Source organism: Oncorhynchus kisutch, linkage group LG5 (assembly GCF_002021735.2).
Source record: "Oncorhynchus kisutch isolate 150728-3 linkage group LG5, Okis_V2, whole genome shotgun sequence".
Lineage (NCBI taxonomy): Eukaryota > Metazoa > Chordata > Actinopteri > Salmoniformes > Salmonidae > Oncorhynchus > Oncorhynchus kisutch.
The window spans coordinates 53,053,914-53,124,120 of record NC_034178.2 but is presented as its reverse complement, the minus strand read 5'-3'; the positions used below and the strand labels follow the sequence as shown (position 1 = coordinate 53,124,120).

The 70,207-nt window shown below is 42.8% G+C and overlaps 5 protein-coding genes and 1 long non-coding RNA gene across 15 annotated transcripts in view; 2 read left to right on the top strand and 4 right to left on the bottom strand.

Moving 5' to 3' along the window:
* Positions 1-4,217, bottom strand: part of plpp5 (phospholipid phosphatase 5) — a 9,984-nt gene extending 5,767 nt beyond the window's left edge. For 3 of the 7 annotated variants that reach the window (XM_031825386.1, XM_020483639.2, XM_020483640.2), the window contains exons 1-3: positions 2,138-2,313; positions 1,227-1,346; positions 1-106 (exon numbers count right to left, since the gene is read on the bottom strand). The exon at positions 1-106 is cut by the window's left edge and continues 3 nt beyond it. In XM_031825386.1, the coding sequence (XP_031681246.1) occupies positions 1-106; positions 1,227-1,297 (177 nt within the window). In that variant the 5' untranslated portion in view covers positions 1,298-1,346; positions 2,138-2,313. Of the gene's footprint in view, positions 107-1,226; positions 1,347-2,137; positions 2,334-4,006 lie in introns of those variants that run through there. The other 4 variants (XR_004210071.1, XM_031825388.1, XM_031825387.1 and 1 more) reach the window with 4 other exon arrangements.
* An 18,811-nt stretch (positions 4,218-23,028) lies between these two features.
* On the top strand, positions 23,029-35,265 carry si:dkey-81j8.6 (serine/threonine-protein kinase 10). Its single transcript, XM_020483632.2, has 17 exons — positions 23,029-23,404; positions 24,169-24,333; positions 24,626-24,674; positions 24,945-25,094; positions 25,347-25,419; positions 25,560-25,754; positions 25,963-26,131; positions 26,959-29,016; positions 29,330-29,460; positions 29,653-29,776; positions 30,538-30,717; positions 30,858-30,987; positions 32,731-32,855; positions 33,076-33,261; positions 33,448-33,573; positions 33,755-33,868; positions 34,727-35,265. Exons 1-17 carry the CDS (start codon positions 23,255-23,257, stop codon positions 34,850-34,852), a joined length of 4,251 nt encoding a protein of 1,416 aa, XP_020339221.1. The 5' UTR covers positions 23,029-23,254; the 3' UTR covers positions 34,853-35,265.
* Positions 35,266-35,346: 81 nt separating this feature from the next.
* Positions 35,347-49,978, top strand: LOC109891241 (tectonic-1). Of its 3 annotated transcripts, none has more exons than XM_020483627.2 (13): positions 35,347-35,731; positions 37,019-37,136; positions 37,224-37,357; positions 38,030-38,181; positions 38,381-38,483; positions 40,417-40,529; positions 40,776-40,946; positions 41,283-41,408; positions 41,581-41,669; positions 42,034-42,171; positions 42,359-42,512; positions 42,889-43,020; positions 47,358-49,978. In XM_020483627.2, the coding sequence occupies exons 1-13, from the start codon at positions 35,407-35,409 to the stop codon at positions 47,502-47,504; spliced, it is 1,902 nt and encodes a 633-aa protein (XP_020339216.1). In that variant the 5' UTR covers positions 35,347-35,406; the 3' UTR covers positions 47,505-49,978. The 3 variants fall into 3 exon arrangements, with proteins under 3 accessions (XP_020339216.1, XP_020339218.1, XP_031681243.1); XM_020483629.2 differs by having other exon boundaries at positions 35,356-35,731; positions 41,584-41,669; positions 47,358-47,832; XM_031825383.1 differs by having other exon boundaries at positions 35,356-35,731; positions 37,019-37,357; positions 41,584-41,669; positions 47,358-47,832.
* On the bottom strand, positions 47,716-50,934 carry LOC109891242 (voltage-gated hydrogen channel 1). Of its 2 annotated transcripts, none has more exons than XM_020483630.2 (6): positions 50,832-50,934; positions 49,608-49,830; positions 49,291-49,395; positions 48,937-49,171; positions 48,605-48,717; positions 47,716-48,445 (listed from the first exon to the last, which is right to left on the bottom strand). In XM_020483630.2, exons 2-6 carry the CDS (start codon positions 49,782-49,784, stop codon positions 48,389-48,391), a joined length of 687 nt encoding a protein of 228 aa, XP_020339219.1. In that variant the 5' UTR covers positions 49,785-49,830; positions 50,832-50,934; the 3' UTR covers positions 47,716-48,388. The 2 variants fall into 2 exon arrangements, with proteins under 2 accessions (XP_020339219.1, XP_020339220.1); XM_020483631.2 differs by having other exon boundaries at positions 50,836-50,930.
* Positions 50,935-59,611: 8,677 nt separating this feature from the next.
* LOC116374221 (uncharacterized) lies at positions 59,612-63,129 on the bottom strand. The gene is made up of 3 exons (XR_004210070.1): positions 62,946-63,129; positions 60,464-60,594; positions 59,612-59,711 (listed from the first exon to the last, which is right to left on the bottom strand). It is a non-coding gene; the product is annotated as an uncharacterized LOC116374221 (long non-coding RNA).
* A 984-nt stretch (positions 63,130-64,113) lies between these two features.
* LOC109891595 (beta-crystallin B3-like) lies at positions 64,114-68,184 on the bottom strand. The gene is made up of 6 exons (XM_031825381.1): positions 68,052-68,184; positions 67,022-67,103; positions 66,047-66,165; positions 65,629-65,761; positions 64,700-64,842; positions 64,114-64,546 (listed from the first exon to the last, which is right to left on the bottom strand). The coding sequence occupies exons 2-6, from the start codon at positions 67,094-67,096 to the stop codon at positions 64,318-64,320; spliced, it is 699 nt and encodes a 232-aa protein (XP_031681241.1). The 5' UTR covers positions 67,097-67,103; positions 68,052-68,184; the 3' UTR covers positions 64,114-64,317.
* Between the last annotated feature and the right edge of the window lie 2,023 nt (positions 68,185-70,207).

Genomic DNA, 70,207 nt, shown 5'->3' with positions numbered 1-70,207 from the left:
CATGAGTTTGGTAGGAACGTGGTCATTCTCCACATGGTGGAACTTGTAGAGCCACATCTCCTCTGGCTGGATCTCACGAGAGAAAGGAGGTAGCACCTCCGTCACACTAAGAGGACAGAGAGAATCATTGGTAGCTGTTGTAGTATTACATAAGGAAACATCTCCAATATACTTGTATGGTGATTGACTGTCATAGGACTTGCAAAGACAGCACAAACAGATCTGGTACCAGGCTGGGCAACAGCACCTATACACATGAATCTAAAGTTGCTGTAAGCTTACTGTTAGGAATAGTCAATTGCTTAGGTGTGGGAAGATTATGGATGCAAAGACAAGGCGAAGACTTATGTAAAAAATAGACAGACAGAACTTGTGCACAAGTGAGATCGGTACGATACTCAGAGGAGTTCACAACAATCTGACCCTCAAGGCCAGAAAGCTACTTAAATACTTGCTACATTTATTAGTGATCACCATTAGCTGCTGTTAAGGCAGCAGCTACTCTTCCTGGGGTCCAAACACATTAATGCACATCACACAAAAAAATGTAACAGTACATCATAACATTATTACACCACTACATATCTACAACACAAAATGTATAGTACCACCATACAGCAATAGTACAATATACGTGTGTAGAGTGCATGTGTGTGTGTGCGTATGCATGCGTGCCTGTGTGTGTGTCTCTTCACAGTCCGCATTGTTCCATAAGGAGTACATTTATCTGTTTATAAATCTTATTTACTGCTTGCATGAGTTACTTGATGTGGAATAGAGTTCCATCTAGTTATGGCTCTATGCAGTACTGTGCGTTTCCCGGAGTCTGTTCTGGACATGAGGACTGTGAAGAGACCCCTGGTGGCATGTCTTGTGGAGTACTGTATGCCTGGGTGTCTAAGCTGTGTGCTAGTCGTTTGAAAAGACAGCTCGGTGCCATCAGCATGTCAATACCTCTCACACAGACAAGTAGTGATGCAGTCAATCTCTCCTCTACTTTGACCCAGTAGTGATGCAGTCAATCTCTCCTCTACTTTGATCCAGGAAATATTGACATGCATGTCATTGATGTTAGCTCTCTGTGTACACTTAAAAGCCAGCCTATCTCTGTTCATTCTCCAAGACCCTGGGCAAAACATTAATCAAGGTTGTTGTCCAGACCACTTGGGTCAGAGTGAATAGTATATTTGATACTCCATCTCTATCATTAAAAACCGCCAACTTACCAGAACACTGCAAACAACAGTAGACGGGTCAATACGTCAAAGACGAAACAGTCATTTAGACTCCTCCTCATCTTCTAGCCTAGCTTGTCATCAAACTAGCCCAGGGGTTCTGCTTAGGGCCTAAAGGACAGGAGGAGAATGGAGACATGTCATACACTATAGAAGAGTTGGATGATTCAGGAGGGCCCAAATTTGAAAGTCCTTTTCTCAGACTACAACATAGTTATAAAAAGTCTGACGGACATTTTATCAGTGAGTGTCATCATGGCATGTCGCTGCCTGTATGATGCAAAGAAGTACATTCCTAAATGCATCAATGGATATACATTGTTTTCAATTTGTTAGACAGCTACTGAAGCCACCACTATGCATTGCAATCACCAAACGGTCAGTGCTATCCGGCTTCTTTGGGACGTGCCTACCCTAACCTCTTACCATTTTAAAGAGACGTTCCAAAGATCCCGGATTGCAAGGACCACCACCAAACAAAATGACATCAGTCATCACATTCTTCAAATTAGCAGACTACTAAATTAGGCCTAAATAGTGCTGTACCATGCATAACATAACCCTGGGCAACAGGCAGAGAGAGCAGTTGGACATTAAAGCTGTATAAGGACCCAATGTAAACATGACACGTAGCCTACTGATACAGCACGGCATGTATGAGTAAACTGCGTAATTCAGCCAAAATCCAATTATTTGGCTCTTTAAAATTCAGGCGGACAGCCAAATATATGAGTTACGGTGGTTTATGCATCGGATTACAGAGTAATTTTCATAGGATACCTACCAGCATGCCACAATCATATCTGACTGGTTACTAGCTTGTACATCCGCAAACACGATACAGTAGCCTTCACCGGTTCTATCCCCCACTCCCTTGTTTTTACGCAGTATAGTATACAGACCTTTGAGCGCATCAAAGTATTCCAATCTTCGTCGGCTGTTGAACTGTTCCGGTAAAAGATGGAAAGAAAACCCATATCAAACTATTGTAGTCATCGTTTCACTACTATTGTTGCGCCCGACCAGGTAACTCTGGTACGACCTGCTATGCAAGGGATCATTATGAAACTGACTGAATGCGGAAGACAATACAATCCTTACCTGTCACTACATTAGAGTGACATCTAGAGGAATAGGCTGCACATCTCATCAGGCCTGAGTTGTACCAATTTGGCACACTAATAAAACATTTTTTTGTATCAATCTCCATTGTTTGTAATGGACCATTTCTGATTTCTTGAATACATGTCAATGTATTTGTCTTTCTTGAACGTGTGATGTAGGCTACACAAATTACTGTTTGAGGCCCTAGAGGGCATTAACAATCTGTCACGTAATTAAAAAAATCTCCATCAAAATCCGTCAGTTTAAGATAGAGATAGGGCGACTGTATGTGTTTTGTTGTTGTTGTTGATGCATGGGCTGCGTCTCAATTACCACAGCCTGTTGGCCTTCTGCATCTACGGTGGAAGGTGGGCGTTCTGCAGTGGTGTCTGTCAGACCATGAGACATCCCGAAAACGTCTGTAGCATCTGAACGGTTTGGCCTACAAACGAATATGGATTATCGAATATCCATTTATGAATGTGTTTTTCAATGTGTTTCAAAATCAAACAGCTAAATGATCCATGTTATGACAATCTTAAAATAAGTCCATATGTTAGCTTTGTAGATGATGTTAATAAGAACAGATTATCTGACACCAATCTGGCTATTATGTTAATAATCAGGCCCTACTAATGATCTCAGCTAATACAGAGCACAGAAAGGAGTAGGAAAATGAATCTGAAGTCAAATGAATCCATGAAGTTGGCCAAGGTAGCTTCAATTCATGATTGACTCCGTGTTTTATGGAAATCTTTGAAATCTTTGTGCAGCGCTACTAGCTCCACCTATGGCATATGATGTCATTCCAGATGTCGATTAACACTACTTGAAACTCTCAGTTGAAACACTAGTAAAACAGGCTCAACCAGGCATCTCACTTTTAATTTAACCAAGTCAGTTTAACAAGTTCCTATTTACAATGATGGCCTACCCTGGCCAAACCCTAACCCAGACTACGCTGGGCCATTTGTGCACCGCCCTATGGGACTCCCAATCACAGCTGGTTGTGATACAGCCTGGAATCAAACCAGGGTCTGTTGTGACGCCTCTAGCATTGAGATGCAGTGCCTTAGACTGCTGCGCCACTCAGGAGCCCAAAGGTTATGCAAGGCATCAACAACTATCTGTGGTGAAGTTTCACCTAGGTACAGATCTAGGATAAACTTCCCCTCCCCCAGCTTGGCTGTCGAAACGTTGGTATTACATTTTTGCATCTGAGCTCCTAGAGTGTGCGGCTCTCTTTTATTTTCACGTTTCTATTCCGCTAGCCAGCACCTTGTCTTATGTGTGTGCGTTTCTTTTTCTTCTAGATATGCGGAAGGACCACCAGAGGGCAGGCTGGTCCCATGGATAGTAGCCCAGCCCGGCATGTGAGTCAAGGTGATCAGAGGCAATTAAGCACAGCTGACGGTTCTAATGACCCATTCTCTTTCTCCTACAAGAGAGAGGAGGGAACCGACAGTGGGGGAGACTGGAGGAAGAAAATTGTGTTTGCTTCTACAAAGGAAAGGACGCACCTTTCGGAAGGGAGAAGAAGAGGACAAACTACCTATTAGGAATGGCCAGCACAGATCTGGACCACCACCCGAAGGGAGCTGTCCACGAACGGATCGTTAAGGCGGTGACGCTACCCGTGATTTTTGTTATAGTTTGAAGATACTCGCCTTGTGTTCCTTGTTCTTGTAAAGAAGAAGATTTGTGTTTTCATTGTGAGATCATCCTTGATTGTGTTGGAGAGTTTGAGACGAAAGAAATACCTCAATAGAGAAATTAGTTCAATTAAGAACCTGCCCCTGACTCGTTTATTTAACCTTTAGGCTTTAGAGCAACCTCAAACGACTTGGTCCAATCACATTTAATACAACCATCTTTAATCAAGCAGCTGGAGGGGAGCACTGTCTCTGATTTCACATGGAAGGACTCAAGGAAAAAATGGTTCCATGTCCCTTATATAGTCTGAGGTGATAATACAATCATATTGTTCACACAACAGTTATTTCAATACAAGCAACAGTTATGGAACACAATAGCTTGTGTTAGGATGCAGACATACCAGGGGCCTGTTGCACAAAAGTAGAATTAAGACATCCGGGATAAATGACTCAGCTGAGCTCAATGAAGCCAAAACATGTGCGTCCAGGCTTAATTGGTTGCACAAAGACCAAGCCAGGATGAGCAGACACGGATTCATTAAGCCAGGTGAAACCAATCCTGGATAGGTGCGCGCTCACGGCTCACTCAAATAGACCCCGCCACAGATCACAGATTAACTGATTTACCATGGCAACTAGAGCCGCGTACTTTTCCCCGTCGGAAGCACAAATCCTCATGGAGGCATACGAGGAGGTAAAAGATATAATTAAGAAGAAAGGCAACACCGCCACAGTGATAAAGCAAAGAGAAAAACCGTGGCAAAGTATTGCAGACCGCCTGAATGCGTAAGTAGTGCACAATTACACACTCACCGCTCCGCTGAAACATCACAATTACAATTCAAATATTTAATTCACATCTCCAAAAATGCAGTTGTACTGTAATTATGAAACGGTAAAAATTTTTATTGAAATGCACTGCAGATATGAGTGAAATTGTGTAAAGTAACTCCATCACACTGTATAAAGCTATGATAAATTTTTTGATATTTTTACTGAAAACAAGACAAAAATACCAAGTAATTTTTTGCAGTGTGACTCCATTAAGTGTGTGTGTGTGTGTGTGTGTGTGTGTAGATTAAACATGAACGGGCCAAAACGGACATGGCAGCAGGTCAAAATCAAATACAAGAACATTCTGCAGAATGGTATGGTCCCTGACTAATATTTAACAAAGCACAAGCATATATTGTACCCAGAAGGTGCCTGCTCACACATTGTCTGTACTGTTTTAGCAGTGAAAAAGAATACCCACAGACAAGGCACGGGTGGTGGGTCACCAAAGGCTGACCTTACCCCAGCAGAGGACATGGCCTTGGAGCTAAATAAAGGCAGGCCCGTCTTAGAGGGGATCCCTGGGGGGAAAGAGACGAGCATAGGTTCCTCCCAAGATGCCACCCGCTTCATTCAAGGTATGTCCTTCCATCTCTACATGGGATACAACCACATTCATATTGAATCAATTTGGACTGTCTGACTTTGGTTTACCTATTGCCTTGCAGTGTCTGGCAGCACTGTGTTCCTGTTAGAGCCACCAGCACAAGCACCAGACGATGCTGATCCAGTGAGTACTCCATCAAAGGCATACTGTAGGCCTGGCATGTCTTGTCTACTAGCTTCAATATGAATCCGATTAAATGTGATAGGGTGAAGGCCCCAGTGCAGCAGCAACAGCACATGATGGAGACGATGATGAGGAGGAGACCATCTCTCTGGATTCCAGAAGGCATGAGGTATCATGTTAAGACTGTGAAAGTACTATTTACTCTACAATGGTGAGGAGTCCTCATCAAAATCAAAAAATCTAATTTCTTTTACAGGACCCAGATGCTATACAGTGGGAAAACCAGCCTGGCAACAGTGCGTATTAATAAAAGGACACCACATCCTGCCAAATTCCAGCTGCGCTAATTGTATTGTGTTCACAGAGCTCACAAGCTATCAGAAAGTTGTATGGCAATCACCTCCGGCGCCAAATAGAACTGGCAGACATAGACATTCAGTACAAGAAGAAAAAGATGGAAAATCTTGCACTGGAGTTCGAAATAAAAAAGAGGACAATTAGGAAACTGGACCTTGAAATAAAAAAACTTGAGAGGGAGGTGAGATATGCCTTCAATGTACACTGTATGCTAACTGTAACACAAATGTATTAATCATTATTTTTCTTTCCTCCCCCAGCTCCAAGAAGATGACACAGCTCAAAATAAAAATTTGGTATATTCTCGTAAAGTCAAGTGAGCCATGACATATGAGCTCTTATTGTGAGCACACAGGACGGTGGCATCTTTCTAAGTTTTTTTTTATTTTCCCAGCAATCAGTACAACCAAGTCATCGTTATAAGGCATCGCCCTCTTTTGCCCACCCCCCCAGCACCAGGTGTGGCCACTAGCCTATATGAAGGCCCAAAATTGTGTGTTCCTTTCTGCTCTGACAATGGCATGCCCATTCGTGCGAGATGTGGTGGATGAAGAAGCACTTGTGCTGAGGAGAGCCTTCAGGCGAGAAAGGGTCTTCAGGGACCGGTTGGACCCACTGGCCTTCCCTGATGACCATCTATATGAAAGATACAGGTTTTCTGCAGATGGCATCAGGTATCTATGCAGACTACTGGGTCCCAGGATTAAGCACCGCACTGCACGGAGCCATGCACTGAGTGTGGAGCAAATGGTTTGTGTGGCCTTGCGCTTTTTTGCTAGTGGAGCCTTCCTGTACTCAGTGGGGGATGCAGAACAGCTGAACAAGGCCACAATTTGCCGCACAATAAGGAGTGTGTGTCTGGCTATCAAAGCATTAGCAGATGTCTTCATCTCCTTCCCTGCCCACAGAAGACTCTGTGACATCAAAGAGGAGTTCTATAGGATTGCAGGTAAGAGGATCTACAAATTACAGGACAACTGTTAACACATAGTAGGATACTCATTACTTTGTGTGACAGGTTTCCCCAATGTCATTGGTGCAGTGGACTGCACACACAAGGATAAAAGCCCCCTCAGGTGCCCATGAGGCCGATTTTGTGAATAGGAAATCCTTTCACAGCATTAATGTTCAGGTGAACATAACTTTTTGATATTGTCCATTGACGAACACTCTGCATTGCCAGTGATGTGCATTGATTGGTGTAATATTCCTCATCTTATGATTTCAGATGGTCTGCAATGCTGACTGTGTGATCAGCAATGTTGTGGCAAAATGGCCTGGCTCAGTCCATGACTCCAGAATCTTTCGGGCCTCTGAAATCTATCAGTGCCTATCACAAGGTAAGCCACACAACCCCTATTTATAACCATCATGGCTGTGTCAAGAATATCACTGTGTTTATGAGGTAGTAATGATGAGATTTTGTGTTGACAGGTGAATTCTCTGGTGTGTTGCTGGGAGACAGGGGGTATGGCTGCCAGCCTTTTCTCCTGACACCTTTCACAGACCCCCAGGAAGCACAGCAGGCCTACAACCATGCCCATGCCAGGACCAGGGCCAGAGTTGAAATGACCTTTGGCCTCCTGAAGGCACGCTTTCACTGCCTTCACAAATTAAGGGTCAGCCCTGTTAGGGCATGTGATATTACTGTGGCTTGTGCTGTCCTCCACAATGTGGCCTGCCTGAGGAAGGAGAGGGCCCCCAGAGTGCCACCAGCCATGGACTGGGACAATCCGGCAATCTTCCCTGATGACGACAGTGGTCGGCTGCTGAGGGACCAATATGTGTTGAATTATTTTAGTTAGTGTGCTTTCAATTTTGGTTAAATATGTCCTGCGGTGGCAGAGGAATTTGGGTTTTTTTGGCTTCGTTTTTTGACGAATTTGGCCTCTTATGATGTTTGTGCGGTATACTGTGTGTAATACAAGGCTGCAGGGAGGCTACTGCATCCATTCATTTGTCTGTTCAGTTGATGTGTATGGATTTGTCCTGCATTTTAGTGTGCAGACATGCAGGGTGTGTTATATACAGACCTTTGAATGTGTATGTATCATTTTGTATAATATGCTTGGATTCTGTGCTTTCCATCTTGTAGAGTCACTGTGACTTCAGTTTCGAAAGGAGCTGATGGTTTACCTGCTTTGTTTTGTCCTTATTCAATAAAGGAACATAATGTTACACATTGTGTTTTTATATTCATATGGAATGTGTATTTGTTTATATGACAGAGTACTAGGGCCACACTGAAGAAAAAGGATAAAGTCATACATTTATGAGGCTGGTTCTTTCTGCAGAAAAGCTACATATTGTTTTTACAGTTTTGATACTTATGACAATGTGATACTTAATATTCTGGCACATCAGCATGTCTTTGTTTATGAAACCATACTGAAGTACAATTTCACGAAATGCCCCACATCTGTCATTTTAACAACTGTCCTCCTTTAAAACAACTGGTTACAATATTATGACTTGTGTTTTTTTTCCCCCTCTGTGGCCCTAATATTCTATCATTTTATATATAGCCTTATAGTCTATGGGAAACTAAATTATCTAATGATAGCAACATCATCTAAAAATCATTTTTTATCAAATCATTGAAATTAATGATCACAAACGTTTAATAACAGTGGGTCTAGTTATATGTGATAACAATGTATAGTGAGCAGTGAAATAACTATTGGTTTCCATTTGTGGTGACTGCTGACTGACATTAGGGATGAGATTAAATAGATCCTGGAATTTAGCCTGGTCTGGAGCAGGCTAGCTCCACAGAATAAATCTCCATGGTAATTTATACCATAACATATCCTCCTGCCCCCTATCCATCTTTAGTGCAACCGGATTACGGATCAATTGAGCCAGGATCACCAAGATATCCTGGCTTAATCCCTTATCCTAGTTTTGTGCAACAGGCCCCAGGTGTCTATGAAAGGCATAACATCACAGTCCAACAAAGAACATATCCCTTGAGAAATGACAACAGGTCATCCCAAATTCTGCCACTGCATTTCCCCCTTTCATGCCATGAAAACCATAGGCATCACCCTACATTAAATATCTGAGCTGCTGTAGAAGCTGCACCAGTCTTTGTCTGAGACTTTATTTCCTAGATTATTTAGACAGTCTTAAAATGCTTTAACCTTATCTTTATCAAATAATCCATAAAGGAATCACTCTGAACATTTCTCTTATACATTTTACACCACTTACAGTTGAAGTCAGAAATGTACATACACTAAGGTTGGAGTCATTAAAACTTGTTTTTCAACCACCACACATGTCTTGTTAACAAACAGTTTGTATTTCTATGTGTTTGGCCTGGTATGGTTCCCAATCAGAGGCAGCTGTCAATCGTTGTCTCTGATTGAGAACCAGCCTGTTTTCGCCCTTGAGTTGTGGGTAGTTGTTTTCTGTCTTTGTCTCTGTACCAGACAGGACTGTTTTGTTTGTTCCATTTTGTTATTTTTGTTCTAGTGTTCAGTGTAATTTCAAGATCATGAACACGCACCATAGTGCCCACAAAGCTCATCACTAAGCTAAGGACCCTGAAACTAAACACCTCCCTCTGTAACTGGATCCTGGACTTCCTGACGGGCCACCCCCCAGGTGGTAAGTGTAGGCAACAACACAACTGCCACGCTGATCCTCAACACGGGGGCCCCTCAGGGTTGCGTGCTCAGTCCCCTCCTGTACTCCCTGTTCACCCACAACTGCATGGCCAAGCACAACTCCAACACCATCATTAAGTTAGCTGAGGACACAACGGTGGTAGACCTGACCACCGACAATGATGAGACAGCCTATAGGGATGAGGTCAGAGACCTGGCAGTGTGGTGCCAGGACAACAACCTCCCCTCAACGTGAGCCAGACAAAGGAGATGATCGTGGACTACAGGAAAAGGAGGGCAGAACACACCCCCATTCACATCAACTGGGCTGTAGTGAGGCATGGTCCAACCACACCAAGAAAGTTGTGAAGAGTGCATGACAACAGCTTTTCCCCCTCATGATCCCAGATCCTCAAAAAGTTATGCAGCTGCACCGTCGAGAGTATCCTGACCAGTTGCATCATCGCCTTGTATGGCAACTATGAGGCATCCGATCATAAGGTGCTACAGTCGGTAGTGCGTATGGCCCAGTACATCACTGGGGCCAAGCTTCCTGCCATCGAGGACCTATATACTAGGACTAGGCAGTGTCAGAGGAAGGCCCAAAAAATTGTCAAAGACTCCAGTCACTCAAGTCATATATTGTTCTCTCTGCTACCGCACGACAAGCGGTACCAAAGCTCAAAGTCTAGGTCCAAAAGACTTCTTAACAGCTTCTACCCCCAAGCCATACGACTGCTGAACAATTAATGAAAATAAATTGCAAATAAATTCATAAAAAATCCTACAATGTGATTTTCTGGATTTATTTTCTAATTTTGTCTGTCATAGTTGAAGTGTACCTATGATGAAAATTACAGGCCTCTCTCATCCTTTTAAGTGGGAGAACTTGCACAATTGGTGGCTGACTAAATCCTTTTTTGCCCCACTGTACCATACCCCCTCGTACTTTATTGCTTAATCATAATAGTCAAACGAGTTGAATTGACATCCATTGATGGAAAATAATATGGTGAGTTTAATAAAATATTTTTCTCTTGTGACATATTAAGTAATCTCATAGTTTGCAAGAATTATTGTTTTGTGCTTGTCTCCACAACCCCACCAGGTGCCTCCCATGTTCCCCCAATTATCCCCTGTGTAATTATACCTGAGTCTGTTGCCAGTTCGTCTTGTCCCGTCAAGTCGTGACAGCATCTTTCTCCGTGTTTTTTCCTCTTTCTGGGTTTTGTTCTAGTTCCCCGGTTATGACCTGTTTTTCCTGTCCTGACCTAGAGCCTGCCTGCCAACTATTACCAGGATTAAAAGAAAGAAATTGTCTATTAAAATAACATCAAATTGATCAGAAATACAGTGTAGACATTGTAATGTTGTAAATGAATATTGTAGCTGGAAACGGCTGATTTCTTTATGGAATATTTACATAGGCGTACAGAGGCCCACTATCAACAATGATCATTGTGTATTCCAATGGCACATTGTGTTAGCTAATCCAAGTTTATCATTTTAAAAGGCTAATTGATAGTTAGAAAATCCTTTTGCAATTACGTTAGCACAGCTAAAAACTGTTGTCCTGATTAAAGAAGCAATAAAATTTGCCTTTAGACTAGTTGATTATCTGGAGCATCAGCATTTGTGGCTTCCATTACATGCTCAAAATGGCCAGAAACAAAGACCTTTCTTCTGAAACTCATCAGTCTATTCTAGTTCTTAGAAATGAAGGCTATTCCATGCCAGAAATTGCCAAGAAACTGAAGATCTCGTACAATGCTGTGTACTACTCCCGTCACAGAACAAAGAAAACTGTCTCTAACCAGAATAGAAAGAGGAGTGGGAGGCCATGGTGCACAAATGAGCAAGAGGACAAGTACATTAGTGTCAAATCAAATCAAATCAAATTTATTTATATAGCCCTTCGTACATCAGCTGATATCTCAAAGTGCTGTACAGAAACCCAGCCTAAAACCCCAAACAGCAAGCAATGCAGGTGTAGAAGCACGGTGGCTAGGAAAAACTCCCTAGAAAGGCCAAAACCTAGGAAGAAACCTAGAGAGGAACCAGGCTATGTGGGGTGGCCAGTCCTCTTCTGGCTGTGCCGGGTGGAGATTATAACAGAACATGGCCAAGATGTTCAAATGTTCATAAATGACCAGCATGGTCCAATAATAATAAGGCAGAACAGTTGAAACTGGAGCAGCAGCACGGCCAGGTGGACTGGGGACAGCAAGGAGTCATCATGTCAGGTAGTCCTGAGGCATGGTCCTACGGCTCAGGTCCTGCGAGAGAGAGAAAGAAAGAGAGAAAGAGAGAATTAGAGAGAGCACATGTAAATTCACACAGGACACCGAATAGGACAGGAGAAGTACTCCAGATATAACAAACTGACCCTAGCCCCCCAACACATATACTACTGCAGCATAAATACTGGAGGCTGAGACAGGAGGGGTCAGGAGACACTGTGGTCCATCCGAGGACACCCCCGGACAGGGCCAAACAGGAAGGATATAACCCCACCCACTAGAGGGATATCTTCAACTACCAACTTACCATCCTGAGACAAGGCCGAGTATAGCCCACAAAGATCTCCGCCACGGCACAACCCAAGGGGGGGGGGGGGGGCGCCAACCCAGACAGGAAGATCACATCAGTGTGTGTCTAGTTTGAGAAACAGACGCCTCACAAGTCCTCAACTGTCAGCTTCATTAAATAGTACCCGCAAATCACCAGTCTCAACGTCAACAGTGAAGAGGCGACTCCGGGATGCTGGCCTTCTAGGCAGAGTTGCAAAGAAAAAGCCATATCTCAGACTGGCCAATAAAAATAAAAGATTAAGATGGGCAAAATAACACAGACACTGGACTGAGGAACCAGCTGTTTCCAGCCTCAATAGTCATTTACAACATTAACAATGTCTCCGCTGTGTTTCTGATCAATTTGATGTTATTTTAGTAGACAGAAAATGTGCTTTTCTTTAAAAAACAAGGACATTTCTAAGTGACCCCCAATTTTTTAACGGTAGTATATATTCAACAAATCTCTGAGACTTGAACCATCTGCCTCATATTCTTGCATCTGGGTCTCATCCTGAGTCATGATAGTTTGAACTGACCACGACTGACCCTGCAGACTCGGACCAGCTCTGCAATACTGTCTCCTCACAAGGAGCCACCACTGGAAAACACGAGGAGTTACTACATAACCTTATGGAAGGATTGCACACCTTGGCCGAATACCATGACCATGCAATCAGTGCATTGTTGGAACAATTCTGCAGGCTATCTATTAGGCATTAAACCACAACAGAAACCTCCCAGACTCTCTGCTACCAGCTGTGCTTCTCTCCAGCCTACCCCGGCTTCCCAAGAACCCCGCTTGCCTCCTCCGGAGCGCAGTGCTCTCTCATTTTCGAGCTGCAGCCCTCTTTGTTTCTGTTGGATTGTTCTAAGATAGAGTATCTTATAACACTGATGTCCTGGAGGGCACTCACCTGGGCTACGGTGGTGTGGGAGGAACAATCCACCGTTTGCCTTAGTCTGGAGGAGTTTGTGGCAGAAGTAAAGAAGGTGTTCGATTCTCTGTTGTCTGGGAGAATGGCGGCTCAGAAGCTACTTCAACTGCATCAAGACTCCTGTAGTGTGGCAGACAAGCCTGGAACCCGGAATCCCTGTTCGACACGTTCCTTCATGGATTATCAGAGGGATTTAAGGATGAGCTCACAGCCTAGGAGCTGCCCTTGGACCTCGACTCTCTCATAGCCCTGACCATGAGCATCGATCGGCAACTACGGGATTGCAATAGGTAGAGGAGGTCTGTTCCCGGGCACATGGGCCCGTCCGCGGTTTTCCCCTCGTTTCCAAAGAACCCCGGAAATCCCTGATGCTTGCATTCCCGCGAGAATCCGAGCTCCCTCAGAAATAATTGAGGACTGTCGACTCACCTCCTCCTGGGCAGGGATAGATTGTTTCAGCAGACTGAGCTCTAAAAGCTGTGTGTATTGTGAAACTTCAGGACATATCCAACTGTCCAGTAAAAAGCCTAGGCTCATTAGTAGGTATGAGTACGCTGGTGGGCCATACAGGGAGTCTCCCATCTCCCATTACTCGTACTCCTCTCCATGCTATCCTGTTGTGGGGTGACCGGTATAAATCTCTCTGGGTGCTCATGGATACTGGGGACGATGAGAGCTTTATGGACACTACCCTGGTGTCGGAGTTGGGTGTCTCCACACAACTCCTCTACGTTCCCATGGACGACAGAGCATTGGATGGACAATCTATTGGCAGTGTCACTCACAGCACAGATTCCTATTAACCTGCGAGTGCCAGGGAATCACAGTGAGTCCGTGCAGTTCCTGCTCTTGAATATCCTCATGGACCTGTGGTTTTGGGATTGTCATATCTCCAGAGGCACAACCCCCTGATCAACTGGGCTACATGTTTAATCCTGGGTTAGAGCCCGTTCTTCCACTCGTATTTCCTCAAGGCGCCGCAGCCCGCCCCTGGTTGTCCTCCTGCTGGCTTGGGTAAAGCCTCGGATCTCTCCACCATTCCCGCTTGAGTATCAGGACCTCCATATCTCTTCCTACACTGCCTCGGGACGGCTTTGTTCCCTGTCTGCTCCGGAGACCAAGACCATGGAAGGGTACATTGAGGACTCTCTTGGGGCAGGGATCATTCGTCGTTCTTCCCCAGCACAGAGTTCTTCTTTGTGGAGAAGAAGGACAAAACCCTGCACCGGGTAGGAAGAAGGACGAATGATCCCTGCCCCCAGAGAGTCCTCAATGTACCCTTCCCATGGTCTTGGTCTCCGGACCAGACAGGGAACAAAGCTGCCCCAGAGTTATTGACTACCAGGCCTTAATGACATCACGTTAAAGAACCGTTACCAGCTACCACTTCGCTCCTCGGCTTTCGAGCGTCTCCATGGGGCGACTGTATTCTCGAAGTTGGACCTTCGGAATGCCTACCATCTGGTTCGGATAAGGGAAGGAGACGAATGGAAGACAGCCTTTAAAATAGCTAGCAGGCATTATGAGTATCTTGTTTTGCCTGTCGGATTAACCAATGCTTCTGCAGTGTTCCAGGCTCTGGTCAATGACGTGCCATGTTGAACCGGTTCGTGTTTGTCTACCTTGACGACATCCTTGTCTTTTCCCGTTCGGTTCAGGAGCATGTTCTCCATGTCTGACAAGTCCTCCAATACCTCCAGGAGAACCAGTTGTCCCTATTTGACCTAGATAGTTTGCGTGTATGCATTGATATGTAGGCTACGTGTGCCTTTTAATGTAGTTCTGTCCTTGAGCTGTTCTTGTCTAATGATGTTCTGTATTATGTCATTCTGTTTTATGTTTCATGTTTTGTGTGGACCCCAGGAAGAGTAGCTGCTGCTTTTGCAACAGCTAATGGGGATCCTATTAAAATATCAGATACCAAATGTCAAGGATACAGCACCATGGCTTCCACCCTTTTTTGCACTCACCTTCACATGGTCCCCAGCAGCTGGGGTTTGCCCACTATGGTTTCTGGCATTGCCGCATGCACGGTGTGTGCTCAGAATAAGACTCCGCGGCAAGCTCCGGCCGGCCTCCTTAAGTTCCTAATCACCCCTGGTCCCATATATCCCTGGACTTTGTCACTGGTCTCTCTCTGTCTGATGGCAACACCACCATCCTTACAGTGGTGGATAGGTTTTCCAAAGCCGCCCATTTCATCCCCCTTTCCAAGTTACCCTCAGCCAAGGAGACAGCCCAACTCATGGTACAGCCGCGTCTTCCGAATCCATGGACTTCCTGTCAATATAGTTTCCAATCATGGTCCTCAGTTCTCATCCCGAATCTGGAAGGTATTCTGCATCCTCCTTGGGTTGTCCAATCTAATGGCCAGTCGGAGTGTGCCAATCAGGACCTGGAGTTGACTCTTCGGTGCTTCGTCTCGGCCAACCCCACCACCTGGAGCCAGCAACTCGTATGGGTGGAGTACGCCCTGAACACCCTTCCCTGCACGGCCACTGGTCTCTCGACCTTCGAGTGCTCCGTGGGTTATCAGCCCCTGCTTTTTCCTGAGCAAGAGGAAGAGGTCAACATACCCATGGGCCAGATGTTCATCCGCCGTTGTCGGCGTACCTGGAAGAGAGCCCGGTCTGCTCTTCTTAAGACCACCTCCAGGTATCGACGACAAGCAGATCGTCACCGAACTCTGGCTCCCCCCTATCGTCTCTGGCAGAGGGTATGACTTTCTACTCAGGATCTGCCCCTCCGGGTGGAGTCCAGCAAAACCTTCCCCTGTTTCTTTGGCCCTTTCCCTATATCTAAAATCCTTGGCTCCTCTACTGTTCATCTTCCGGAACCATCCTACATTCCATGTGTCCAAGACAAAACCTGTGTCTCACGGTCCTTTGTCTTCAGATACCCCAGAGTAGCCAACTAACCCAGCTCTGTACAATATTGTATGGTGTCAAATTCTGTGATAAATCCAATATATTGGTTTTTGTTATCAATACTGTATAGACTCATGGTATCATTGTTTTATCAGATATCAACAGCTGGACACTCTAGAATACATTTTTTAGAGGGTAATTTATTTTTCTTTCTGTATGCTGGGACATATCTTTACCAAGAAATGATATGATCCATTAAAACTTCTTTCGGATCATTGGGACGCTAGCGTTCCAGTGAAATTGCCGAGCGCCAAATTCAAATTACTATAAATATTTAACTTTCATAAAATCACAAGTGCAATATATCAAAATAAAGCTTATCTTGTCGTTAATCCAGCCGCAGTGTCAGATTAAAAAAGTACTTTATGGCGAAAGCATACCATACGATTATCTGAGGACCTTCTACACCTTCAAGCTGCAAACTGGACCCTATTCCAACTAAACTACTGAAAGAGCTGCTTCCTGTGCTTGGCCCTCCTATGTTGAACATAATAAACAGCTCTCTATCCACCGGATGTGTACCAAACTCACTAAAAGTGGCAGTAATAAAGCCTCTCTTGAAAAAGCCAAACCTTGACCCAGAAAATATCAAAAACTATCGGCCTATATCGAATCTTCCATTCCTCTCAAAATGTTTAGAAAAGGCTGTTGCGGAGCAACTCACTGCCTTCCTAAAGACAAACAATGTATACGAAATGCTTCAGTTTGGTTTTCGACATCATAGCACTGAGACTGCACTTGTGAAGGTGGTAAATTATCTTTTAATGGCATCAGACCGGGGCTCTGCATCTGTCCCCGTGCTCCTAGACCTTAGTGCTGCTTTTGATACCATCGATCACCACATTCTTTTGGAGAGATTGGAAACCCAAATTGGTCTACACGGACAAGTTCTGGCCTGGTTTAGATCTTATCTGTCGGAAAGATATCAGTTTGTCTCTGTGACTGGTTTATTATCCTCTGAAAAATCAACTGTAAATTTCGGTGTTCCTCAAGGTTCCGTTTTAGGACCACTATTGTTTTCACTATATATTTTACCTCTTGGGGATGTCATTCGAAAACATAATGTTAACTTGCACTGCTATGCGGATGACACACAGCTGTACATTTCAATGAAACATGGTGAAGCCCCAAAATTGCCCTCGCTAGAAGCCTGTGTTTCAGACATAAGGAAGTGGATGGCTGCAAACTCTCTACTTTTAAACTCGGACAAAACAGAGATGCTCTCAAATAAAACTGTGAAGGACCTCGGCGTTACTCTGGACCCTGATCTCTCTTTTGATGAACATATCAAGACTGTTTCAAGGACAGCTTTTTTCCATCTACATAACATTGCAAAAATCAGAAACTTTCTGTCCAAAAATTATGCAGAAAAATTAATCAATGCTTTTGTTACTTCTAGGTTAGACTACTGCAATGCTCTACTTTCCAGCTACCCGGATAAAGCACTAAATAAACTTCAATTAGTGCTAAATACGGCTGCTAGAATCCTGACTAGAACCCAAAAATGTATCATAGTACTCCAGTGCTAGCCTCCCTACACTGGCTTCCCTTCCAAGGCAAGGGCTGATTTCAAGGTTTTACTGCTAACCTACAAAGCATTACATGGGCTTGCTCCTACCTATCTCTCTGATTTGGTCCTACCATACATACCTACACGTACGCTACGGTCACAAGACGCAGGCCTCCTAATTGTCCCTAGAATTTCTAAGCAAACAGCTGGAGGCAGGGCTTTCTCCTATAGAGCTCCATTTTTATGGAATGGTCTGCCTACCCATGTGGGGAGACGCAAACTCGGTCTCAACCTTTAAGTCTTTACTGAAGACTCATCTCTTCAGTGGGTCATATGATTGAGTGTAATCTGGCCCAGGAGTGTGAAGGTGAACGGAAAGGCTCTGGAGCAAAGAACCGCCCTTGCTGTCTCTGCCTGGCCGGTTCCCCTCTTTCCACTGGGATTCTCTGCCTCTAACCCTATTACAGGGGCTGACTGGTGCTCTTTTATGCCGTCCCTAGGAGGGGTGCGTCACTTGAGTGGGTTGAGTCACTGATGTGATCTTCCTGTCTGGGTTGGCACCCCCCCTTCGGTTGTGCCGTGGCGGAGATCTTTGTGGGCTATACTCGGCCTTGTCTCAGGATGGTAAGTAGGTGGTTGAAGATATCCCTCCAGTGGTGTGGGGGCTGTGCTTTGGCAAAGTGGGTGGGGTTATATCCTTCCTGTTTGGCCCTGTCCGGGGGTATCATCGGATGGGGCCATAGTGTCTCCTGACCCCTCCTGTCTCAGCCTCCAGTATTTATGCTGCAGTAGTTTATGTGTCGGGGGGCTAGGGTCAGTTTGTTGTATCTGGAGTTCTTCTCCTTTCTTATCCGGTGTCCTGTGTGAATTTATCTCTAATTCTCTCTTTCTCTCTTTCTTTCTCTCTCTCGGAGGACCTGAGCCGTAGGACCATGCCTCAGGACTACCATGCACGATGACTCCTTGCTGTCCCCAGTCCACCTGGCCGTGCTGCTGCTCCAGTTTCAACTGTTCTGCCTGCGGCTATGGAATCCTGACCTGTTCACCGGACGTGCTACCTGTCCGAGACCTATTATTTGACCATACTGGTCATTTATGAACATTTGAACATCTTGGCCATTTTCTGTTATAATCTCCACCCGGCACAGCCAGAAGAGGACTGGCCACCCCTCATAGGCTGGTTCCTCTCTAGGTTTCTTCCTAGATTTTGGCCTTTCTGGGGAGTTTTTCCTAGCCAACGTGCTTCAACACCTGCATTGCTTGCTGGCTGGGTTTCTGTACAGCACTTTGAGATATCAGCTGATGTACGAAGGGCTATATAAATAATATATAAATTTGATTTGATTTTGGTTTGACAGTGCTCAGCACACAAAACATTACAAACAGTAACCAGCCAAGTAGAGGAGTAACAAAAGTAAAAAATAGCAATAAAAAACAAATCACTTACCTTTGATGATCTTCATATGGTTGCACTCACAAAAACTCCCAGTTCCCCAGTAAATGTTTGTTTTGTTCGATAAAGTCCCTCTTTATATCTCAAAACCTCTGTTTTGTTCAGTAATCCACTGTCTCAAACAACATCCGGTGAAATTGCAGAGTGTGAAACTCAACAAAACAGAATTTCTCATAATGAACATACATAAAAGATACAAGTGTTATACATCAGCTTAAACTTCTTGTTAATCCAACCGCTGTGTCGGATTTCAAAAAGGCTTTACGGCGAAAGCAAACCGTGTGATTTTCTGAGAACAGCGCCCAGCAGACAAATCATTACAAACAGTAATCAGCCAAGTAGAGGAGTAAGAAAAGTCAGAAATAGCGATAAAATTGATCACTTACCTTTGATGATCTTCATATGGTTGCACTCCCAAGACTCCATGTATATATATATATACATTGACCAAGAAACATTCACCCTCCTGCAATTCACATTGGAGCATGTGACTGTATCCCCTATTTTTTTGCATAAACTATATATATATATATATATATATAATTGCGAACTTCAAGGAGTTGGCCATTCAAGGAGTTTGAGTTGGTCTGATAGTCATTATCAATAGAAATTCTCAGGCCATGTGGGTCCAAATGACTTGTAGTTATCTTGTAGGTTCCTTAACGTAAACCTATGTTTTATTTCCAGGAAGCAGCTACTTCTGTTAATGTTTTATTGACTACTCTAATTGTCTGACAAACTGGGATAAGCATTAGAAAAGTGCTAAAGGGAGGAAGTAGTGCTGGAAGGTTTTATAACGGTAGGCACACTATGCCCTGACTCCTTAGACAGACTGTGAAGCAGACATGTTTGCAAAACTATGGCTATTTGCAGGTGATGTTGCATAATGCTGAGGTACTTTGACAAAAGCTCACATGCTTTTTCTTCACACTGGTACAGCACTAAAATAGCCTAAAGGTTTGAGGCTGTGTAGTGACACCATGTTGTAAGGTGAATAACTGCTGTTAATCAATGAGTGTTCACTCAGCTGAACAGGATGGTAGCAGTTTCATTGACAGAGTGTGTGTGTGGAGTCCATTGCCAAAACAGATTTTTCGGTGTAAATTAGCAATATGACAGATGATCCAATTAATTATATAGGCTGATTTGGGATAGAGCCCCTGGGAATCGGGGCTAATGTCCATCATTTCATGTCAATATGCCATATGTACAGTTCAGAGGTTTGTGCCATCTATATATGCACTTTGAATGTGCCAATACCAGAGCCATATATTTACATACACAATATACTGTACATACTCTGCTTGACCTTATACCAGTCCGGGACAGTAGTGGAGAGGGTAGTAAGTTTTAAGTTCCTCGTCGTACACATCACGGACAAACTGAATTGGTCAACCCACACAGACAGTGTTGTGAAGAAGGCGCAGCAGCGCCTTTTCAACCTCAGGAGGCTGAAGAAATTCGGCTTGTCACCAAAAGCACTCACAAACTTCTGCAGATGCACAATCGAGAGCATCCTGTCGGGCTGTATCACCGCCTGGTACGGCAACAGCTCCGCCCACAACCGTAAGGCTCTCCAGAGGGTAGTGAGGTCTGCACAACACATCACCAGGGGCAAACTACCTGCCCTCCAGGACACCTACACCACCCAATGTCACAGGAAGGACATAAAGATCATCAAGGACAACAACCACCCGAGCCACTGCCTGTTCACCCCGCTATCATCCAGAAGGCGAGGTCAGTACAGGTGCATCAAAGCAGTGACCGAGAGACTGAAAAACAGCTTCTATCTCAAGGCCATCAGACTGGTAAACAGCCACCACTAACATTGAGTGGCCAATAAATAAAGTACCCCAAAAAGCCATTAAAAAACTTGAAAGTTACCAAATCTCTGGTAGTTCACTGGTAAATTTAGAATGTTTCCAGTAATATACCTTCCCTTTGCAACTTAACCAGCACTTTCCACAACAGCCAGCTTCTAATCAGGGTCAGTAGGTACACCTGGTTTATCTAATTTAAAAAGCTCATGTAGGAGACTTCAAATCAAATGTATGGATTCAAGTTAGGTTTGCCAGAGCACTTCTGACCCAGTTCTACAGGTGCTGCACTGAAACCTTGGTGAGCAAAGAGAGTAAAGGTTATCAACATAAACATAAAACCCTCATGGGCCTTTCTGCTCAATCTCAACCTCCTCGGCCATCTCAACAAAGCCACTCTCAAATCTTACAATATTTTCCAATCCATTCAGTTACTGAAGTTGTTGCCTTTTTTATAGATGAGTTTGATTTACACAGTTTCTAAATGTGAATAGTTTATTTCCAAAACGATATATCCACCAATTTTTCACTTTTCTGTTTTTTCATCAGACCTGATTGCTTATGGATAACTTCATATGTGTGTAAAATATTACTGTTTTCAGATTTGTTATTCATTCATTTTAGATGTGTATGAAATTTAGTTTTTTTGCAAAACGCTATATATCCATTGTTTAGCTTTAATGGAATGTTTGTATCCTGTATATTTTGACTGACGATTTAGTAGTATTTATTGAGATCCCCAATTAGCCGCTGCCAAAGTGATATGGTGATACACTATATATACAAAAGTATGTGAACACCCCTTCAAATGACTCGATTCGGCTATTTCAGACACACCCGTTGCTGACAGGTGTATTTTTTTTTTTTTTTTTTTACCTTTATTTAACCAGGCAAGTCAGTTAAGAACACATTCTTATTTTCAATGACGGCCTGGGAACAGTGGGTTAACTGCCTGTTCAGGGGCAGAACGACAGATTTGTACCTTGTCAGCTCGGGGGTTTGAACTCGCAACCTTCCGGTTACTAGTCCAACGCTCTAACCACTAGGCTACGCTGCCGCCCCAAAACAATTGACCACACAGCCATGCAATCTCCATAGACAAACATTGACAGTAGAGTAGCCTACTGAAGAGCTCGTTGACTTTCAATGTGATACCGTCATAGGATGCCACCTTTCCAACAAGTCAGTTTGTAAAATGTCTGCCCTGCTAGAGCTGCCCCGGTCAACTGCAAGTGCTGTTATTGTGAACTACTGAGTTCCAAACTGCCTCGGGAAGCAATGTCAACACAAGAACTGTTCATCGGCAGCTTCATGAAATGGGTTTCCAAAGCTTGCCGCCATTGAACTCTGGGGCGGCAGGGTAGCCTAGTGGTTAGAGCGTTGGACTAGTAACCGGAAGGTTGCAAGTTCAAATCCCCGAGCTGACAAGGTACAAATCTGTCGTTCTGCCCCTGAACAGGCAGTTAACCCACTGTTCCTAGGCCGTCATTGAAAATGAGAATTTGTTCTTAACTGACTTGCCTAGTTAAATAAAGGTACAAAATAAATTGAACTCTGGAGCAGTGGAAACATGTTCTCTGTAGTGATGAATCACTCTTCACCGTCTGACATACGAGTCTGTGTTTGGCGAATGCCAGGAGAACGCTACCAGCCCGAATGCATAGTGCCAACTGTGAAGTTTGATGGAGGAAGAATAATGGTCTGGGGCTGTTTTTCATGTTTTGTGCTAGGTACTACAGCATACAATGACATTCTAGATGATACTGTGCTTCCAACTTTGTGGGAAGGCCCTTTCCTGTTTTAGCATGACAATGCCCCCGTGCACAAAGTGAGGTCCATACAGAAAGGGTCCACATACTCTTGGTCATGTAGTGTATGTGGTTGTCTCACCTAGCTATCTTGAGATGAATGCGCTCTGGATAAGAGTATCTGCTCAATTACTAAAATGTCAAATGTAAATGTTCTACATAAAGATCTCATATTACTGTTTGAATCATTTTTTAAATAAATGTTTTTAAATATTGATGTCATAAATGTATCATTTGTACATTTCATTATTAAACATGTAGTTATTTGTTATATTTGACTGTAAAGCACAACAGTACTACTTATTTCTCTGAGTGAGGCAGATATATCTCTCTCAATACACAAAAGATAAACAGGGCATAGGCCTACCCCCCCAAATCTCTTTCACTGCATGCTTTTTTTTTTTTTTTTTTTTGTCTCTTTTTTTCTGTGTAGGATGTGGTTAGCACAGTCACTTCCTGCGTCTCTTCTGAGACGTTTCAGAGACAAGGAGGTGTGCAGGCGAGTCAAAGACCTTTCACATTGGGTCTCCACCCACAGTGGAACTTGATGTTTGGTTCTGCCTGTCCTTACTATCTTGGGCGGACGTTGTATATAAGAAACGGGTGGTGTTGGCTTTGTTTCTGTGGGCTGCTGTCCACTGTAGCGCTGTAAACTGAGGAGATCCTTGTAGAGTAAGGAGGACAGGGCAAGGTGGGGTGAGGGACATGGCATCCCTTCTGATGCGTATCTTTCGTTTGGGCCCGGAGAAGAAGAGGGTGAAGCATTATGAGAACCTCCGGAGAGACGTGGACCCTCGAGAGACCTGGGACACCCAGGGGGAGCTGGGAGACGGGGCCTTTGGGAAGGTCTACAAGGTACCAGCAGGCTAGGGCCCAATACTTAACTTATTTTAACTTCTGGTCTGGTCTTGTCTCCTTTCCTTTCCTCTCCAGACCAAACCAAATCCATAAAAATATTACATTTAAGATGAAAATTCTATCATCTCTGATGGGATGGAGAGTAACTAACTCTGGTTTTAATTCAATATGGAAATGATGGAGTGAAATGATGTCTCAGTGCAAAACAAGAGCAGCCAACTGCGTTACCAAACTTTGAAGTGCTTTTGATTTAAAGCTGTGTTGTGTATCTTCTCGATGTAGGCAGAGTATAGCATGCGTCATGAGGCCATACTGTGGTTTGTCGTTTTCCTGTCAACCCATACAGGCTGAAATATAACTTCCTGTCTTGACGTATAACCCACACGCATCTGCTCTTCTGTTTTTGCAGAAACACCTTGACTGTTGTTGCACTTAGCTGACTGATTTCCAACTTTAATGTGATGGTTTTATTATTCATGTGTAAATTGTAAATGTAGAATACTGTATTATTATTCAATCCAAGATGCAAAGAACTAGGGCCACCTAGATTAGAGTGAAGTCATGTGTATCTCTCTCACTGGTATATGAGTTCAAGGTATTGTTTGTGATTGTTTGTGATTTTTAACTGTCTTTTTTCATACAAAGCATTTTGATGCAAAGCCTGCGAGAAGATGATAAATAATATATAATATATAGACTAAAGCCAGTATAATGTAGATGGAACCGTAGAGACCATAGTGTATTCCTCTGTCTGTATTCAGGCCCAGAACCACACCACTGGGGCCCTGACTGCTGCTAAAGTGATGGAGGTACGCAACGAGGAGCAGCTTGACGACTATATCACCGAGATCGACATCCTGGCAGCCTGCCGCCATAACAACATCCTTGGGTTGTTGGACGCCATCTTCTTTGAGGGTTGGCTGTGGGTGAGGTCTTTTTCAGCTGTTTGACTCCATTGCTAGGTGTCAATATTAATACACTGGGTCAGGACTTTTTGGAGGGGTTTCAGTGAAATCTGTGAAATCTGTCATTCTGCCCCTGAAGAAGGCAACCCACTGTTTCTAGGCCGTCATTGTGAATAATAATTAGTTCTTAACTGACTTGCCTAGTTAAATAAAGGTTAAGTAAAAAATACATACAAAAACTATCCATTATATATATACAGTTAAGGCTTTTGATGATTGATCGTTGAAGATTCTATCTCTTTCTGTCCCATAGATCCTGGTTGAGTTCTGCCCAGGGGGGGCCTTGGATGACATCATGTTAGGTGGGAGCCAAAGCGTCATGCACTCCTTGGTTTCCATTTCTTTCGTTTTTCCTCCTCTGGGAAGCCCCTGCTTGTCCTTATATGTTATTGTGTTTGTGTATATGTGTGTGTGTGTGTGTGTGTGTGTGTGTGTGTGTGTGTGTGTGTGTGTGTGTGTGTGTGTGTGTGTGTGTGTGTGTGTGTGTGTGTGTGTGTGTGTGTGTGTGTGTGTGTGTGTGTGTGTGCATGCATGTGTGCGTGTCCATGTGTGTGTGCGTGTGAACCCCCAAGAGCTGGAGCGGGGCCTGTCTGAGCAGCAGATCAGTGAGGTATGCTGTCAGACCCTGCAGGCTCTATGCTACCTCCACCAGCACCACATCATCCATAGAGACCTGAAGGCAGGCAACATCCTCCTCACCATGGAGGGACACGTCAAACTGGGTACAAAACTGCACAGCACACTCCTACAACTACTGGATTATAATCTCTCTCTCTCTTTGTCTCTCTTTGTCCGTCTTTTCTCTCTGTCTCTGTTCGATTCTCTCTCCCGGATTTTCCATCCATCCGTCCGTTTACCTGTCTACCTGACTGTGTGTCTGTCTAAATGTTGTTTATAAGTCTATCCTAGTGTCTCTCTTATAGTGTATCAGTGCCTCTCATTGAGTCCTCTCAAAGCCCTGTTTCAATCCCCAGCCGACTTCGGAGTGTCTGCCAAAAACATACACACCCTCCAGAAAAGAGCCACTTTCATTGGAACCCCTTACTGGTTTGTCTTACTTATATCATTTTTGTACATGTTTAAATGTTGTTAGCATGCAGCCACATTCCCATGTGCATTCTTTTTCAACAACCCCAATGTCTACATTTGTCCATTTGTCCCTCTGTCTGCCCGTCCGTCTATCCCAGGATGGCTCCAGAGGTGATCCAGTGTGAGACCTCCAAGGAGAACCCGTATGGCCCCAAGGCGGACGTCTGGTCCCTGGGCGTGACGCTGATCGAGGCTGCAGAGATGGAGCCCCCTCACCACTCACTCAACCCTATGAGGGTCCTGCTCAAGATCACCAAGTCCCCCCCACCCACCCTCAGCAACCCACGCCTCTGGTGAGTCAGGGACAGTTAGTCATACATGGAGATGTCTCTATTTTTATGAATCAGTGGTGGCTGGTGGCACCTTAAATGGGGAGGGCCAGCTCATAGTATCAAACACATGGAAAACATATTTTCCCATAGGGAATAGGGTGCCATTTGGGATGCGTCACCTGAAACCTATACCCATCCCTGTGGCCCTGCACTGTGTTCCCACTTTCAGGTCCTCCCATTTCCAGGACTTCCTGCGGAGAGCGCTGCAGAAGAACCCTGAGGCCCGGTGGGGAGCCCAGCAGCTCCTGGCGCACCCCTTCCCCTGCGCTGGACGGGATGGTCGAGCCCTGAAGGAACTCATCGCCGAGGCCAAGGCTGAGGTGATGGAGGAGACAGCGGTAAGAGATGGGGGATTCTTCCCAAATGGCACCCTATTCCCCATATAGTTCACTACTTTTGATCAGGGCCCATAGGTTTTGGTCAAAAGTAATGCACTATATAGGGAACAGAGCTCGCCAACTTGTAGTCCTAAAAAATAGAAATGAGTTACCTTTGGTTCGTTCAGCCATTCCCATGGGGGAAATTCATGGGGAAAGAATGGGGTTTTGGGATAAACGCTGAAAATATGGTCTGTGGTAAAAACAGTCTTAGGAGATCTTATACGTTTTGTTCTATGTAATAATAGAAGTTAGTTAACATGACCTTTATGAATTATGAAGCCTTTATGTGCTTGTTTTGATTACATAAATGCTTCAAAATTCACAAAAAGTGATGAAGATTATCTCATAGAACAAAACGTATAAGATCTTCTATGCCTTTTTTTACCAGACCTTCATTTCGGCATTTGTCCATAACCCCTCCAAAACCCCCATTCATTTCCCCATAGGCTTAGGTCAACGAGCCATGGTGGAGTACAGAAAGACGGCATTACTATTGCTCTCCATAGAGTGCCATTTGGGATGCAGACTTGATTTGAGGGAGTGATGCCTTTCTAATAGAGATCTGCTTCGATCTAAAACGTGTTGGGAAAGTTTCTCTATTTCTGCTTCTATACAGTATACTGTAGGTGGAAGTTCATACATCAACTTTCCAACATTTTGTCCTTTGAGTGTTTTTATTTGTCTTCAAGTAGATAGGACAGAAAATAGATGCAATTGAAATTGCCTCCTAAAGTCTGTCTTAAATGAACAACAATGGTAACACATCCTATTATTTTCTCTGCCAGTCCCTGATCGACCATGGGGGCTCTCTAGACGAGGACACGATTGTGGGGTCGGATGGAGGGACTGCCCAGTCTGAGAAGGGGCAGGAAGAAGAGACAATGCAGGTACCAGAGAAACCTCAGGAGGGCCCATCTATCATACAGGCTGGTATGAGTCCACCACCACCTCCACCCAACCCTGACCCAGTCTCTTCCTCCACCCCAGTGAAAGATGGGGGCACCGCTGGGACCAGGGTGGAGACTCCCAACACGGACAGGGCCAGAAAGTTGGCCAGGCGTCTGTCGGTCTGGGAGCCAGGGACCTTTCTCTCCTTTCTGACCACCGGGTCTCGGCGCTGCAAGTCCGGTCTCTGGGGAGACACACCCTCAATTCCAGCCAATCAGACCCAACAGAACAAGGAGGACAGTCCCACTGGCCAATCAGAAGAGCAGGAAGTGACACATCCAGCAGGAGAGAGAGATGCAGGGGATGCGGAGAAGGATCTGCGTGAGAATGTTGGGAGGGGCAGCTTGGAGGGAGGGATCACTCAACCCATCCCTGAAACAAATGACACAGGAGATGATGCAGACGAAAAGGTTGAGGGGCAGAAAAAAGAGAAGGATGAAATTTCAAATGACTGTGAGGCCCAAGACCTTGACCTGGAAGTGGTTTCTTCTTCTGAACAGGAAATAGTAGGCATCCACACTGATATGAACCAAAACAGTACCAATGACTCTGTTGGTGATGCACTTGATTCAGACAATAAACAACCAATTACTGAGGCTCAATGTTCAGTTAAGGAAATTGGTATCCTTAAATCAGCACCAAATAATGATACTAAGCATAGGGTAGAAGAAGCTCCTCGCCAGTTAGTGCACAAACAAAGTCCACTGGTTATAGCCTTGTCTTTGGAAATGCCCTGCCCATCCACAAAAAAGAGAGGAGAAACCCAGCACTCAGTGCTAGACTTTCTGGATCTCTCCACTCATAACCACTTCAAGATGGCCACCAGTGGGAAGGCTGAGGAAGAGACAAAACAGAGCAAAGATGAGAGGACGGAAGGGACCAAGGAGGAAATACAAAAGGAGAGGGGAGAGGAGGAGCAGGAGCAGGACAAGGATGAGAAGATTTTAGAAGAGAATGAACTACATGCTAAGAGAGATGAAGAGGCAGAGCACGAGGGGAGTATGGTAGAAGAAAGGGATAAGATGCAGATAAATAAAGAAGGAATACAAGACAAGACATATGTAGAAGAAGAACAGGAGGTCAAGGTGGAGTTAAAGACAAGCGAGGGAGAGACAAGCAACTGTCCAGACATTGAGAAAACTCCAGACAAAGGAATGGACTTAAAAGAACATGAAGCAAGTCCTGAAATGGAGGACGGAGAATCTAAGAGTGATATTGAAGAGACTGTACAATCAGAACAAACAGGTGAAATACAGACTGAAACAGAGAAGCAAAGAAGTGAATCAATGGAAGTTGAGACCAGTGAAAAGGAGAAGAGTTTGAGGGCAGACACAGAAGATAAAATCCTTGATATCAAAGTGACTGAATGTGAAAATGTAGAGAGAGCAGAGGACAGAACAGTGGGAAAAGATGAACAGAGTAAAGAGGTGGACCTTGGATTAGAAAGTGATAACATTGTGATTATCCAAGCACAAGAATCCAATATGATCATAAAGCAGGAACCAAAAGAAGAGAGAAACAAACAAGAAGACAGTAAGGGAGAAGAGAAGAAGACTGACCCCCCAACTGGAGAACCTGTGTTGAGGGTAAACTTGACCTTGGAGTCAAATAGTGGGAGGGAGGAAGGAGGGAAAGAGGAAGGAGGGAAGAAGCTGGAGGAAGGAGGTAAGGAGGAGGAGGCAGGTCAGACCCAATTAAACATATTGACCGAACAGAGCTCAACTAGATCTCAGGGAACAGCTACAGACACAGTACACCTGAACTCAGCATCAAATGGAAACTGGCACCAAGTGACAGACAATAAACCCAAGATGGCTGCCACTGATGACCAAGCTGACATGACAGAGAAAGACAACTCAACATTGACAGTCTCAACAATGTCAAGACCTGTAGAGGTGAGTGATAGTGATCAGGGCAGGCTGTCACCCATTGGTTCCCCAAGTGAATATAATACAGAACATAAAACATAAGGGTACAATTTATTAAGGTTAAAGAGACATTCCACTCCAAAATCAAAGTTTCTCAGGTGCTTTCAAAACTCAAAAATAGTCCACTTTTGAGGTCTGAAAACATCTGACAAAAGTAGATTTTAGAGTGTAATTTCCCTTTAAGAGAGGTAATAAGAAGTGTTGTGTGCTTCCCTAGATAGATTACACCAACTAAACAGAAGCACTTTGTGACTGTAATCTTTTCTTTGTTGTATTCCAGGAGTTGATCCATAACAGGAAGACGGTCAAAAGGACCCGGAAGTTCATGGTGGACGGCCGAGAGGTCAGCGTCACCACGTCAAAGGTCCTGAAAGATACCGATGGGAAAGAGCGGCGCATGCGGTCTGCCAGGTAAACTTTTCCCTCTGGAAACAAGGCTTGGGCTCCTATGAAAAAATAACTAGATTAAGGATAGACTCATAATTTCAAATACATATTGGATGGGAGACTTAAACACATTCATATTCAATGCATTCACTTCATTAGTATGTTCAATCTCCCGTGTGTGTGTGTCCGTGTGGGTGTGTGTACCTGACTATGCAGGCGCCAGGAGCTGCAGGCTTTAAAGCTCCTTCAGAGGGAGGAGCAGAGAGAGTACTCCCAGATGGAGCAGCGGCTGCAGCAACAGAGAGAGATGATGTTCCGACAGATCGCCCAGGAGATGACAGTGAGTAGTGGGACCCAGAGTCCCGTTTGTGGAATATTTAGATAAAGCCTGGAATAAAATAAAAAGGGCTACCTGTAATTTAATTATAATATAATATTTAGCTTCTATATAGAAAATGGCACGTACTGTATGTATATACTGTAAATTGTGTGTAAGCCTGTCTCCCACTTGAATCTTCTCTTTGTGCCAGACTGGGTTCAAATTCCTTCTGTTTAAATGTTTGTATTTATTTATCTGTATATGTATGTATGTATGTATGTATGTATGTATGTATGTATGTATGTATGTATGTATGTATGTATGTATGTATGTATGTATGTACAGTATGTATATGTTTACTGCTCTAGGGATATAGTTATTTTTTGGATAACATTATTTAATATTATGTATTCTTTTTTTTATTTTTAAATTTCACTCTTTATACGATTCGCACTGCAAAGAACACTGGAAGAATTATCACTGAATTATCACAGCGAATTATTGTAATGTTTGTGTAAGTGTCAATTAATCCCATAAGGGATGGGTTGCCAACTGGCGATATGACATGAAGACATATTTTAATTCATATAAGCTACATTCTGTTATTACAACATTGTGACTTCCAAAAACACCATTTTTTCAGGTTTTAAGGTATGGGATTTGAATTTAACAGCCTGAACAACTAATTTTCAATATTGAGTGATCACATGAGATTTGTGGCAATCTTTCCCCCTGTCTTACAAACTCCAGCTAATTTGGTGTGTTTTGTGTGCTTTGTGCAGAGCAAGAAGCAGTATTACGACGGTGAGCTGGAGCGGGTAGAAAAGCAGTATGTTCAGCAGAGCAGCCGCATGGAGACAGAGCACACAGCCAGGCTCAGAGAGGACGCACGCAGACTCAAGAGCCAGCAGGAGCGAGAGCTGAACCGCAAGGCTGCTGTACTGAAGGCTCAACCCAGAGAAGTACACCGATTCGCACGCAAACACACGCACGCACAACATGCACGCACGCTCGCACAACATGCACACACACACACACTTACACACCAACACACACACAGAGAGCCCTTGGTATATCTTGTTTCCTCTTGTGTTCATCCCAGGAGGCGCGTTACTTGCAGAAGCAGCAGCAGGAGCTCAATGAGACGCTCCAGAAAGGAGTCCAGGAACACAAGAGGAAGGTGGCCTCTATGGAGTGGGATATCACTGTCAAGACCCAGCAGCTTAAGAGAGGTACACACATGCACGCACACGATCAGCACACACTCACGTACGCATGCACCTACGCACTCACAAATTGGTTATGATTATGGGCTGCTTTATGAAAATGGTTAGGCCCAAATTACAGACCGACAGGAAATTAGACAAATCAAATCAAATCAAATCAAATTTTATTTGTCACATACACATGGTTAGCAGATGTTAATGCGAGTGTAGCGAAATGCTTGTGCTTCTAATTCCGACAATGCAGTAATAACCAACAAGTAATCTAACTAACAATTCCAAAACTACTGTCTTATACACAGTGTAAGGGGATAAAGAATATGTACATAAGGATATATGAATGAGTGATGGTACAGAGCAGCATAGGCAAGATACAGTAGATGATATCGAGTACAGTATATACATATGAGATGAGTATGTAAACAAAGTGGCATAGTTAAAGTGGCTAGTGATACATGTATTACATAAGGATGATATAGAGTACAGTATATACGTATGCATATGAGATTAATAATGTAGGGTAAGTAACATTATATAAGGTAGCATTGTTTAAAGTGGCTAGTGATATATTTACATCATTTCCCATCAATTCCCATTATTAAAGTGGCTGGAGTTGAGTCAGTGTCATTGTCAGTGTGTTGGCAGCGGCCACTCAATGTTAGTGGTGAGGGCGGAGCAGTTGCCGTACCAGGCGGAGCAGTACGCCTGGTTGAGGGCGGAGCAGTTGCCGTACCAGGCGGTGATACAGCCCGCCAGGATGCTCTCGATTGTGCATCTGTAGAAGTTTGTGAGTGCTTTTGGTGACAAGCCGAATTTCTTCAGCCTCCTGAGGTTGAAGAGGCGCTGCTGCGCCTTCTTCACGATGCTGTCTGTGTGAGTGGACCAATTCAGTTTGTCTGTGATGTGTATGCCGAGGAACTTAAAACTTGCTACCCTCTCCACTACTGTTCCATCGATGTGGATAGGGGGGTATTCCCTCTGCTGTTTCCTGAAGTCCACAATCATCTCCTTAGTTTTGTTGATGTTGAGTGTGAGGTTATTTTCCTGACACCACACTCGGAGGGCCCTCACCTCCTCCCTGTAGGCCGTCTCGTCGTTGTTGGTAATCAAGCCTACCACTGTTGTGTCGTCCGCAAACTTGATGATTGAGTTGGAGGCGTGCGTGGCCACGCAGTCGTGGGTGAACAGGGAGTACAGGAGAGGGCTCAGAACGCACCCTTGTGGGGCCCCAGTGTTGAGGATCAGCGGGGAGGAGATGTTGTTGCCTACCCTCACCACCTGGGGGTGGCCCGTCAGGAAGTCCAGTACCCAGTTGCACAGGGCGGGGTCGAGACCCAGGGTCTCGAGCTTGATGACGAGCTTGGAGGGTACTATGGTGTTGAATGCCGAGCTGTAGTCGATGAACAGCATTCTCACATAGGTATTCCTCTTGTCCAGATGGGTTAGGGCAGTGTGCAGTGTGGTTGAGATTGCATCGTCTGTGGACCTATTTGGGCGGTAAGCAAATTGGAGTGGGTCTAGGGTGTCAGGTAGGGTGGAGGTGATATGGTCCTTGACTAGTCTCTCAAAGCACTTCATGATGACGGATGTGAGTGCTACGGGGCGGTAGTCGTTTAGCTCAGTTACCTTAGCTTTCTTGGGAACAGGAACAATGGTGGCCCTCTTGAAGCATTGACCACAACGGTGACATTGACTGTGTTTGCGCCTATAGAAACTTTGATTCATTCACATATATGGGCTCCTTGCCTGCAGCCCGGGAATCAGTAATTTGGGAGATGGAACAACGTCATCTGCAGGAGAAGTACCACCTCTTCAAGCAGCAGGTGAAGGAGCAGTATTCACTGCAAAGACAACAGCTTACCAAGAGGCACAGCAAAGTGAGTTGGAATGCTCTCACTAAGAACCCTAACCCCCCAAACTTGCATACTCAAATGCACACACAGAGACGCATGCACGCACGCACGCACACACACACACACACACACACACACACACACACACACACACACACACACACACACACACACACACACACACACACACACACACACACACACACACCATGACCATGATCCCCTCTCCACTGTCCTTTCCTAGGATACAGACAGGGCGTCCCAGTTCCATCGGGCATTGCTGGATGAGCAGAGGGCCCAACAGGCCCAGGAGAGGACCCAGCTCCAGCGAGCCCAGCGCACCGAGGCCAAGGCCAGGCTGGCCCACTTCAAGCAAGAGTTGAAGACACTGGGCCTGAGTGGGCAAGAGCACAGGCAGCGCCTCACACTGGTCAGTACAGAGACTTGTATGGCTTCTCAGTTCCCAAATAGTTAACATTCTTTGCTGTGCTCAATTGGCCACTAGTAATTGTTTGTTTGGCAATCATCTTTGCCTCCGTCTCTGTCTCTTTTTCTCCCCCTCTCTCACAATTTCTATTTCTTTCTCTCTCTCTCCATCTCTCTCTCTGTATGTCAGTTTATGTCGGAGGAGGAGGGCATTCAGCGAGCTGAGAGGCAGAGTTTGCAGCAGGTCCATGAGGGCCAGCTGAGGGAGGTGCAGGAGCAGTGTGACGGCAATATGACTGAACTCCAGGAGCTGCAGGTACACTACACTACACACCATGTGCTAGCAAGCTCACTGGGTTGTAGATATTCATATTATATCTACTATAAACTGGTATACTCTATAATAGAATGTTTTCATATAATCAAATAAGCATAATTGGTTATATTTAAAAATATATATATATATTTATGCATGTGTGCTCGTGTGTGTGTTTCAGAATGAGAAACTGCAGCTGTTAGTTGATATGGAGAAGAAGAAGATTCGTAGACTGGAGGATGAACACACTCTAGAGCTGAACGAGTGGAAAGACAAGCTGGCCTGCAGGAAAGAGGTATGGGAGACAGAGAAAGAAGAGTTTGTTGTGGGAATAGTGTGTTGAATGACAAAGCAAGTAAGGAGATAGGAGACCATGAGTGGATATTGTTCAATGTTCAGCTGCCACATCCATTAGCCATGCACACCATGGTAACAGATTAATGATGAGAGGCAGTATTTATTTATTTTATTTTCTATTTTATTGTTTTACTTTTTACCCATTTTTCTCCTAATTTTCTTGATATCCAATTGTCCTATCGCTGCAACTCCCATACGGACTCGGGAGAGGCGAAGGTCGAGAGCCATGCGTCCTCCGAAACATGACCCGCCAAGCCGCGCTGCTTCTTGACACAGTGCTCGCTTAAGCCAGCTGCACGGATGTGCCGGAGGAAACACGTAAAGCTGGTAACCAAAGCCAGCGTGCATATGCGCCCGGCCACCACAAGGAGTCTCTAGAGCGTGATAGGAAATTACAGCCAGCCAAACCCTCCCCTAACCCGGACAACACTGGGCCAATTGTGCGCTGCCTCATGGGTCTGCCGGTCGCAGCCGTGCCTTAGACCGCTGTGTCACTCAGGAGGCAACAGGGCAGTATTTTAAATCTGCTGTTTGAAGGGACATCAGGGCTACACTTTGAATCCCAAAACATGTTCCTTTGCACTTGTTGACTTGACCTCGATGACCTGAACGTTTCAATGAGGGTATATAGTCTGTTTGTCCATCCGTGTTTGAACGTGTTTATGCCTGAGTGTGCAGGCACAGTCTGGTATAGTGTGTGTGTCTGTGTATCTATCTGTGTGTCTATGTGTCTGTCTGTCCATCTGTCATCGTTCCATCTGTCTGTGTTTGAATATGTTTCTGTCTGTGTGTGCAGGTGTTGGAGGAAGACCTGGCTCGCCGGAGGAGAGAGAAGGAGGGAGCGAAGAGACGGGGGAGTGAGCCTGAGTCCCGGTTTGCACCTCGACGCTCACGATTCTTCTCAAGCCTCAACTTCTCTTAACTGACCACGACCAAAAGAGAAAACAATCCTGAAAAATCGAACTGCGTTTTATATCAGACACACACTCTTACAGGGAACTCACATACGTGTATATAAACAACATACTATTATTTTACTCTGACAGTGCCTGACATTTTTTAAAGGACCTAAACTCATTATACAGAGGAGTGGGTATAAGAGGAATTACTGACAATATTTTTTTATTTTTGTCAAATATTGTATATGCCTCTCTTGCAAGAGAATAGAGGACATGTTTGTACATATTTCAATAGTTGACCACTGAAGGATGTGTAGCAAGCTACATTAGTATGTGTTCTTTCAAACACTGTTGTGGGGCAGACATTTCCCTTCTATTATTTTGAACCTAATGTTTGCAATAAATTACAAATCCATATAAAATGTTGGTCATCATCTACTGCTGAGTATCCTGTGATTGTGAACACATGACCTCCTGGTGGCTGAAGACAGCACCAACAAACAATTCGGGTTGGAATACCCAGAATGCAACAGGGATCCCCTAAGCAACATAATGCTTCCAGAGATCAATATTAAAGATGGACGCTTTTGTTTGGGTGCTGATAACTTTATATACATGGCCGTTTTTTGAGTTCAGTGTAGCACAAAACACGGACGATTTCAATTCTACTTTTGCACGCGCTAACGAATCTGTCATTGATTTGTTAGGTAGACAGAATTTCACGGATTATGAGAATTCCACCGCTCTAGACGTTGAGATTGTTTCAACTGCATCGAATGTGGTTAGCACAAGATATGGGACTGGTTTTAGTACACCGTCAACCACAGAGTCCACGCCACTGTCCATGTCTCCTCAAGTACCTCTGCCGCTATCCGGCTCCCTGCCTCCCTCTGTCACGGATGGTAAGGACGGTTTATTGTCTCTCAAAATGTAACGTCTCCGCACCCTACTTTCTGTACTATGCTGCCCTACCAAGCAAAAGAGCAGTAACTGCTCATAGAGTGAAACTGAGAAAAATGACTTCAAAGTTTAAAAAAAATTGTCCAGCCAAATTAATTGTAGGCAGATCATTTGAGATGTGGTGATCTTTTGTCTTACTTTGAGGTTATTTTTTTATTCACATTGACCCTAACCTCTGACATGAAATGTGTCCCTAGACGGCAGTTACTGACTTATTGCTTACGTCTGAATACATTTCCATGACGATTGTCTTTAACACAAACTTGTTTTAATATATTGATTTGTATGTGGCTGTCAGTGTCATATAGTTTGATACTTGTATCAACGAAGAACAATAAATAATACCAAGGTCAACCGTAGACACAGCAGCACAAAGCTCAGTGAAGCCAAGGTAAAAGGCAGTAAGTAACTGACGTGTGTGATGGCAGTTACTGCCTTTTCCCTTGGTTTAACCTGAACTTTTTGCAGTTACTGCGACCATGACTCTCCAATTTTCTCCAATACACAACACAATGGAGGCAGGATATTTGTCCACATGATAAAGCATGTATTTAATGTATAAAAAAAAGAAAGAAAGTGAATAACACATTTTGGACAATGCACAGTTACTGCTCTTTCGCTTGGTAGGGCAGTATGGCCTACATTACTTTAGACAGAATAACCCTTATCAGAGATATTTCAAGGAAATGTATTTGTTCTAAAGTATTTGAACAGGGCCATACATAAGGGTACATAGACATTGAATATAACATTTTCAGGCAATCTACATGTGATGTGGTTTGTGCATAGTCCAATAAAGCCCAGAACATGGGTAAAAGGGTGGGTAGGCCTATACCCCGTTCTGTTATAGATAAGATTCCACCTTATGTTAGGCTTGCTATCTATTTATCTATCTGTACTATGGGTTACTATTATATTGATGTGGTCCCTTAAATGTAGGGTGTATCCCAAATGGCACCCTATTCCTTTTACAGTCCACTACCCTATGGGCCCTGGTCAAAAGTAGTGCTCTATATTGGGAATGGGGTGCCATTTGGGATGCACATAGTCTTGGAAATCCCAGAACTGGGGCAACAGCACATTGGTTACATTGTGGTAGGCAACTCGTCTGTCTAGTGAGACTAACACACGCATAAGGATCAGAGAATTAGCCTAGGTGTAAACCCATTAGGTGAGCTCTGTCTAGGTTGCTGTGTCACTTCAGCTAAATTAGCATTCTTTATCCTCAGTTTCCAGAATTTGCCCGTGCGATCAATTAAAGGACCAGTGTGACCCCAACTGTTGCTGTGACCCAGATTGCAGACAGGAATTAGCTCTCTTCACCAGCTGTACAGTGAAAACAGTCCGGCAAGTCACTAGCACTCCTCTTTTCTTTTCTGATGACTTGGGGTTTGACATGATCAGTGTAATAATTGATCTATGTGTTCTTTCCAGTGGTGAGCCGAAGCTTTGCGGTCAGGACGTGGTCACCTACACTATTAGTGAAACTATAGACGGCTATGCTCAGGTGCAGAGGTCGGTCCAGCAGGAGGTTAACCTAGACGTCTTCTGCATACAGTCAACTAACTGTAAGTTTAATAGGCCTTGATATAATATATTCTAAGCTGTGGCAGATACAGAGCCTCGCCTCACCCCCGCCCGCCCTTCCGGAAACATTATTATTTTATTTTTAAAATCTTTATAGTATAGGCTAATCTTTATAGTTGCTGCCATATTGTAGTTCCTGAAAAAAGAACACTACTTGACTGCCTGTCTGCCTCCTGCGCAGCTTAGCCAATGTTTGCAATGATGATTAAAAAAACAACATTCTATTGCTAATTAGACTGGCTGTCTGTGTCTTTCTGCATTCCACCTCTAGGTAGCCAAACCTTCTAGGCAGCAAGTATGTTGACAGTTGAGTGGGCACTCGGCTACGTAAAAAAAAATAATAATAATGCATATTCGCAGAATTTGTAGTTTGGGCAAATTGGAATACTGAAGCTCCATATCTGTAGCCACTCTGTACAATCCATGACCTGATTCTTATGCTCCCTCCACTCTAGTTATTTAACATCTTTGGTTTACTAGCAGTTTATTAATGTTAGTTGATCATTATCTGACCTAAGTAGGGACATACACACCTGTAATCACTCAAAGAATGTGAATGTGGGATTCTTGAATTTCAAACATCTAATAAGCATAATTGATCTATAAGTCTGATAAGGTGACAATTATCTATGTTCTGTACATCTGCGTTAAAGATGAGGCAGGACTGTCCCTCGCCGCTCCTGAGGTTCCTACCGCAGGGAACTTTGATGGCCTCTACAAGCACTTTGTGCAGTTCTTGTTTGGTTCTGCCAATAATGGGGCCACAACGTCTAAAGTGGAACCTCTAACTTCTCCTGGATACCTGGTGAGACTCACTCAAACCCCACACTGTTGACAATGTCCATCAAGAAGAATCAACAGTGCTTTTGTTGTGAGATTGTTTTCTGGTGATAGTACAATATACTTAATAGTGCAATACCCTTGGGATCTACAATGAACAAAGTTTGACACTAGCTTCAGTTAGCGCCTTCACTCTCTTTCCAACTCTTTTTTTCCCCCTTCAGTACGGAGATGTCATAGAAACGGAGGAAGAAAGCAGAGGAAGGGGGTTCTTCCGGTTGCCGGCCCCCTCTGTTACAGCCCACTGCTCTGACCTGAACCCTGCAGGTACCAGAGACTGTTCAGCTCCATGTACATCCACACTGTCAGCATTGGCCCCCTCCCAATTAGGTTCCTAGTTTTTCAAAGATCTGATGGTGCTGAAGCAGTACTGTGATGGCTCTACTTACATTTGAAGTCGGAAGTTTACATACACTTAGGTTGTAGTCATTAAAACTTGTTTTTCAACCACTCCACACATTTCTTGTTAACAATCTATAGTTTAAGACATCTACTTTGCACGACACAAGTAATTTTTTCAACAATTGTTTCCAGACAGATTATTTAACTTATAATTCACTGTATCACAATTCCAGTGGGTGAGAAGTTTACATACACTGAGTTGACTGTGCCTTTAAACAGCTTGGAAAATTCCAGAAAATGATGTCATGGCTTTAGAAGCTTCTTTAGAAGGCTAATTGACATCATTTGAGTCAATTGGAGGTGAACCTGTGGATGTATTTCAAGGCCTACCTTCAAACTCAGTGCCTCTTTGCTTGACAACATGGGAAAATCAAAAGAAATCAGCAAAGACCACAGAAAGAAAATTGTAGACCTCCACAAGTCTGGTTCATCCTTGGGAGCAATTTCCAAATGCCTGAAGGTACCACGTTTATCTGTACAAACAATAGTACGCAAATATAAAGACCATGGGACCACGCAGCCGTCATACCATGGGACCACGCAGCCGTCGTACCACCACGTCATACCACAAAAAGTGCACATCAATCCCAGAACAACAGCAAACGACCTTGTGAAGATGCGGGAGGAAACAGGTACAAAAGTATCTATATCCACAGTAAAACAAGTCCTATATCGACATAACCTGAAAGGCCACTCAGCAAGGAAGAAGCCACTGCTCCAAAACAGACTACGGTTTGCAACTGCACATGGGGACAAAGATCGTACTTTTTGGAGAAATGTCCTCTGGTCTGATGAAAAAAAAATAGAAGTGTTTGGCCATAATGACCATCGTTATGTTTGGAGGAAAAAGGGGCATGCTTGCAAGCCGAAGAACACCATCCCAACCGTGAAGCACGGGGGTGGCAGCATCATGTTGTGGGGGTGCTTTGCTGCAGGAGGGACTGGTGCACTTCACAAAATAGATGGCATCATGAGGTGGGGAAATAATGTGGAATATTGAAGTAACATGTCAGGAAGTTAAAGCTTGGTCACAAATGGACAATGACACCAAGCATACTTCCAAAGTTGTGGCAAAATAGCTTAAGGGCAACAAAGTCAAGGTATTGGAGTGGCCATCACAAAGCCCTGACCTCAATCCTATAGACAATTTGTGGGCAGAACTGAAAAGGCGTGTGTGAGCATAGAGGCCTACAAGCCTGACTCAGTTACACCAGCTCTGTCAGGAGGAATGGACCAAAATTCACCCAACTTATTGTGGGAAGGTTGTGGAGGGCTACCCGAAACGTTTGACCCAAGTTAAACAATAAAAAGGAAATGCTACCAAATACTAATTGAGTGTATGCAAACTTCTGGGAATGTGATGAAAGAAATAAAAGCTGAAATAAATAATTCTTTCTACTTTTATTCTGACATTTCACATTCTTAAAATAAAGTGGTGACCTAAGGATTTTTTACTTAAATGTCAGGAATTGTGAAAATCTGAGTTTAAATGTGTATGTAAGCTTCCGACTTCAAATGTATATACTAATACATTGAGCCATGGAGCTTTTCCACATTGCTTTCACCCATTTAGTCCTTTTCGATCTGGGAAATATAAAAGGGCTAGGGACTAACATGGAACCAGACCAGGGCTGAGTGTTCTCAGTGTTTGTGTGGAAGAGGAGGATGTTTGAGGGGGAGGGGCCAGAGGCCAAAATCGAAGAGGGTCACAATGTAACCACATCACTTAAGTTTTGTCCTCATCCTTCACTTTAGCCTAAACCTCTCATCAAATTGTATTTGTGACATGCATTATCAGCGTTCCTGAGGGAGCAGAGCAATAGATGCATGCGGAGCCTGGTCCTGGAGAGGGACTGTACCACCCTGCAGGCCCTGAACATGCACAGCTATACTGACCCCCGTCTCCTCTCTGTGAGTTGGTCTGGCCTTGATGTTCAGCTTTATGTTTTGGAAAGTGCAAAATGTATTTCTCTTAAAGTCACTGTCCAATGAAAATCTAAATGTTAAAAGTTAATGTTCTGTCAACTCATACCCAAATAATGTTGTTGACTAGTCCTTTACTTGTAGTTGTGGCCAGCATAAATGAGAGAAAACCACTCTGTAAAACCCCACCTCAAACTTGTATCTGAACAGACCAATTCCCTTTTTATTTTACAGAAGAAGAGTGAAGATGCGCGATTTGTTGCTGTGGAGGTGACCTCCATCGTCCTGCAATCTTTGGAGGGGACTCAGACCCAGCTGAGTATCACTGGTGACTTGAGCCTGGACCCGCTACTGTTGAACTCTGTGGCCCCTGACTCCGCAGTGTGCATCAATGTGGTGCTCCAGGTGAAGTCTAAAGCCTCACAAAGCAAGCTACACAGGATGGCCGCTCTGCCTACTTGCATAAAAAAAGAACAAACGTGTGCAGCGAGGCAATTTGTAACCCCTCGCAAGTACACAGGAATGCTATTTTTTTATTGATAAATGTGACAGATATCCTGTCTCATGGCCAAGGTAGGTGGGAATGAGGAGAACCCAAATTTGTGGAAAAATAGTACTTTATTTTATTGCCAATGCTTGATTGTAGGAAACATGGCATGACTTAAAGACTTGTCCTAATCATAAGCATTCAGACTCATCACTAATGTCAAATTTTGACATTCTGTTTTCCTCTGCTGACAGGTTGGTTACACGGTCACATACAGTGAGGCTGGAGACATTGTGAATGTGAATGCGTCCTTGGTCCTTGGAGCCATTGACCGTAACATGGTCCCAATGGAGCAGGAGTTTCAAATTGAATTTGTCCAGGTGCCATATTTATATATATATATTTTTTAGCATTTTGCATAGTTCTATGCCATAGAATATTTTAGCATTTTTCATCAACCCAGAAAAGTGGTTTACTCTTAATGTAAACGAAAGCCAAAATCACTATCACTTCAGTCAGTAATACCACTCTCCCCTTGATGTCTTCTGCTAGCAGAATGTTGACCAAGTGGCGCTCCACTCCAGTGGGAATCCTGGTTATGTTGTGGGGCTCCCTCTACTGGCTGGATCCAAAACAGCAGAATATCCTTTTTTGGAGTGGCCAGTGAGTTAGGTATAATTTCTCTTACATGGCATATTCTTCATGAGTTTTCACGTCATCAACAATCCATTTGTTGTGATCAAAGTGGCATGGGATCCCTTTGAAGAGCAGAAGCTTCAGCTTTCTATGAGCTGTTGATTCACTAGTTCCTTGGTTTTCTTGAAATAACTCCCTATTTTGCTGTTTTTTAAGAGATATGAACATGAATATGCACCCTATTACTGACTCAATATTGAAGAACCCATATTAAAACGTATATGAAACCTATAAGTTATATCTGAGTATTTCTCAAACTTGACAAGAGGTCAGACATAATGTATTTGTGTCCTTAACTGTCCTGCTCACTGGAATAGTTCACAGTGCTGATTCGAGGGGAGATTTTACCCTCCTCCATGGCTCCAAACTGTCAAACTGTCTCAGAGGGCCCCATCACCGCTCCCCCGTCCTGTTCGGGGTCGACATGGTGTCAGGCTGCACGTTGATGTGAGAAAGGAAGACTGCTCTGTTCTACAGGACCTAAAGCCCAATCCCAAACAAATCCCTTGCCACTTTTTCTTGACCCTTGTCCCTCACCCCCTAATGTGAATGTCTTTGGTTGTCTGTAAGTAACTAAGGCATAGGGGTGAAGGGTTGGTTAGGGAAATACTGTATTTCTCTTATCTCTCTCTAGGTTGGATGAGACTGCTAACTGCTCAGTGGTATCAGAAGTGGTTCTAGGAGTATTGAGGGGACAAAGCTTCCCCCAGTATGTGGCCTCTTTTGGGAATTCACCATCTCAGAACCCAATGGACTGGGTGCCGATAAGGAACCAAACCAAACCTACGGTGAGAAGCTTTGGGCAAAGTATTTTCATTGCATGTTAGTGGAAGAAAATATTATTTGAATTTTGTGATGTAGATGTTCCTGTCATACCATATATTAAGGATGCAGAGACAGCCATTACATTACAACCATTTAAAACGTACTGCAACGATGACACAAAACAATAGACGAAATTGATAAGACATTTGGATTGAATCTTGAAAGTTTGGATGGAGGAATGGATGGTTGATTGAAGTTCTTCCACCACCAACAGACATAGTTGGTTATGAGAAGTGCTTTTTCCTGTTTCTCAACAACCACAATTGTGTAAACAACAATGACTCCATATTGATGGTTGGTTACAGCCCTTATATGTTTCTATTCTCTTGGACTAAGCAGGAAGCTCAGAGTTGCAGTATCCCCCTGTCTCTTCACCTGGAAGTGCAATGGACCCAATATGGATCCCTGGTGAACCCGCAGGCTCAGATTGTCAGTGTCATTGAAGTGATTCACACCAACACCAGCAACCTGGTAAACCTTGAGTCATCTTAAACATTATGGGACTTGGGACAGTTTCCCAGATTAGGCCAACTGCTATACTAAAAAGTATGCTCAATGGAGAATCTCCCTGAAAGTGCTTTTTAGTCCAGGACTAGGCTTAGTTTTCTTTAACTGCTTGGGTACTATTTTCACAAGTATGTGGAAAATTTTCACAACTCTTAGTACAAAACTCCAAACTGGTCCTACTTGTAAAGCAGCCAGTCTTTCATTCAAAACCTATCATTGTGCATTAATTTGGATTGTAAAAAATCTCTCACCACACAACCATTGATTCAAATATACACTACCATTCAAAAGTTTGGTCACTTAGAAATGTCCTTGTTTTTGAAAGAAAAGCACTTTTTTTTTGTCCATTAAAATTACATCAAATTGATCAGAAATACAGTGTAGACGTTGTTGTAAATTACTATTGTAGCTGGAAACGGCTAATTGTTAATGGGATATCTACATATTCATAGATATATATGCCTACAGAGGCCCATTGTCAGCAACCATCACTCCTGTGTTCCAATGGCACGTTGTGTTAGCTAATCCAAGTTTATTATTTTAAAAGGCTAATTGATAATTAGAAAATTATTTAGCAATTATGTTCGCACAGCTGAAAACTGTTGTTCTGATTTAAAGAAGCAATAAAATTGGCCTTCTTTAGACTAGTTGAGTATCTGGAGCATCAGCATTTGTGGGTTCGATTACAGGTTCAAAATGTCCAGAAACAAAGTACTTTTTTCTGAAACTTGTCAGTCTATTCTTGTTCTGAGAAAGGAAGGCTATTCCAATGTGAGAAATTGTGTGTGTGACCAATGAAGACATCCTCCACAATCATTCATGCCAAAAAAACATAGGTGTACTGTCTGTAATCAAATTTAAGAAATTAATGAAACAAATTAAATGAATGAAAATAAAACAATATTTGATAACTCATTCTCATCAAGCCTGTCTTGATCATTTGGCCATAAATTCTCAGCCACATGACAGTGAATGTCATCATTGTTTATGCACCGCGGGAAAAACCTTTTCCCATGGCGAATCCAAACTTGAAATTGGTCTGCATTGATTTTGTCGCATGCCTCATTCATGGCGAGAAGGAGGGTGGCACGCATATGGGGATGCTGTACACTTTCCACCATGCTGAAAAAAGTTCCTCAATAGGGTTGAAAGCTACTCGCTGTTTATTATCTATGCATAGTCACTTTACGAATTACCTCGACTATCCTGTAGCCCCGCACATTTTTTATTTTTTTTACCTTTATTTTACTAGGCAAGTCAGTTAAGAACAAATTCTTATTTTCAATGATGGCCTAGGAGCAGTGGGTTAACTGCCTTGTTCAGGGGCAGAACAACAGATTTTTACCTTGTCAGCTCGGGGATTCGATCTTGCAACCTTTCGGTTACTAGTCCAACGCTTTAACCACTAGGCTACCTGCCGCCCATTGACTTGGTACCAGTACCCCCTGTATATAGCCTCGTTGTTGTTATGTACATTTCTTGTCTTACTTTTTTATTTTATTAAGTAAATATTTTATCAACTTTCTTGCACTGTATTGTTGGTTAAGGGCTTGTAAGTAAGCATTTCATAGTAATGTCTACACTGATTTGATTTGAAAGGAGAGTATGGGGTCACGAGTGGGCCTGAAACATGCCTGAACCACCTTTGCATGGTGGATCCTGACATTGTCACATACAATGACATAGGTGACCCCTTCACCTTGACAGGCCTGCTCAAGTTCATTGAGGAACACAATGAGGTGTGCAGGATTGTAGGATCCACGTAATGTCCTACATCCTACCACACCATCTTCAGAGAAATCTGCACAAATGGTGATGTTTCCCCTACGTTGTCCAGGCACTGAGACGGTCACCCATTGGCCGATGAGGTTCCACCCACAGCGCCGAATGTTTTGGCCAGGTTGAAACACGCTTCATCAACAAAGATATACTTGTGATAGTTCACAGCAGCATCAAGCACCATCACCCTCAAAAAATATATTTTGATTAGATCTTTTTACAGTATAGGTCCAATATGATTTTGTGAAGTAGCATGTGCATCAAATCGTAAAAGTAATTACAGTGCATTCGGAAAGTATTCAGACCCCTTGACCGTTTCCACATTTTGTTAGATTGTTCAAGATACTCAGGAGACTGTTCCTAAATATATTACTCAGGAGACTGTTCCTATATATATTACTCAGGAGACTGTTCCTATATATATTACTCAGGAGACTGTTCCTATATATATTACTCAGGAGACTGTTCCTATATATATTACTCAGGAGACTGTTCCTATATACACTTCCATTCAAAGTTTGGGGTCACTTAGAAATGTCCTTATTTTTTTGTCCATTAAAATAACATCAAATTGATCAGAAATACAGTGTAGACATTGTTAATGTTGTAAATGATTATTGTAGCTGGAAACGGCAGATTGTTTATGGAATATCTACATAAGCGTACAGAGGCCCATTGTCAGCAACCATCACTCCTGTGTTCCAATGGCACGTTGTGTTAGCTAATCCAAGTTTATAATTTTAAAAGGCTAATTGATGATTAGAAAACTCTTTTGCAATTATGTTAGCAGAGCTGAAAACTGTTGTCCTGATTAAAGAAGCAATAAAACTGGCCTTCTTTAGACGAGTTGAGTATCTGGAGTTTGGGTTCGATTACAGGCTCAAAATGGCCAGAATCAAAGGACTTTCTTCTGAAACTCGTCAGTCTATTCTTGTTCTGAGAAATGAAGGCTATTTCATGCAAGAAATTGCCAAGAAACTGAAGATCTCGTTCAATGCTGTGTACTACTCCCTTCACAGAACAGCACAAACTGTCTCTAACCAGAATAGAAAGAGTGGGAGGCCTCGGTGCACAACTGAGCAAGAGGACAAGTACATTAGTGTCTAGCTTGAGAAACAGACGGCTCACAAGTCCTCAACTGGCAGCTTCATTAAATAGTACCTGCAAAACACCAGTCTCAAAATCAACAAGAGAAGACTCTGGCTGGCCTTCTAGGCAGAGTTGCAAAAAAAGCCATATCTCAGACTGGCCAATAAAAAGAAAAGATTAAGATGGGCAAAAGAACAGACACTGGACAGAGGAAGATTGAAAAAAAGTGTTATGGACAGACAAATCTAAGTTTGAGGTGTTCGGATCACAAAGAACATTCGTGAGACGCAGAAAAAATGAAAAGAAGCTGGAGGAGTGCTTGACACCATCTGTCAAGCATGGTGGAGGCAATGTGATGGTCTGGGGTTGCTTTGGTGGTGGTAAAGTGGGAGATTTGTACAGGGTAAAAGGGATCTTGAAGAAGGAAGGCTATCACTCCATTTTGCAACGCCATGCCCTGTGGACGGCGCTTAATTTTATGCCAATTACCTCCTACAACAGGACAAAGACCCAAAGCACAGCTCCAAACTATGGAAGAACTATTTAGGGAAGAAGCAGTCAGCTGGTATTCTGTCTATAATGGAGTGGCCAGCACAGTCACTGGATCTCAACCCTATTGAGCTGTTGTGGGAGCAGCTTGACCGTATAGTACGTAAGAAGTGTCCCATTACCTCAACAAATTGACAACTAGAATGCCAAATGTCTGCAAGGCTCTAATGGCTGCAAATGGAGGATTCTTTGACGAAAGCAAAGTTTGAAGGACACAATTATTATCTCAATTAAAAATAATTATTTATAACCTTGTCAATGTCTTGACTATATTTCCTATTCATTTTGCAACTAATTTCATGTATGCTTTCAGGGAAAACAAGGACATTTCTAAGTGACCCCAAACTTTTGAACGGTAGTGTATATTACTCAAATAACTTGTAAAATGATCTTGCAGCAGTGTAAAGTATAACAAGCATACACATTCAGAAAATATTAAGACACGGATTTGACGCAACCAATGTAATATTGATTGAATGGTGCTCTTTTTATAGGAGCATTTGTCAAAGTGCTTAACAAAAATATAACTTTATCAGCTTGTATTTGTATAACAGCAACCAGAGCACTCATCGTGGCTACACTGATAAGTGTCTCACTAAGTCGCTCTGGAGAATAGTGTCTGTTAAAGGACCAAAATGTAAATCTAATACATGTAGTCCACTTACCAAGATCATTATATGCCCTGTAATGGAACAACAGACTTTCCTTAGAAATTGTAGGCTACTGTTAGATTCTCTTGATTCAACAGTAACTTAATTTATGCATCTTAAACATATTGGGAAGTGATGGAACAATAGAGTTCCTCTTCCAGACCTCTGGTCAATGCTATGACACCTTTATTTAACACCCTACTTATGTTTTATTGCCATTTTTCTTTTCCTCAGGCGTTACTCTCTGGAGGCAGTCGTGTCATGTCTGTCACCAGCTCTGTGACCTTCGTACCTGTGTCTGCAGCCGCCCGGCCTGGCTTCAAGGCCTCGCCCACTATCGACGCCAAGCTGCCTTACGACTTCTTCTTCCCTTTTGTTTGAACGACAGACAGAAGAGGGGGCAGGTGTTGCACACACAAACACACGAAACCACAACTATGTTTTAATATCCTCACCAGCTTACCACTTAGAATGCATGGCCAAATACATTGCTTCATTCTTAATGATATGCTAGTGTGGATATTGATGTTGCCTCTTTAGAATCACCTGGTATACTGACCAAAATGTAGAGAATAAAAACCCTGATGTTCTCTGATGGCACTCAGCTGCTGTTACCAACCACCTTTTATTTATTTGTACATACTGTAATTTAGATCAAATGAGAGTATAAAAAATAAAATAAAAATCAATAAAGCAACATTTAATAATACTTTCACAGTGATTCATACTTGTATTGTCTTTGCATAGCAAGCAATGGGTATTCAGAAAACAGCAAGATGCAACAAATTCATTACAGGATCTAAAGTACAAAATATTAGCTGAATAAAGGCATAGCACATATAAAAATATCAAGTAAGACGTATGCTCATTGCAATGTGAAATACTGGCATATAATATCAATGAAGTCTGATCAGCTTTTATAATCTGCTTAAATATGCAGATAATGGTTGGAAGGTTGACCTAATCATGTGGAATCTATCTAGCCTGAGTGCCAGTCTTTGTGCTATATTACCAACTCATTGTCATGCCAAATGTTTGGTTTGACAATGACAGCAATTGAGTTGGCAAGAGTACAAACAGATTTGGGATTTACAAACAGATTTAGTATCTATCTGGGCAGTGTAAGCTCCTGTCATGGTGGAATTACTGACACAAATGGTGTATGGATGGTCAACACCTTTCAGAATATGCCCTTGTTTATTGATCAATTACAAGAAAACTTTAGAAGTGGATAATGAAAATGGCATCTTGTTCCTCTTCCTGCATCAGTACGCAATGTCATGCTGTCGCAGGAGAGCCCGTAGTTTACTGTTCTCTTGTTCCTAAAGAGGTGAAGAGATTGAAGGGTGTGTTGAAAAAGGGTCTATTGACAGACTGTAAGACACTCTGTATAAGAGTGTACTAAATTACCAAAATGTAAATGTCTTCAAACTTGTCTTAGGCGGGTAGGGGTTTGGGTTCCCGGGGACTGGCCAACTCACCGTCTTGCCGCTGCGCTCTTGTAGCTCGCTAACTCGCTGGACCAGTTGATCGTTGTTCTCCTTCAGCTTGTGAAGTTTGCGATCGGCCCTTGCCTTCACAGACACCAGGATACCTGAGTGGTGAGAGAAAACATGACATGTTGGACACAAACCCATTTTACAACATTGGTGACCTAGCTACCTGTGTGACATAAAGTTTGTTCATTATGGCATGCATTGGATAAAGCTTTAAAATGTGTGTTTATTGGACATGTCCAGGGATTCCCTCCCTGTTTGTCCATTTTCTTCCCTTTGATGTCTAATGAACATGAACAAAGTGAGAAATCTCTCACCGTTGATTATCCTCGCCACCCTCCAGAGCCTGAGGAGGATCAGGAGGCCCATAGAGGCATCAAAAGCGTCTTCGCTGGCTGTATACACAACATCCAGGATGAAGGACACAATCACTACCAGCCCGTCAAACACCTCAAACTTGTGGTGGAAGAACTCCAGCTGGTAAGCAAAGAGCTTCCCAGCCAGCTCCACCATGAAGAAGGTGAGAAGAGCCAGACTCAGGTAGTGGAACACCTGGTGAAGAGGGAAAGGACAGAAGAGTTGTAGGAAGTTTGGGGTCACAGATTTTTTGGAGCTGTGTAGTGTTGTTGTCCCCAGGACCGACTTTGGGAAACACTGCACTCTAGACTCACCTGAGGGGCAATGTGTCCATGCTCCAAATTGATGATTGATATGTCGATCAGTAGCTCGACCAGCACAAAGATGGCATCCAGGATGACTAGACACACCACAACTATCTAAACCAGGGGCAAACACTCATCAGACAAGACCAATCTTCTGACAAGCATATGTGAGAATTTACTGTCTCATATTTGCGGCCTAGACTGAAAAACACACACATACGTATGTTCCCCATCCACAGTTGACATTTGATTTGAGCAAAGGTAACAATTACTAGCTGTGTTTGATTGATAGTATGAGCATTGCCTACTCCACTCATATTCCATACCTGGAATTTGTTGGAGCTGTAGAGCATCTTCAGGGAGTCTCTGAAGGAGAGTTCCCCCTGGGGCATCTGTCCTGTGGCTGGTCCCAGCTCCTCACTAGCTTCATGTAGCTCCTCATCCTGCCACTGGGCTGTGTGGTCGTCACCCACTGTGGTAAAATGCCTCAGGTACTTGGACATGGTGATGCAGGGGGGTGTGGTGGCCCACCAAAAAGAGACAATTTTCCTGCAAGGGCATGTGGAAATTAGAGGTTAAAAGTTTAACTGAATGTAATTTAAAAACCTCTGAAAGTCTTTGGGGGGAGGGCTTCTGTGGTGGAGGTGTCTCCCTGTTGCAACTTGTAATTAAACTGGATTGATTTTGGTTGACTTTATCAATGACTGCTCTCCTTTTTGTTCACCTGGAATTACTATTACAATATGGATGTACTGTATTCAAACATAATTCTCTCTCTACTAAGCTAACATATGGAATTGTTTTAAGATCATCATGATCATTTTTAATTTAAGACCCCTTTAGGTATAAAATAAATGGCAAAACAGACAGTCCAAAAATAATACATTCTAAGGTTTTGAAGTGTCAACTATATCTAGGAGAAATAAGAAAGCTCAGGAAATATTTAAGTTTTTTGGGCACATATTTAACCCCTTTTTTCTGTTGGCACAAAACTACCTCCCATAAAAAATGTTTTCCGGTGACAGGACCTTCAGACGAGCCCTGTGACACTTGTGGGGTTCATAGAACAAAACGGAGATCACCATCATGTTCGTGGGATCCTCATCTTTCCATAGTGTGGTCATATTAGATGGCCAAACCTCATGGTTTGACAAACAAGGCGACATAGGCGGATACGGGGGATTGCCAATGAAAAAAACATATCTAGCTTAAACTGATGGATTTTGGTGGGAATTGTCTTTATTATGGTACTTAGATTGAGGCACAGGTGTGTCAATAGACTCTTAAGGATGTTTATGCTAAAACTTTCAAATGTCACAAGTTTGTCTGAGGTGCAACAACACAATAGAACTATATTGTTTACTGTTTATCCAAACCTTTCCACTAATTTCCTAACATGAGCATTGTTAGTATAACCAATTTACTAGCATTAACATAAGGTTCATATTTTTACCAGCTGTATTTCTGCAAACACACATTGAGTAGTCTATGGAATAAATATTTTATAAACCATCATATTGACAAAGAATAGTCAACCTATTGTAACTTACCTGCCTTCTTAAGTCTATGAACGACTGCTCAACACTCAGGATGAATTGGCACTTGTGTTTCCCAGCTGTGTTTTGCACAATATTGGTATACTTCTCCTTTTAAACATTGCAGAACCATGTAAGATGTTTACAAACCAAACCCTCTTTCTCAAGATGCAAGTTAACTGTGTGGGCATCCCATGTTAAATTTCCCCCCAAAATCTAAACCAATATGGTTTATCATTACAATAGATATTTTATTGTTTTATAAAAAATTATGAACATCTCTGCCTTGCAATTGCCAAGTGCCTGATATAATTGATTTTGTAGCCAATAAGCTTTAAGAACTTTAGTGATCATGGACAACAAATTGTTTTAACAATAACGTGTGTAAGATACACTGAACAAAAATATAAAGGCAACTTGTTAACTGTTGGTCCCATGCTTCATGAGCTGAAATAAAATATTTGTTTACATCCCTGTTAGAGAGCATTTCTCCTTTGCCAAGATAATCCAGCCACCTGATAGGTGTGGCATATGAAGTAGCTGATTCAACAGCATGGTTATTACACAGCTGCACCTTGTGCCGGAGACTATAAAAGGCCAACCTAAAATGTGCAGTTTTTTATTTCACCTTTATTTCACCTTTATTTAACCAGGTAGGCTAGTTGAGAGCAAGTTCTCATTTACAACTGAGACCTGGCCAAGATAAAGCAAAGCAGTGTAACACAGACAACAGTTACACATGGAATAAACAATAAACAAGCCAATAACAAACAAGTCAATGACACAGTAGGGAAAAAAAGTCTATATACAGTGTGTGCAAAAGGCATGAGGTAGGTAATAAATAGGCCATAGGAGCGAATAATTTCAATTTAGCAGATTAACACTGGAGTGATAAATGAGCAGATGATGATGTGCAAGAAGAGATACTGGTGTGCAAAAGAGCAGAAAAGTAAATAAAAACAGTATGGGGATGAGGTAGGTAGATTGGGTGGGTGGGCTATTTACAGATGGACTATGTACAGCTTCAGCGATCAGTTAGCTGATGTTTAAAGTTGGTGAGTGAAATAAAAATCTATATAAAAATAAAAGTTGTCACACAACACAATGCTACAGATGTCTCAAGTTTTGAGGGAGCATGCAATTGGCATGCTGACTGCAGGAATGTCCACCAGAGCTATTGCCATAAGCTGCCTCCAACGTCGTTTTAGAGAATTTGGCAGTACGTCCAACCGGCCTCTCAATCTCAGACCACATATATTGCATCATGTGGGCGAGCGGTTTGCTGATGTCAACGTTGTGAACAGACTGCCCCATGGTGGCGATGGAGTTATGGTATGGGCAGGCCATGGACAACGATCACATTTGCATTTTATCGATAGCAATTTGAATGCACAGAGATGACCAGATCCTGAGGCCCATTATCGTGCCATTCATCCGCCTCCGTCACCTCATGTTTTAGCACGATAATGCACGGCCCCATGTAGCAAGGATCTGTACAAAATTCCTGGAAGCGGAAAATGTGGTCTGCATACTCATTAGACATGTCACCAATTGAGCATGTTTGGGATGCTTTGGAGCGACGACGTGTTCTAGTTCCCGCCAATATCAAGCAACTTCGCACAGACATTGTAGAGGGGTGGGACAACATTCCACAGGCCAGAATCAACAGCCTGATCGACTCTATGTGAAGGAGATGTGTCGAGTTGCATTAGGCAAATGGTTGTCACACCAGCTACTGACTGGTTTTCTGATCCATGCCCCTTCCTTTTTAAGGTATCTGTGATGCAGCAGATGCATATCTGTATTGCCAGTTATGTGAATCCATAGATTATGGCCTAATTTATTTATTTCAATTGACATTTCCTTCTATGAACTGTCCCCCAGTAAAGTATTTGAAATTGCTACATGTTGCATTTATATTTTTGCTCAGTATAGTAGTTTCTTGAGTGTACTTTAAAAAAGGCTGAGATTTACTTCAAAGTGCATTCATCCTATTGCTTACTGCCTTACACCTATCAAGTTATTTCACATTTTCACAAGTGTCTAGTGAGCAGTGTTGGGGAAGCTACTCTGAAACTATAGTTTACCAAGCTACCAATTACTTTACACTGGAATAAGTTATACTACACTAAAGCTACCCACAAGAAAAATGATAGTTTACTTATCTAAAGTTACTTTGAAAAGGTAGTTCACAACATCCAAACTACTTAGGATAATTTTTCACCATCTAAATTTGAAATATCATAGACTACAAATTGCAGGTCAGGTCAGTCTGGAGTTAGAAGTTAACAGAATGTGTAATTTAGTCTATTTAACACAAAACACATGCTTCAATTGAGAATTAGGCAGGTCTGATGCCAAAAAAAGAAAGAAATTCTTGCCAACCTAAAAAGAAAGAAGTGTGTAGTTCCAGTAGCTACCCCGTTTCATGGCAAAAAAAAGTAATGAACTACTGAAGACACTACCAAGATTTGAATTTAGTTCAACTACCACCAAGCTACTGCAAAATGCAGTTACATTTCTAGTGTAATTCACTTCTCCCCAACACTACCGGGGAGGAGTGGGTATGTTTTTTTCTGGACAGGCTCAGGGCCTTACTATACTGGCCCAATAAGCACATGTCCTAGAGATATCCCTTGTTGGGACAGTGATTAGGGCATTCGTCATTGGTGCTGGTGGCCTCGGTTCCGGACCCGCCAGGGGAATCACTGTACTCTCACATATTGTACTTAGCAAAATAGGTTGTCATTATTTGGCAACAGTTACCACACGCCTATCTGATCAAATTAAAATGGACTTTCCCATTGAAATATGGGAACCTGTAGGATTTCCCCTTGAGCACAAATTATGACCACATTTCCACTACCTAATATATTATCAGTATTTATTTATTCTATATAGCTGAGCATCTTAAAAGGGAACTATCGTCTTTTTAAAATCTACACCACATATACAATGTAGAACAAACGAGTCATTGACAAACTAATTAGATGGGTGTGTCATAACTGTTACAAAATAATGATATTAACAAATATTGCTAAGAATGTGAGAATAGGGCGACTAACCTTGCGGGTCTCGAACCCAGAACACCAGCACCATTGTTGAACGCCATAACGACAGTCCTATTAAGGGATATTTCTAGGGCATATGCTTATTGGGCCAGTATAGTTAGACCCTGTCCAGAAGAATCCCTAACCAAGGGATGGGAAACTCCAGTACTCGGGCAGTGGCGTCATTAGTCCTTGGCTTCAGCCCCAGATGTTTTTGATCCAGCCCTGAACCTTTTGATGTTTTTTTATTTAACATTTTTAAATACATTTCAGTCTGATGTGAGTTTCCATAACCACACCTCACTTTCGCTATGCAGTATTTAAAACAAATGTTTTAGGGACACCTTTTTATGACAAAAATGAACAATATAATATAATGCGCTAGGCTGTATCGGGCACTGCAAGAAGCCCCTGGAGACGTGGAGCCTGCTGTGATTGGTCGAGATTTCACTACGCAGTCGACCGCTCACATCCCTTTGACCCCACCCCTACAGCACCGGTTAGACGTCAATATCATCACTCAACAAAATGCCTGTCACTCAGTCAGAGTCTGCAGCATTGCATAAAGCAAATATGGATATTCAGAACTTCTTCCAAAAGAGGCAAAAAAAGCAAGCAGTTTGAGCAAGAGGAGGCAGCAGTCAATGAGGTGGAGAGGGCAGAACATACAGAAAGTCAAAGTGCAGCAGAGTTAGCCACAGGTTTGTGAAGGGTTGCTAGTCTCCCTCAGCATAAGAGTTGGCTAATGCTAATGAGCTAGCATTAGTGTTCAGCATCCTTAAGCTATTGGGTGTCAGTCAGAGTTATTTCTTCAAACCAAGCTGCTTACCTATTGCAGATTCAGTCTTCCCAGCCAGGTGCAGGTCTACAATTTTGTTTCTGGTGTCTTTTGACAGCTCTTTGGTCTTGGCCATAGTGGAGTTTGGAGTGTGACTGTTTGAGGTTGTGGACAGGTGTCTTTTATACTGATAACAAGTTCAAACAGGTGCCATTAATACAGGTAACAAGTGGAGGACAGAGGAGCCTCTTAAAGAAGTTACAGGTCTGTGAGAGACAGAAATCTTGCTTGTTTGTAGGTGACCAAATACTTATTTTCCACCATAATTTGCAAATAAATTCATAAAAAATCCTACAATGTGATTTTCTGTATTTTTTCCCCTCATTTTGTCTGTCATAGTTGAAGTGTACCTATGATGAAAATTACAGGCCTCTCATATTTTTAAGTGGGAGAACTTGTACAATTGGTGGCTGACTAAATACTTTTTTGCCCCACTGTATATGACAAATAAACAAACTTTATATTAGAAGGGAAGGGGGAGGGCAGCCAGAAAGAGAGTGGAAAAGATGGCCAGCTTTGTGGTTAGATTGTATGTGAACTAAACGTTGAAAATACAGGTAACTGCCAAAATAAAGGAAACACCAACATAGTGTCTAAATAGGGTATTGGGTCACGTGCCGCCAGAACAGCTTCAAAGCGCCTCGACATAGATTCTACAAGTGTCTGGAACTCTATTGTAGGGACGTGGCAACATTCTTTCATGAGAAATTCCATCATTTGGTTGTTGATGGTGGTGGAAAATACTGTCTCAGGTGCCACTCCAGAATCTCCCTTAAGTGTTCAATTGGGTAGAGATATGGTGACTGAAACACGCACACCCTTTAAACCCCCTATGCTCCTTTGAGACCCCTGTTTCAAAATCTCTGCACTTTCTTATAGCCATGGTAGCCAAAATAATGGGCACCTGGGCATTTTTATGCATGACCCTTAGCATGATGGGATGTTAATTGCTTAATTAACTCAGAAACCACACCTGTGTGGAAGCACCTCTTAATATACTTTGTATCCCTCATCTACTCAAGTGTTTCCATTATTGTCAGTTACCTGTACATAGGCCCTTAAATTGTGTCCTCAAATGTTATGTAATCTAAAAATCACACATTAGCTGGTAGAACTGACTAAATGAAATGAATTAGAAGCTAGGTTTCCATCCCATGTGGAAAAATCCCAAATTGTTTGCATAGTCAATTTACACACACAGCTCTGACACACACATTTATCCCACCAAACATGCCACCAGGGGTCTTTTTATAGTCCTCACATCCAGAACAAATTCAAGAAAAGGTACTGTATTATATAGAGCCCTTATTGCATGAAACTTCCTTCCATCTCATATTGCTCAAATAATCAGCAACCCTGGTTTCAAAAAACAGATAAAGCAACACCTCGCGGCACAACGCCTTTCCCCTATTTGATCTAGATAGTTTGTGTGTATGCATTGATATGTAGGCTACGTGTGCCTTTTTAAAAATGTATGTAGTTCTGTCCTTGAGCTGTTCTTGTCTAATGATGTTCTGTATTACGTGTCATGTTTTGTGTGGACCCCAGGAAGAGTATCTGCTGCTTTTGCAACAGCTAATGGGGATCCTAATAAAATACCAAAATACCATTGGCAACAGATTTTCATGCAAATATTCTAAAATCAGCATAAAAACAATATGCACATTTTCCCAGCAGAGGTGTTTCCATCAAATTGACTTGTTGTGGATAAAATGCTGTGGGTGATGATGTAGTGCACATTAAAATAATTCGCGGTTAAATTCCCACGTTCCGAATAGCAAAAATACAAGTTAAATGTGTTTTCATCGCGTTTTCAACTCTACTGATGGGTTTCTAACAAAAAAATTGTGTGTTTATATAGTGAATGTACCAACTGTGGTATTGGCATGTGCTCTCTAGCCAACAGCTTGCAGATACAGTGCAGGTATAGGCTAAATTATGAGGTTATTATGGACAAAAGAGCTAAATCATTTTAATTTATCCAATGGCATCCAAGCATGGATCATCATGTCAAAAGAATGAGACCCTCAATATTCATTGGAAAGTAGCATCAAATGCATCAAGCCCATAACTTATTTAATCTGTAGTTGAATAAACTGCATGCTTTCCCGAGTCTTAGTGGGAGGACCACGAACCATGTCATTGAGTGACTCCAAGTTTACTTCATTATGATGGATATTATATCAATATTTGCACATAAAAGCATTTCCAGCACTTTTTCTCACATAATACATTTTACTGACACAAAGTTTCCACCTTGTCTAGCGTATTTTGATTTGTCGACCTTTGGAAACTTTACTGACAAATTTGCTGTTACCATCAGCCCTGTCAGAACATTTGTACTTTTCTCGCATAAAAAGGTTGGATGAAACCTGGTTAATGTGGTCTTATTCCATTTTACAGGTCAAATGTTTTGGCTCCTGTCTCTTTATATTCTTATAGACTAGCTTCTTATCTGTCATATTTGGAGTTATGTTGCTCTGTTATGTGGACACTTGAATTTGTCTTTACAGTTACCAGTTGCCCTGGTCGTGTCAGTATACAGCAACTTTAAAAAGCAACTGCCCCTAAAAAAAGAAAACAGCCTATGTGGCATTGCTATGAGTCAGAAGCATTTATTCTACTGTCAAAATGTACCATAAGGTGTAAAAAAATATTTTGGTGGTCATAAGCTCAGTCTCGTCCAAAACTGAGTTTTGTGAGACTTGTGGACTAGACTGCATCACAATGTAAATTAAGGTTGGGTTTGTTTCAATTCTGACCACAGCTGGCAGCACACAAGTTTTCATCAATTCGAAGTGCAGCTGCAAGCTACCCGATCATAATGCATGTGGTAAATTTGGCTTGACTTTGGATATCCCTATAGGACTCGTTAGGGACCATCTGTTAATTATACAATATAGATGGGACAATACGTTAAAATTCCAATAGCTCCCAATTTCAATGACTTCAAAACAACTATAAACTGTAGAAATTCATACACAAATAGTGAAAGCATTTCATGTTTAAAATATTGTTTCATTTACATTACAGTGGGGAGAACAAGTATTTAATACACTGCCGGTTTTGCAGGTTTTCCTACTTACAAAGCTTGTAGAGGTCTGTAATTTTTATCATAGGTACACTTCAACTGTGATCTCTCACAGAATCTAAAACAAAAATCCAGAAAATCACATTGTATGATTTTTAAGTAATTAATTTGCATTTTATTGCATGACATAAGTATTTGATCACCTACCAACCAGTAAGAATTCTGGCTCTCACAGACCTGTTAGTTTTTCTTTAAGAAGCCCTCATGTTCCCCACTCATTACCTGTATTAACTGCACCTGTTTGAACTCGTTACCTGTATAAAAGACACCTGTCCACACACTCAAACAAACAGACTCAACCTCTCCACAATGGCCAAGACCAGAGAGCTGTGTAAGGACATCAGGGGTAAAATTGTAGACCTGCACAAGGCTGGGATTGGCTACAGGACAATAGGCAAGCAGCTTGGTGAGAAGACAACAACTGTTGGCACAATTATTAGAACATTTAAAAAGTTCAAGATGACGGTCAATCACCCTCGGTCTGGGGCTCCATGCAAGATCTCACTTTGTGGGGCATCAATGATCATGAAGAAGGTGAGGGATCAGCCCAGAACTACACGGCAGGACCTGGTCAATGACCTGAAGAGAGCTGGGACCACAGTCTCAAAGAAAACCATTAGTAACACACTACGCCGTCATGGATAAAAATCCTGCAATGCACGCAAGGTCCCCCTGCTCAAGCCAGTGCATGTCCAGGCCCATCTGAAGTTTGCCAATGACCATCTGGATGATCCAGAGGAGGATTGGGAGAAGGTCGTGTGGTCTGAGGAGACAAAAATCTAGCTTTTTGGTCTAAACTCCACTTGCCGTGTTTGGAGGAAGAAGAAGGATGAGGTCATCCCCAAGAACATCATCCCAACCATGAAGCATGGAGGTGGAAACATCATTCTTTAGGGATGCTTTTCTGCAAAGGGGACAGGACGACTGCACCGTATGGAGGGGGCCATGTATCGCGAGATCTTGGCCAACAACCTCCTTCCTTCAGTAAGAGCATTGAAGATGGGTGGTGGCTGGGTCTTGAAGCATGACAACGAACGAAACACACAGGCAGGGCAACTAAGGAGTGGCTCCGTAAGAAGCATCTCAAGGTCCTGGAGTGTCCTAGCTAGTCTCCAGACCTGAACCCAATAGAAAATCTTTGGAGGGAGCTGAAAGTCGGTATTGCCCAGTGACAGCCCCGAAACCTGAAGGATCTGGAGAAGGTCTGTATGGAGGAGTGGGCCAAAATCCCCGCTGCAGTGTGTGCAAACCTGGTCAAGAACTGCAGGAAACATATGATCTATGTAATTGCAAACAGGTTTCTGTACCAAATATTAAGTTCTGCTTTTCTGATGTATCAAATACTTATGTCATGCAATAAAATGCAAATTAATTACTTAAAAATCATACAATGTGATTTTCTGGATTTTTGTTTTAGATTCCGTCTCTCACAGTTGAAGTGTACCTATGATAAAAATGACAGACCTCTACATGCTTTGTAAGTAGGAAAACCTTCAAAATCGGCAATGTCTCAAATACTTGTTCTCCCCACTGTATATAATTTATTATCCCTAACTAGCTCCAGCAATAGGCCATCCAGAGTCCATCAGGTCACACACCAGCCAGATGACGCTAATTGTTTAAATAATTTGGCTAACTCTTCTCACCTGCGAACACACGAGACAACCACATCAAACCACAACCTGAAACCAACTCACATTTGAATTCAGCCATGGCCGCTAGCATTTCTTAATGAACCAAATAAAAAGACTAGGCCAAATCAGGAAGTGCAGTCACCCTTTAAAACAAACTAATGACATGTTGCACCTCTACTATACCTTGCAGATGGAGGAGGACAGATTACAACAGCGGGCCAAGGGAGCACTTAGAACAGCAGCAGCCAGGGGCAGGACCAGTGGTGATTTTAGCAAGTAAATCTTGGTGGGGCAAAGAACATTTGTTTTGATTTGATGCATGCCAGCAAAGCAACAACACAACACTAAACAATACATTAATTGGACTATAACGGTGACAAACGGTGACCACAAACCGTTAGGGCCTACATAAAGCTGTCCCAACAGCAGTCCCAACACCTTACCACTGTTATACCTGGCTATCAGCAGAGCCTTGTCTGGCAGAAAAACAGTTAATTGAGCCTCATTTACTGCCTTTAAAAAAAACATAGCTTAAACAAATGTGGTTTCTACTGACAATTGAGATTGACAAACTATGGCATAAGGGGACGACGAGCGGATAAGAGGCAATCCGTAATTTTGATTAAGACAATGAGCAAGCTAGAACGGATGTAGTCAATATAACTATTTGTTCAGCACTTTTGAAATGTACAGCGACAGAATTCAGAACATGGGCCGTTCTTAGAGCTTCCTGTACACCAAGTCAGAACCGTAGGATAAATAAAGGGTGCATACATGCAGACAACAAAAGCTCTTACAATATTCGATGACATTTCTCTAAAACAGGCTATAGGCTTCATGTGCACCACCAAGTAAGAACAGTGGGCTAAATTATGAGGGGAAAACAGACCAAATTATTAAGGTGAGGCACATGGGCTACTAACAGCTTACTACACAACATACACTTAGTATTACTTTCTTAGCTACACTATACATATCTCCCTGGTATATTAAATCATTTATGAAGTAGCATACATTACATTTTTTGGACTCACCTTGTTGTGCTGTGCTCACTTGAACAGGAAGGTGGAGCGGTGGTCCTTTGTGGGCTAATTTTGTTTTCAAACTTTGTCATCACAGTCTGGCATTCTCTGAATTTATGGTGCTTTCAAGACAACTTGGAACTCTGAAAAAGACAAGGTCAAATCATGACATTAGTGATCTTCAGGTCGGAGCTCTGAAAGAGGCCAGAGTTCCTGACTTGAATTTCCGAGTTGGATGACCTTTCAAAATGTGTTTTCCCAATTGGAACTTGTTTTTTTCCCCAGAGTTCCCAGTTGTCTTGAACTCACTGAAGTCTGCGATTTCCCCGTTCTAAGTTCAGATTTCAGAGTTTTCAGTTATTTTGAAAGCGGCAGAAGTCATGCTGGATTAACAGCATGGCAAATTATGAATATTTATCCTTTTAAGCTTGGAAAAGAGACCCTTAAACCCAGACTTGGACCACACATCCACTCCACTGAATAGCAGGCTAGTGATTGCTTTGCAATGCTTTCAGTTAGCCACTGATTCCTTCCAAACCACTCATTGTTGAATTTGCGCTTTCCAACTTGTTGTGTGATGTTTATTTCCAATGGCCAATGAACTCCAATATGGTTTATCTATAATTTCTCAGAATTTTACTTCATATGAAAAGAATTTGCCAGTAGATTGTCAACTTGGTTCATGATGATGACTGCTAGCTTGCTACCTAAGATTTTGAAAGTATGATGTAGACATAAGTCCAATCAAAGCTACTGTAGAAATAACGTGATTTGACATCACTTTATCTGTGGCCCAAGACCTCGAGCCTTCTTGGATGGGTACTTCTAATGTAACTCTATGGCAGAACCCAAGGGGCTTGAATTTTTGAGCTCTCCCCGTAGATTTTGCGCTGTCGTAGTGTCTCCATGAGTGACAGAACACTGAGCCAATCACGGCACAACTAGAGAACATTACCAACCCCTACACTCCGTATTTTCTACTGGCTGCCCCACCACCACAGAAAACACTGAACTAGGCTGAAACACCTACATTTTGGAGCTTCCTTTCTCAAGAAAACAAAAAAATGTTTTATTGTTTGCAAACTGATATATGAAATGTATTAATGCCAAAATAACATGCAAACAGGCAACAACAAAAACAAAATGTTTGTTGTTAAGCTCTGGCCCACCTGCCCTGAATGACAGGTCGTCACTACACCGGCCCAAACAAGTTAAGTTACCCCAGTATCCCCTTGACTGTTTTTGATTGCAAAGAGACACACCAGATAAGAAACATCCAGCAACAGAAGAATAGGATATAATGGAGAGCCACACCAGACGAGACACAGAGACAGCAACAGAATGATAGGTGATGGAGAGAGACACACCAGACAAGATACAGAGACAGCAACAGAATGATAGGTGATGGAGAGAGACACACCAGACAAGACACAGCAATAGAAGAATAGGTGATGGAGAGAGACACAGCAGACAAGATACAGAAACAGCAACAGAAGAATAGGATATGATGGAGACACCAGACGAGACACAGAGACAGCAACAGAAGAATAGGATATGATGGAGAGAGACACCAAAAGAACAGAACAGGCCATAACAGAAGAGGATAGACAAATGAGAGTAACAAGAACCTGAGATGGCAACAGACAAAACACAGACAGCAACAGACAAGACACAGAAAGTGACAGAAGAGTGCAGATGGACAGAGAGGGTTTGAGCACACAGTAGACTATCACAAGCTGCTCTATAGTCTAGTTGTATTTACACAAATTATAACAGGTGACATAGAGACAGTTAAAAAGTTAAAAAAAGGTTTACAAAGAATTTGCAGGTGAGGTAAAAAAGCCTTACTTCTACACTTTTTACAATCAGGACATGATTGCGTGCGTGCGTGCGAGCGCATCCGGGTACTGTTAAGCTGTGTTCCCATTGGCAGTTTGAAGTGACTCAAATCCTATGTATTTGCAGATCCAATTCAAATCTGTTCTTTTTCCTGCAGTCTGAACAGACCAAAAACACATGGAATCTGATATTTCAAGCGGCATTTCATACCACCTTTGTATAAATCTGATTCCTGGGCATGTGACTTGTGTCTGAATGGTCAAGTCTGATTTATTTGCCCTCAAGTGGTTTTTAGACTGTGATTTGGCATATCTTGTTGCTTGCTAGCTACACTGTTGATAGTTTAACAAGAACATGTGGGAGCTAACTAGCTTGTTAATTGTTAAGTGAATGTGCTAGAAAGCTAAATGGTTACCTAGCTAGCTAGTTGACTGCTGTGGCTAGCAAAAAATGATTTGTTTTGGAAGTTGGATCATCTTATCCTTTGAGGCTTTAAAAGTGTTCTTACAGCATGATTTTCCATGAACATTCAAAGAAACTGGGAAATGGGCAATACACTGTAGATGTATGTGTTCCAGGGTAGAGAGACCCACAGTTGCTACTGTAATTGACTACTGTCAGTGTCTGCTGTGGCAGGTAGGAAAGTGCAAGTTACCTGATAAAGAGCTAATCTCTCAATGTTCATCTCAAAGTGCACCAAACTTATGAATTTTAGCTGTTGAAATTCCTTTGCCTCCGGAACGCCAACTGGCTTTGAGCTAAGCTCCCAATGTCTTCAAATCCTAAAAATGCCCCTGCCTCTGGGGGCCTGTTTGGTGTCACACTTTTCCCCCATCTAACACAACTGACTCCAATAATCAACTAAGCATGATGTTCAGTTTAGAATGCAATTAGTGTCATCAGCTGTGTTTGCTAGGGATAGGGGGGAAAGTGTGACACCACTCTGGGCCCCGAGGACTCTAGCAAAGATTATGGATATACTGACAAGATACATGCCTCTCCGATCTAACAATGGGAGTCGTTCTCCACAAAGCGGCACGGCTGGCTGTCTAGCTCCCACCTATCCTTTCTTTGGATTGGTGGATACATCTCATTATTGTAATCCTTTTTTGAATATTCAATGAGGGTTTTTGGTGAGAGACGCTATGCTACCAGCCTCATGCCATGAATATGCATAGCCATCTCGAGACAACTCCGATATAAATATTTTTTTCTCAAAGTTGCTGGGATGTCACATGTCCTACTTATATCAGTACATTTTTAACATCTTAAGCATTACACAAAACATATATTATATTAAATAAACCTCAAGTAGAAAATAAGCCATTCATTTTTTGTTGTTGACCAAATTCAACACTCATTGACCTCCATACAAGAATTCCTAGCTTGGTTGGGCAAAACAAAAAAAAACGCTACCTGATGGATGGAGACAGAATTTCCGCCGAGTTTGTTCTCTTCCTCTCTGACTGTAGTTGCCCATCCCTGCCCTAACCCCTCCTCACAATGGAATGTCTCGTAGTCTACCTGTATACTTTTTTAAATGGTGATAAACATGATTGTTTTAATTAGTCTCCTCGACACTCCTCTCAACTTCCCATGCAGATTGATGTTTTCTGGTTCCATATTACCATCTGCTGGTCAGTGTTTTACCCTACATCCATTCTAATAATGTGGCTACAGTATATTGTAAAAACTTTAAACCAAATAATATTTCTGCTATTGTATGGCGATGGCACACTAAATAATATTATTCTAACAACGTCAGAGAAGTTTTCAGAGCATCTCAATAAGAGGGCCTGTTAGACAAAAACAACACACTCTCATCCAGTTGGATCAAACCAAATCAGGGTCAAAGCCTTTATTATTTCCACTCCAGACACATAGGTAAGTCCGTGATGGTCACTTCACTTCCGAGTTCGTTGTTTCTTGGTGGCCCTCTGTGATGAGGAGAGACTCAGTGGAGCCCTGGATGGTTGGGGGGCCCGGGTTTGGCTTCTTAGGGTGCCTGGGGCCACAGCCACTGTCTTTCAGCTGGTGCCAGCGGTGGGTGGGGGTGTGGGGTTGGGTGCAGGAGTGGGGGCAGGGGGCGGGGCAGGGGCGGTGAAGCAGCCCCTTTTGTGCCACTGCATGTCACGCACTCGTCGGACGGACTGGATCTGAGGCGCCGTGGCTCCCCAGTCGTTCCAGTGCTTGTAGTCTCCAAGCTCAAAGACATACTGGCGGCCCCTGTAGCCTGGGAACATGTAACCCACCCACCTAGGGAGGATAGGGGAAAAGGAACATACAGTCATAATCACATTTATGGAACACAAAAAAACACACTTGCATGATAGATAACCTTGCAGTAACCTAGCTGTAGAGAGATACTGTATTCCTGACCTCAATTATATGTAGAGGTGTTGAACTTACGTTCCATTCAGAGCCTTTACACTGGCCACACAGTCCTGGAAGCCATGGACCCACAGGCTGGGGATGTCGTCGTCCACAATCTCCATCTTCCTCCCTGCGTAACCTGGTTTGTCAAACAGGTGGAGCTTGTGATCTGCACTGTCCTGGAGAAACACAGATCAGAACAGGTTGTGGTTATGCTTTGTTTTCCACACTGCTATTTAGTTGGTGTTTGGTTTGAAAGATGGTAGCTACTGGAGATTGAACCAAACTTGCAAGCTTATTATGCAAGATTATAAAAGTCCTTCAACATTACCATCCACCAGTAGGTGAAGGTCAGTTCCGGGAGACTTTAGGCCAAACTGGGAGAGTTGACAACCCTACTTAGAAATAAGTTGGCTATTTATAGACAGAATAATGTTTTGGTCTATACCCTTTAGCTTGACTAGTCTCAGATATCGCCAACCTTGGAGCAATATAAGCCTATAGGCAACAGGTCTGGGGAGGATGTTGTCTTTGTTGTCTTTTGTCTGACATTTCAAAAAATTATAACTTTTTATTTTTACAAACAACTCTCCCAATAAATCACACGGGCTAAACATGTGCCTCTGCCTGGGGTCTCCAAATCACTGATGTCCAACTTGTACAGACATTTTAGCTGGAGCATTGATACATTGCCAGACGCAAACCGTCTGTTTAGAGAGACTATATATAGCTTGACAGTCTTATCTTATGACAGCTGGATGCCTGTCCACTGTGGGTTGTTAAGGTCAGTAGGCTAACATCCTTATATACTGTATGTAGAATATGTGTAAATTATTTGGTCTATATTCTCTCTGTATATTCTGTTTATTGTACAGCGTTTCACCAGGTCAAATTCCTGAAACATGTAAATACTTTGTGAATAAAGTTGATTCTGATTGTAATTATAATTCCAGGGACATACGGACCACTCGGAGTGGCCTGAAGGACAGCAGGTAGTTGTTAGTCTGGCTGTTGGTCCAGGTGCTCCAACGAGGATACTCGCCCTTCTCCAGGACAAACTGCTCCCCCCCAAATGCCTGGCACTCAAACGCCACCCAGCTGAGAACACAAATGTAATTGCACTTTACCAATTGTTTGTACATAAATGGTAGTTGTGAGATAATAAATGAAAGGTAATTGGTACAAACTGTAAATGTGATCGAAATGTATATACTGTATGTATTTCAATAGGAATGTAATTAATTGTCTAGAGACTGAGGTTGAATTAAGTAAGGGCAGTCAGTGTCATAAGAGGCTGGGAGTAGTGGAGAGACAGGTAAACATTAAGTGGCTACGAATGAGGCATCATGGGTAATGTAGGAAATCAAAATCATTGACACTTACGGTCCAGATTCCACAATGACAGATCCCACCTTCTCACATTCCTTCTCAATCACATCCTTACACTCTGCAGACAGCTCCACCTTCTTCCCAAGGAAATTCTCGAACTCAAACACCACCACCTGCAAGGCAAGCCAGGGAGAGGCACAGGTCAGTGTTAAGTAAGTAATAATACATAGTGTAAAATAAGATAAGCAATCAATCAAATGTATTTATAAAGCCCTTTTTACAACAATAACTTTTTTGTTTTTTTTGTTGTTGAATTTTTACCCCTTTTTCTCCCCAATTTCATGGTATCCAATTGTTTTAGTAGCTACGATCTTGTCTCATCACTACAACTCCCGTACGAGACAAAGGTTGAAAGTCGTGTGTCCTCGGATACACAACCCAACCAAGCCACACTGCTTCTTAACACAGCGCGCATCCAACCCGGAAGCCAGCCGCACCAATGTGTCAGATGAAACACCGTGCACCTGGCAACCTTGGTTATCGCGCACTGCGCCCGGCCCGCCACAGGAGTCGCTGGTGCGCGATGAGACAAGGATATCCCTACCGGCCCCTCCCTAACCCGGACGACGCTAGGCCAATTGTGCGTCGCCCCACGGATCTCCCGGTCGCGGCAGGTTACGACAGAACCTGGGTGCGAACCCAGAGTCTCTGATGGCACAGTGCCACCCGGGAGGCCCTACAACAACAATTTTAACATTAGCACAAACTGCATAGGGCTACAAGTTACAGAGTTCTAATTTAACAATGTGCTGTATAGTGAGGTGTAATTGTTCTGTACTTGCTTATTTCATTGTAAATACATGGTATCAGTGACCCTTCATAAAAGTTGGACCCTGGGAACACTAGGATATAACAATATTTTTATAAAGTCCAGTGACCTTGTAGCTCTGGGTCGAAGTTTCCCCAAAGTTGCAGTTCTAGGATTAGCTTCTGCCTAACACCCACCTTGCAAGTTCACCCTACACCCACCTTATAGGTGGCTCCTGCCCCTCCTTGGCTCTTTCCAGCTGCTAGCTGCTCCGGTGCACCCTGCTGCTCTGACATTTTACCTCTACATTCCAAAACATTCCCAAACACAGTCAGTCACTTAACACAATGGCAACAGGGACTATAACAGGGACTATAACAGCTAACTCAGAGGTGGTCTGTGCCGTGGTCACTTTAGGTCTGGCCAATAAGATCAGCAAGCCTCTGGCGTTGTCCAGTATCACATTTGGCATTCGAGTGCAATCAAATACTGTAGTTTTTGCGTGCACGAATACTCCAATAATGTATTGTCATTTTGGAGTCACTTTCATTGTAAATAATTATAGAATAGAATCTGTTTCTAAACACTTCAGGATTATCCATAATCATGGTAGCATCCACATTCATGTTGAAGCGTTAAGAAAGATATTCTATTCTAATTTCAATAAAAGTGACTCCAAAATGACACAATACATTATTTACCATTAATTTCTATTGGGCACAAAATCATCTGAAACACAACCAAAACAAACAGAAAATGTATCCAACAAATGTTTATTCACACTTATTGCATGCTATGAATATTGGACCAAATATTTCCCTTTTTACTACTTTATTACACATAAGTGAATTTGTCCCAATACTTTTGGTGGCCCTAAAATGGTGGAGACTATTCACCAAAAGTGCTGTAATTTCTAAACGGTTCACCCTATATGGATGAAAATACCCTGCAATTAAAGCTGACAGTCTGAAATTTAGCCTCATAGTCATTGTATAATTTCTATTTCCTGGAGTGCTGGAGTACAGAGCCAAACTCCCAAAATTTGTCACTGTCCCAATTCTTTTGGAGCTCACTATATTACATATTCTTTTCCACTATCGCATTTGATACATTCACACATATTCAATTCCAGGTAAAACAACAGTGCACACAGGGTTATGGAGAGCAATAAATAGGGATAATTGAAAACAGCAAGAGTTGTTGGCAGCACAAGACGACAGACAGAGAGGAAAGAGAGAGATCTGTTTTTACCTGGATGGCTTGTGCTTCACTGCACCACGTACGAGGCACTCTCTTCGTTTTTCCTTGTTCTTTCTTTTCTTTCTTTCTCTCTTTCTCACTCTGTATGAGGGCGTGTTGAGGCCTGGCGAGCAGGCACTAGGGGCCAGGGGGGGTATTTATGGTTTATAAATGGCACACTGCAGCAAAAAAAACTGGAATGGGGATGCTGTTGATGCAGCAAGTCTGTCGCTTGCATTGTGTCCATCACACTGCCCCTCAATAGGGCTGCCACCCGGGCCGACCACGCTCATGCTGCCACCCTGCCAGTGGCCCGATGGTGGGCACACACAGACAGCGAGCCAAGAGGATTGAGAGAGATCAACCCCACTCAGCACTATTGGCCACACCTAGCTGCCCATATGTCTGTCTGTCCAGCTTTCCATCCGTCTGCCTGTCCACTACCACGCCATCTCTCTTTCTCCTGTCTATTGTTCTATTTACTCCCCTTCATCTTCCCCCACGTTCACTCTCCCGTAGTGCATTTCCTTTACTTCTCTCCTTTCATGCTTTTCATCACCCTCTCTTATTTTCAGCCATTGCTTAATCCTTTAAGTTTCTTTCCTCCTCCTTGTTTGACCTCTTACCCCTTTTCTCTCCTTGCATCTCTCTATTCACCTCTTTCTCTAATCTGTGTGTGACACTGTTTACCTACTCTTAACACCACCCTGTCCTATGCACTAGGTGTCAGTACCAGTACATGGTTCAGTTCTATATTAGCAGGATCCAAGTCAAACATTGGTCTTTGCCATGCAAACAGCAATGCAAACAACATGCAAATCTTCTTACACACCTCCCTTGATGCACTGGACATTTTTACAAGCTCACTTTCCAGGGGGAATCTGGAGAAGCCCTTCCTTGCAATACAGTAATGATGTTGTCTATTGACACCTGGTGCATGCAACCAACATGCTCCTATCACACGCTTTGCACACAACCAATGTAGACCGGTAGGTGTAGGTGTCAGAAACATTCTATGGTGCCACTCAAAATAATGTTTCTTACTGTATATGGGCCAACCGTATTTGTATCTCTGAGTGTGTGTATTTTTGTGTGTTTTCTATTATTCCAGTGAATTTAATAAGCATAGCATTAAAGAAACAAACAATTCCGTAGAACATTTTTGAGAGAATTGACATCTTTGAGACAGGGTTAGTGATCCTTTGAGACAGGGTTAGTGATCCTTTGAGACAGGGTTAGTGATCCTTTGAGACGGGGTTAGTGATCCTTTGAGACGGGGTTAGTGATCCTTTGAGACGGGGTTAGTGATCCTTTGAGACAGGGTTAGTGATCCTTTGAGACAGGGTTAGTGATCCTTTGAGACAGGGTTAGTGATCCTTTGAGACAGGGTTAGTGATCCTTTGAGACAGGGTTAGTGATCCTTTGAGACAGGGTTAGTGATCCTTTGAGACAGGGTTAGTGATCATTTGAGACGGGGTTAGTGATACTTTGAGACGGGGTTAGTGATCCTTTGAGACGGGGTTAGTGATCCTTTGAGACGGGGTTAGTGATCCTTTGAGACGGGGTTAGTGATCCTTTGCGACGGGGATAGTGATCCTTTGAGACGGGATTAGTGATCCTTTGCGACGGGGATAGTGATCCTTTGCTAGTGCATAACATTCTGAGAACTATATGTTTCTTAGAGCTTGGTAAAAGCGTGGTTGTCCTATGCTTATTTTTGCATACAACCTTCCCACAACTTTGGTATTTCATTTCTTTAACAGAACGTTTCCTAAAAGTTCAAACATGGTTACATTTCATCAACATTTTTTAAATGTTCTTGGAGCGTTCTCCAACTGGTTTCACATTGAGAATGTTGTCAAATAGTTCCGAGAACGTTAAGAAACAATGTTTTTCAGGGGAATTTCAGTTCAGTACGTTTCATACAGGTTTCAGTACGTTTCATACAGGTTTCCTCATGGTTCTTTTTAAAGTCATGTTCTCAGAATGTTCAGAGAACGTTAAGAAACAACATTTTTCTGTAGGAATTTCAGTACTTCAGCATAACGTTTTCTGCATGTTTCCCCATGATTCTATTTAAAGTCATGTTCTCAGAACATTAGGAAATCTTTCCATAAAAACCTCAAGAAAACATAAGTAACCTTCAAAGAACTTTCTAACAACAAAAC

Excerpts from the sequence above, each read along its gene's own strand:
- LOC109891242 (XM_020483630.2), bottom strand. The coding sequence starts at position 49,784 with ATGTCCAAGTACCTGAGGCATTTTACCACAGTGGGTGACGACCACACA. Across the intron at positions 49,172-49,290 it reads ATGGACACATTGCCCCTCAG|GTGTTCCACTACCTGAGTCT; the intron begins GTGAGTCTAGAG and ends CCTCTTCACCAG. Across the intron at positions 48,718-48,936 it reads GGTGGCGAGGATAATCAACG|GTATCCTGGTGTCTGTGAAG; the intron begins GTGAGAGATTTC and ends CTCACCACTCAG.
- LOC109891241 (XM_031825383.1), top strand. The coding sequence starts at position 35,407 with ATGGACGCTTTTGTTTGGGTGCTGATAACTTTATATACATGGCCGTTT. Across the intron at positions 37,358-38,029 it reads CTGCATACAGTCAACTAACT|ATGAGGCAGGACTGTCCCTC; the intron begins GTAAGTTTAATA and ends TCTGCGTTAAAG. Across the intron at positions 42,513-42,888 it reads GGAACCAAACCAAACCTACG|GAAGCTCAGAGTTGCAGTAT; the intron begins GTGAGAAGCTTT and ends TGGACTAAGCAG.
- LOC109891595 (XM_031825381.1), bottom strand. The coding sequence starts at position 67,096 with ATGTCAGAGCAGCAGGGTGCACCGGAGCAGCTAGCAGCTGGAAAGAGC. Across the intron at positions 66,166-67,021 it reads GGGCAGGAGCCACCTATAAG|GTGGTGGTGTTTGAGTTCGA; the intron begins GTGGGTGTAGGG and ends CTTGCCTTGCAG. Across the intron at positions 65,762-66,046 it reads GTCATTGTGGAATCTGGACC|CTGGGTGGCGTTTGAGTGCC; the intron begins GTAAGTGTCAAT and ends TTGTGTTCTCAG.
- si:dkey-81j8.6 (XM_020483632.2), top strand. The coding sequence starts at position 23,255 with ATGGCATCCCTTCTGATGCGTATCTTTCGTTTGGGCCCGGAGAAGAAG. Across the intron at positions 26,132-26,958 it reads AGGTGATGGAGGAGACAGCG|TCCCTGATCGACCATGGGGG; the intron begins GTAAGAGATGGG and ends TTTCTCTGCCAG. Across the intron at positions 30,988-32,730 it reads GACCCAGCAGCTTAAGAGAG|CCCGGGAATCAGTAATTTGG; the intron begins GTACACACATGC and ends CCTTGCCTGCAG.